This window comes from Syngnathus scovelli, chromosome 1 (assembly GCF_024217435.2).
Source record: "Syngnathus scovelli strain Florida chromosome 1, RoL_Ssco_1.2, whole genome shotgun sequence".
NCBI classification, from domain to species: Eukaryota; Metazoa; Chordata; class Actinopteri; order Syngnathiformes; family Syngnathidae; genus Syngnathus; species Syngnathus scovelli.
Window position 1 is genome coordinate 9238150 of NC_090847.1, and position 62329 is coordinate 9300478.

Here is a 62329-nt window from a genome sequence, read left to right on the forward strand (position 1 = left end):
CATTCAGCTGCTACTACCAGCATCATCTTCATCATCCACAACATGATCATCACATCACCATCATCATCATTATGAGGGCCTGAGAAGAGATGAAGGTGCTCGTTTCTTGGACCGGCCAGGCAGGACGACATGTTTAGAAGTGGAGACACACATTACTATTCTTATCTGACACTAACGTTTGGCTCACAACGATGCACTGTCGACACATTTGGTTGCACTCAAAGGCTTGACAGCAGCTTCCTGAAGATCCTTAAAATCTTAAAGGCATTGATGAATTAAATTAATCTAAAAATAAGTTCTTAATAGGCATTAACATGTCTAAGATTCAGTCTGAAAAATGTTAACATAAAAAGTAGGATTATATGGTCATGACTAGTTTGAAATCTCAAAATAAGTTAATATTCTTGAAAAAATAGTTTACCAGCTGACTCGTGATAACATACACAATGCCAACAAACATAATTTATGGACTATCTAGAAGACTTGAGGGGTACAATTGCAAATAGAATTAAACGTCTCAAAAATTGTGTGATAATAGTGTAAAATCTGGTGCAAGTCTGGATAAAAGTGCTTCTTTTTTGTTTTCCACTTGTTCAATTACTGAAGGAGTTGTGATTTCCTCAGATTTGCACATTTTAACAAGTAGTGATTTTCCAGACTTGGATCTTGCATGAGGGCTGTGTGACATTGGAAAAATACGACATATGCAAAATTTGTGATGAATTTTGCTGTATTGATACTTAACATATTTAATGACAAAATAGAATAGTGTCGTGGTTCAGATACTTTTTGAACCATGTCCATTTTATTCAGCTTGTGTTGAAAAGTGATGCAAAACAAAGTGATGTAAAGTTTACAACACCTTAACAATGTGAACCAAGTTGTTTAAACTAACTAAAATAATGAATTCTCCTCTGATACTATGAAAAAGAAGTGGCATTGATGTGAGCCTCACGTGGAAACAATGTGGCATCTACGTGGTAAACATTGATTTTGGCAGTGACAATGTGGCGGAAGCGTTAAGATCAAAAGAAACAGTGGTCATGAATGCATCAATGATGAGTCCTTGCAGTGAAACACAAAAATAGAAAGAAAGACTTCAAAGCCTGTGTTGATCTAACACTGACATCATCAGTTAATTTAATTCTACAACACCACCAAGTTGACTTTTTAAGGCTTTAGTTTCATTGTGTGATTGTGAGGTTGTCGTTTGAACAAGTTTTCAAATATCGTCTCGCAAACTGTAATGACATTGCAAATATGTGGTTAAAAGAACAATCACACACAGGCTTCTGGTGAATGACGATTGACTGACCGGTGAAATTTAATGATGCACCCATTGTTGCTGTTTACCCTTGAAAATGCTTTTTTTGCTGACGATCAATAAAATAGTGATTAAAGTTCGGTTAAAGTAACAATACGACGGAAAGACAAACTGGGGGAAGATGCCGGTCCGACCTGGCAGACCCAAACGCTCTGTGAGGGTCTGCTGGGAACGTCTGGCAGAATCTCCTGTCAGGAAGAGCTTCAACTCCCACCTCCGGCAGAGCTTTTCCCACGTCCCGGGGGAGGCGGGGGACATTGAGTCTGAGTGGACCATGTTCCGCGCCTCCATTGTTGAGGCGGCCGACCGGAGCTGTGACCGTAAGGTCGTTGGTGCCTGTCGTGGCGGCAACCCCCGAACCCGCTGGTGGACACCGGCGGTAAGGGATGCCGTCAAGCTGAAGAAGGAGTCCTATCGGGCCGTTTTGGCCTGCGGGACTCCGGAGCCAGCTGACGGGTACCGGATGGCCAAGCGGAACGCGGCTTCGGCGGTTGCTGAGGCAAAAACCCGGGCGTGGGAGGAGTTCGGTGAGGCCATGGAGCATGACTTTCGGACGGCTTCGAGGAAATTCTGGTCCACCATCCGGCGTCTCAGGAGGGGGAAGCAGTGCAACGTCCACACTGTTTACAGTGGGGATGGCGTGCTGCTGACCTCGACTCGGGACGTCGTGAGTCGGTGGGGAGAATACTTCGAAGACCTCCTCAATTCCACCTACACGCCTTCCATTGAGGAAGCAGGGCCGAGAGACTCTGAGGCGGATTCTCCAATCTCTGGGGTCGAAGTCACTGAGGTAGTTAAAAAACTCCTCGGTGGCAAGGCCCCGGGGGTGGATGAGATCCGCCCAGAGTTCTTAAAGGCTCTGGATGTTGTGGGGCTGTCATGGCTGACACGCCTCTACAACGTTGCGTGGACATCGGGGACAGTGCCTCTGGATTGGCAGACTGGGGTGGTGGTTCCCCTCTTTAAGAAGGGGGACCGGAGGGTGTGTTCCAATTACAGGGGAATCACACTCCTCAGCCTCCCTGGTAAGGTCTACTCAGGGGTGCTGGAGAGGAGGGTCCGTCGGGAGGTCGAACCTCGGATTCAGGAGGAGCAGTGTGGCTTTCGTCCTGGCCGTGGAACAGTGGACCAGCTCTACACCCTCGGCAGGATCCTCGAGGGTGCATGGGAGTTTGCCCAACCAGTCCACATGTGTTTTGTGGACTTGGAGAAGGCGTTCGACCGTGTCCCTCGGGAGGTTCTGTGGAGGGTGCTTCGGGAGTACGGGGTGCCGAGCCAACTGATAAGGGCGGCTCGGTCCCTGTATCACCGATGCCAGAGCCTGGTCCGCATTTCCGGCAGTAAGTCGGATTCGTTCCCAGTGAGGGTTGGACTCCGCCAAGGCTGCCCTTTGTCACCGATTCTGTTCATAATTTTTATGGACAGAATTTCTAGGCGCAGCCGAGGCGTTGAGGGGGTCCGGTTTGGGGACCTCAGCATCGCGTCTCTGCTTTTTGCAGATGACGTGGTGCTGTTGGCTTCTTCAGGCCGTGATCTCCAGCTCTCGCTGGAACGGTTCGCAGCCGAGTGTGAAGCGGTCGGGATGAGGGTCAGCACCTCCAAATCCGAGTCCATGGTCCTCGATCGGAAAAGGGTGGAATGCCCTCTCCGGATCGGGGATGAGATCCTGCCCCAAGTGGAGGAGTTCAAGTATCTTGGAGTCTTGTTCACGAGTGAGGGGAGGATGGAGCGTGAGATCGACAGGCGGATCGGTGCAGCGTCGGCAGTAATGCGGACCCTGTACCGGTCCGTGGTGGTGAAGAGAGAGCTGAGCCAAAAGGCAAAGCTCTCAATTTACCGGTCGATTTACGCTCCTACCCTCACCTATGGTCACGAGCTATGGGTCGTGACCGAAAGAACGAGATCTCGGATACAAGCGGCCGAAATGAGTTTTCTCCGCAGGATGTCCGGGCTCTCCCTTAGAGATAGGGTGAGAAGCTCGGTCATCCGGGAGAGACTCGGAGTAGAGTCGCTACTCCTCCACGTTGAGAGGAGCCAGATGAGGTGGCTCGGGCATCTTATCAGGATGCCTCCTGGACGCCTCCCTGGGGAGGTGTTCCGGGCATGTCCCACCGGTAGGAGACCCCGGGGACGACCCAGGACGCGCTGGAGAGACTATGTCTCTCAGCTGGCCTGGGAACGCCTTGGGATCCCCCGGGATGAGCTGGATGAAGTGGCTGGGGAGAGGGAAGTCTGGGAGTCCCTCCTGAAGCTGTTGCCCCCGCGACCCGACCCCGGATAAGCGGAAGAAGATGGATGGATGGATGGATGGATGGATGGATGGATGGATGGATGGATGGATGGATGGATGGATGGATGGATGGATGGATGGATGGATGGATGGAAAGACAAACTGACTAATTTGACAATTATGGTTCGGCTTGAAATAATGAGAGGCTGTCAATTGGCGGACTGGCAAAATGTACTGATTTGCACCTTTTGTGAGATATGTTGCAATTTTTATAGAGAAAGTACAATTTCATTACCGTATTTTTCGGACTAAAAGTCGCTCTGGAATATAGGTCGCATTAGCCATAAAATGCACAATAATGTGAAAAAAAAACATATAAGTCGCTCCGAAGATTTATTCGACAAAATCCAACACCAAGAACAGACATGAACGAGCAACAACAGGCTAAACTATAGGTATGCTAACGTGACATAAACGAAGAGCTGAGAACGGGCCTGACGTAACATTCAGAGTTATTCAAATAACTATTATATAAATAACACGTTTATAAAACCATCTGTGTCGCTCCAATTCATTAAACCCATCGATCGTCCTTTATGTCAACAATGCTGACCGGGTGCGCGCTGGTAACGGCGCTTGCACTTCAAAATATTCCACAGGCCCATATAATGAGATATAAATTATATATCAAATAACTATTATATAAGCAATAATATTTTCAAACCATCTGTATCACTCCAAATCATTAAATCCATCGATCAAATTCCTCGTCCTTTGTCAACAACGCTGCGCGTGTGCCCTGACGTCAGCCTCGTCGTTATTCCACGGATCTAGTATATAACTATATTGTAGCGTTAACAAAGTACAAGGAAAGACGTGGGTTTGGTAAACGGCTTTTTATTTAACAAAAAAAGAGTTCAACGAGCCAACAACTACTGAACTGTAACGATAAAAACATATACAAGTTGCTACACGAAATAAAATATATAAAATAACTATAACATAAATAGTTCACCGCCACACGGCCCCAAGCACCGGCGTGGACTTCCAGACGTGTGGCGGCGTGGACTTCCATCCCCGGAGGTGGCACTTCCAGCCACGGAGGTGGAAGAGAGCTCCATAGAATAGGACCGGGCGTGCGTAAAAGCCATGTCCGAGCCCCATCCACCGTCCCCGGACAGCCACCCGGCCGAGCGCCGGCCCCCGACTTCCATCCACGGAGGTGAAAGAGAGCTCCGTAGAGTAGGACCGGGCGTGAGTAAAAGCCATGTCCGAGCCCCATCCACCGTACCCGGACAGCCACCCGGCCGAGCGCCGGCCCCCGACTTCCATCCACGGAGGTGAAAGAGAGTTCCGTAGAGTAGGACCGGGCGTGCGTAGAAGCCATAATAGTTTTTCAAACCTTCTGTATCACTCCAAATCATTAAATCCTTCAAACTCTAATGATGCCGGTAGTATGTGGGGCCCTTCATCATCTTCGTCATCCCGTGATCGAATCTTTGTCCTTTATGTAAACAACCGCCGCGACACTGACGTCACTTGAAATTCAAATTACAATAATCCCTTGCTACATCGCGGTTCGTTTATTGCGGTTTCAGTTTTTTCATTTTTTTAAATTTTGAAAACGTGAAAAATTCACATATAAGTCGCGCCTCAGTATAAGTCACCCCCCCCCCACCCAAACTATGAAAGAAAAAAACGCGACTTATAGTCCAAAAAATGGTAAATGTCCAAGTCTCTGCAAGGCAAGAGGTCAACAATGTCAGCCATGAGGATCGCTCTAAAAAAGTTGTGGGAATGTCATCAAGTGACATAACACGGCTACAAATTTCACCTCGCAGCTATTTGGGCAAAAAGTCAACTGCGGCTGACTTTTCCAGAAGGTCACGTTGCAAATGTTGTGTGACTCATGCAGACCAAATGAGGCGTCGGAAGGAAACACTTTGACTATTCATCTTTAATCTCCCGACTCATCTCTCTGAGGACGTTCTCCACATCCTTGTTGCATGAGACAGATCGAGAGACAAAGCTTTCCAAGTCCGGGACCAATCATGTAAAGCGTTTTTGTTCACTATGAGCGTTCGCGCAGTCACGCTCATGCTTGCTACCCAGTTACTTGGCTTGATTACAATCTTGGCCAGCATAGAACAATTCAAAACACATTTTTTCTTCTTCTATGTAATTTCGATGTTGGGTAATGCAAGTAGATAGTGGACATTTAACATATTTATTAAGAAATAACATGCATTACAGTTTGAAAGTTCATGGTTATCAATCAGAATAGGTTTTTGTCTTTAAATGGATCCATTCTGTTAAACAGCTGCACTTTGGCAACCATTGCAGGAACAGAATTACCAATGCAGAGTTGGGTTAAGCACTGTATTTAATGTATTTAGTGAAACAAAGTATGTTATAAAAGCAGCCTTTACAACCTCAACTTTTGTGTTTTTATTGTATTTTTTCTAAATATTTTTTTCTGAAATTGCACTTACAGGCTTTTTAAATTGATTTTGTTTTTAATATATATTTTTTATTTTTTGTAGTCTTTTTAATTGTTTATTTCTTCAAAGAAAATGCTGTTTGGGATATCTTTGCTATATATTTGTTTGAGATGTTTAAATTTGTATTATTTATTTCATTGTATTATTTAAATTTTATGTGATTGATCTCATTTTTTTCCTCATAGTTAATCACACATTTTATTTGTTGTAAAGAAATTCCTTGATTTTTGTCTGTGCCATTATTTTAGCAACTTTTGATACCCTTAACATGAGGAAGAGGATTGATTTTCTTATGCAGACATACTTTTTACTGAATTGGATTCAAATGATAAAAAGTCACATAAACTGCACTTCAACAGTCCCATCCATCCATCCATCCATCCATCCATCCATCCATCCATCCATCCATCCATCCATCCATCCATCCATCCATCCATCCATCCATCCATCCATCCATCCATCCATCCATCCATCCATCCATCCATCCATCCATCCATCCATCCATCCATCAATTTTCTGAACCGCTTAGTCCCCACGGGGGTCGGGGGTGTGCGGGAGCCTATCCCAGCCATTAACGGGCAGTAGGCGGGGGACACCCTGAACCGGTTGCCAGCCAATCGCAGGGCACACAGAGACAAACAACCATTTGCACTCGCACTCACACCCAGGGACAATTTGGAGTGCTCAGTCGGCCTACCAAGCATGTTTTGGGGACGTGGGAGGAAACTGGATTGCCCAGAGAAAACCCACGCGGGCCCAGGGAGAACATGGAAACTCCACACAGGGAGGGCCGGAGGTGGAATCGCACCCGCACCTTCCTAATTGTGAGGCGGACGTGCTACCCAGTGCGCCACCAAGCCACCCTCAACAGTCCAGTCTAAGAATAAAACATTTGGTTTGTTTCTATTTTCAACATATTAATTAATCAAATCAATTATGACCGGAGAAGGCTCATCTACGTTTTCACTATTTTAAGGTGTACATTTGATCCTGTTGACTTTCAACGCTTACACTCCAATCATATGATAAATTTTCATTTGCATCAAGCCCACTAAAAGCCCACCAGTGATCCTTTTATGAAAGAATTTTATCCTTTCGTCTCCAGTCATGAAAAGAAGCTCACCACCCCTTTTACCTCATCATCATTTCCACCATGGGACATTTTTTTTTATCACCTCAGGGGGCCCCAACACACCATGTTGTGCCATCATTCAACATCCTCCATCATTTCCATTGACCACGCATAAAGTAGGACCTCCACCGGGTTATTTCATTATGGGGCCATTTCATTATACCTGCGTATATATGAATAATTCAGGTACCGCGAACAACGCAACTCAATGGAAATGCACACATCACGAAACAACACTCTAGGTATTTGCACTTCAGCTGTGATTTCATACTTCCAGTATCATTTTTAGAATCAATTTTCTTTCTCCATAATAATGATAATGACGATAATAATAATAATAATAATAATATTATTATTATTATTATTATTATTATTATTATTATTATTATTATTATTATTATTATCATTATTGAATTTGGATAATGTTTGGACTGCAGCCATTACGTCAACCAAGAAGGTGACTGTCTGCGTGGTGGTTGAACAATATATACTGGAATCAACATCTTAACACAGTTGTTGACTTGGGCGAATCATTTCAAAGTGCATTGTGCGTGCTCCAAACGCTGTTGCAGGAAGCAGCTGAAATTGGCCATGCAGAAACAGGAAATTCCTCCCTTGCCCCCCTGTCAATGGGGGGGCAACCTCACACTAAATCAATTAGCGGCACTGGAGGCAATCGGAGGAACTCCCTAGAGAGTCCTCGTTACCTGAAGTGTGCTCCTCTTTCTACACTCTTTTCATGGCGGGAGAACCAAAGAACAGTGGGAGTGGGAAGGGAAGTGGGGCTATAAAAGGGTTAAGGGCATTGGGTGGCTCGAGGGGAGTTAGAAGATGAATTAGCGGTCATTCACTCGAATGAATGTCACACCATGCCCTTTGTCTCATCTCAAAGGAATTATGTGAAGGTGGAAATCATGTAAAATGAATGATCATGAATGTTCAGTACTGTATTTTTTTTTTACTATATGTCGCTCTGGAGTGGCGCCAGTCAAAAAATGCATCATTAAGAAGAAAAAACAGAAGTCAATCCAGAATATAAATTACTTTTTGGGGGAAATTCGTTTTACAGTACAAATACCAAGACCAAAAAGAGTAGAGATCGGACACGGATGCAAAATTGTTCCTTACCGTGGGTGTTTTCGGGAACTCACTCTGAGCGTGCACTGCTTCAAGCTGACCATTTGGAAACTCAGAGCATTGTGAAAATGTGCAGTTTGATTATTCAGAGTGCCCCAAGAAAGCAGTGCCAGAGGCCCAGAGCCCAGCGCATCAGGCAGTGCAACGAAAGGAAACAGCTCAAGCACAAGCTGCTGATTGCTTCATAACCAAGGCTACACCTAAAAATATTTCTTAAAAGAATACCATGGGTTGTTGCTTGGTGCTTATTTTCGACCTGACCTAACAAACTCATGGATGAAAGCTTTTTTGTTTGTTTGTGTTTTTCTTTTCTTCAGTTTTGGATTTTAAGAACAGCATTACGCGATCCTCGTGAGGATAAGTGGTTCGGAAAATGAATGAATGAAATTACATCATAACGGGGATACACGGTACGTTATTAAAACAATAAAATGTACTGTTTTATAAAAAGGTATTACATTTAAAATACACTTTTAGCACAATCCATCAACAGTATAACACCATTTCTTTTAATTTTTGAAATGATAGGAAACTATATTTAGTATTTATTTTTACCATAAATTAATCATTTTATATGATCATATTATTTATTACTACTATTTGCGACACGATTTCCTTTCTCTAATCAGTTTATGATACCAGAAACAGCTCGACGTGTGCTGTGCTATGTTAAGCATTGTAAACATTGTTAAATAAATTCCTCTCTGACTGTGTCAATCAAAGGTGAATATTATTAGCCCTGTTGCAGCAAACACGCACACTGCACAACTGTATCTCATTATATCATGTTAGCATTGATAATACTCATACAGAATTATGCCACTCACTGGCAGCCCATATTAGTTATTGTTAGACATTTTAAGGCTGTCCGAGTATTTCCTTTATGAACTTTATGAGCTGTTTGTAGTCATTTGGTTGACTGCAGCTTGAACTGTCCCCCTCCACTCTCCCCCTGCCCCGCCCTCTCCTGAGTTCGGGAGAGATATAATCCTCTTTTATCCGGGTCACTCCTGAATCTTTACCATTGAGTCCCCTGAGGACACATGGGCCACATTTTTACAACAGACCTGAGCGACCTCACAATGTGCACAATGCATGGCTGGGCAGCAACACGCCTCATGTAGCATATGGCTCACATGACCTGGCTGGATCACTTTGACAGAATGGATGTGTTTCTTTACATCTCGAGTGGAGGAGAAGGGGGAAAAAAGTAAAGAAATGAGTTGCAGTTTTTGATTTCCCCTCAGCCGTCATTCTGTGCCAATCGGAGATGAACTAATTATGCAGAATTTAGCAAAACAGTGTTCTGGGAAATCAACAAAGTTTCTATGTTTAAATTTAATGCATCAAATCATCCAATTGATTTCAAGTTGCGGAGTAAATACATCTTAACAATGATGATTAAATGCTAAGAATAATTCATAATTGCAGCATATGGCTTTTGCTTGTTATCCACAGACAGTGCTTGATGGCGTTTATTCCATTCTGCTTTTACACCAAATTCAGCCTAAGTGCGATATAGCTGCAATTAGACAATCCATTAGGCAACATCTGGCGTCACATAGACAGTTGTGTTCATACAGCGGCGACATGGAAAATTACATTAAAGTGCAGGTTTTTACAGGCAATGTAAAAAGGAGTTTCATATACTAATGCAAAAAAAACCCCACACGCTATGTCAGCTTATTGCCTCCAAACACTAGAAATAAAATTAAAACATTTTCAGCTGTATATCCATCCATCCATTTTCTGAACCGCTTAGTCCCCACGGGGGTCGCGGGCGTGCTGGAGCCTATCCCAGCTGTCATCGGGCAGTAGGCGGGGGACACCCTGAACCGGTTGCCAGCCAATCGCAGGGCACACAGAGACAAACAACCATTCGCACTCGCACTCACACCTAGGGACAATTTGGAGTGATCAATCGGCCTACCAAGCATGTTTTTGGGATGTGGGAGGAAACCGGAGTGCCCGGAGAAAACCCACGCGGGCTCGGGGAGAACATGCAAACTCCGCACAGGGAGGGCCGGAGGTGGAATCGAACCCGCACCCTCCTACCTGTGAGGCGGACGTGCTACCCAGTGCGCCACCGAGCTGCCCAGCTGTATAATTAAAGCGAAATCCTTGGTTTTCACCTTTTTCAAATAATTTCATACCCAACTCTTCAGGTTCATTTTATAAGTATTTATTTTGGTATTGTTTTAAATCCAGACAGAACAAGAAAGGTCGGACAGTTGGGAAATTGTAGTATACTTTACTTTTTTTACACAATATTTTTTTTCATCTTGCACTCCACCAATACTCCAGAAATAATAACACAAAAACAAAACTATATCTAAGAAAAGCTAACAAGCCCACTCTAAGAATTAATTAAAACTATTTTAAAAAATCAAAAGTTTAAATGATCTATAATAAATTATTATAACTCTGCAATGCACAGGGGTCATAAGGGTTCATACAACCTCTGAAGCTGTTAAAAAGATTCGACATTGAAACTAGTACGTTCAGTATCAGTGTGTATTATACTAAAGCAAAGGCAGCAAAATCCAGCTTTGCCTGGCAGTGTAAAAATGGGCTTAACATTCTAACTCCAGGAGCAGAAAATCACCATGTTGACTTTGTTGCTCATTTTGTGTCATTGTTATTTATACAGAACTGCACAGAACATAAGTTGGGGACTTTTACAGGTGGTGTACAAGAGAATTATGCTAGTACGTCTGAAAACGGAAAATTGCCTATTTGAATTCATCATCTAGTATATGTTGCCTTTTAAAAAAAAAAAGTGGAAAGGCAAATACTGGTTATTGTAGGCAGTGTACATACAGTCGGCTAAAAAAGATGCTACCGCAAAAGCTGAAAAAATGCCATCTGCTTTGGTCCCTTTGATACATTTAAGAAAAAGGTCTCAAACTATGGCTTTTTGTAATATTGAAAACGTGGCTTAATATACGTACCTTCAAAGGAAGAAAATTACTTTTCAAAAGCAGGAAAATGCTCATGTTTTGCAAGCTGCTGTACTAAGATACACTAACTCACTGGTATCTGGTGTCAAATTACCCGGTTTACTTTGTACCCTCATACGGACTGTATTGGATTGCATTTATCCAAAACAGCAGGACAGAAAAGAGGCGTCAAAATGGGCCTTTAAAAGGGACTTCAAAAAGATGCTCCCTCCCAAGATGGCAAATTGCCTGGTTGACTTTGTACCCCTATTCCATGTCATTTAGAATGGCGACAAGGACAAAAGAGGAACAATTGCCATTTAAAATCAGTCAGTCTGCCGAACCGCAGTTTAATCTGACTCAGTTTTCCCCCGACAGTCAACCTGCTACATTTGTCAGCCTTGTTTGAATACTCAACTGCTCATTGAGGTCAATTATCACTCAAGATAATGGCTGTTACATCATATAATATAATTAACATGAATCAGCTTTGATTGCACCTCCACTTCATCAGAGAGCTCACCTCTGAAGACATCACAGCTGAAGGTCAACACAAAACAACAAGCGTCAATAAATACAGTGGAGCCTAATTTGTTCTCACCAGCGACCCAAGTTGCATTTAGCTCCTCCCCCCAAACAAAGATGATATATCAATTTCTCTGTCGCGACGTATCACGCCGAGCAATTTCCTTGACACCAATTTCTACTTTCCTATCCTCCTTGACTTTGGCACCATCTTGAAAAGTCTCACACAAGTAGAAACATTTTGTGTTGGTAGTTTAATAACATTGACAATTTGAACTCAAATGGTGATGTAAACTACTTAAACTTTTTTACTTATTGGTTTATTATTGACTTGTTGATCGTAAGAAAATGTCCGTTGCCAGCAACAAAAGGTATTTTATTTGCGAATTTGAACCTTTACTGAAACTCAGTAAAACAAGAGTGTTCAATATTGAATTACGAAGAAACTCAATAAAAAAATAAACCAACTGGAAAGCAGAAATGACATTGAAAATTTCAATTTCTGGTCACCTTGGGAGCTTCATCTGCACTAATTATTAGAAGAGGAGTTTCCAAATGAAAAGTACCCTTCGTCTTTGCCATACACTTGACCCACAAAGTGGAAGGTTCTTGAGTTTGAGGACCGTGACACACCGACTCACCGTCATTACTGATTTGCCCTCGTTCTCAACACACACACACACACACACGCACACACACACGCACACACACACACACACACACACACACACACACACACACACACACACGCACACACACACACACACACACACGCACACACACACACACACGCACATGCACACATACACACGCACGCACACACACACACGCACGCACGCGCGCACACACATAGATTGAGTAAGTCACATGTGCTTAATGGCCATCATTATTCATTCCACCATAATTGGACATTCTCATGCAAGTAATGTTGACGTCATTTAACTATCTTTTAATTTCCTTCAAAAGTTTCCTTTCAAGAGGACCCCTAGTAATTTAACACTGGAGCCAAACTAGCCTGGATCTGAGATCTCTGCCTTAGTTTTGATTTCGACATTTTCCAGAAACTGTTTTTGTCATATATTGGTCAGATTCATTTTTACAAGTGAATGTATCCAGTGTAGCCCTTCAGCTGTGTTTTGCTTGTGAATTTCAGTGTCCTTAATTGTCCAGAACGATGGCAAAAAATAAGAAAAAATATGCTTACATCACTTTATGGTCAGCTGTGCTTATGGCAAGGGATATAGCGCACTCCTGCTCTACATTATATTTGAAAACCTCATTTGTTGAGGGAAAAATTGACTGCGATTGATGACAGCTAGGACTTACATTTAGACATTCGGGACAAAGACATCTCATTGATTTAAAAGCAGCGCTCTGTCCTCGCTCAGTTATTCACTGCGACATCTAATCATCAAAATGGGTCAAAATCATTACGTCATTACTTTACAAATCCAATTCAGTTTGATTAAAAAACTGTTGTTGAGGTACTGTGGAAGAGCCATGGGAGGATGTAATACATTTTGCGCAAACTTCCTTAACTGTAAGAGAGCCATCAATGATTCTTTGCAGTATTAATAGTAATAACAATTATGCGCATAAATCTTGGGGAAATATGTGCAAAGACAAAAGAAGGGTGCGTTCTGCAGCAGTGATTTGCTGTTCCACTATAAAGTGCAAGCACACTTGACAAGTGGCTTATTTATTAAAACAGGAGGGGATGACACCGGCAGCAGATTGCCTTATTATTTATACAGCTGGCTTCGCGTCGACATTGACAGCCTATGATGGGGACACAGCGTATATGATATGGCCTCTGCTGTGGCACTTATTGATTGATCATTTATTTAAAGCTATGTTCATTTACACTTCTTTGCGGCGTGGAGAATATGGAGCTGGGGGCAAAAATTTACAGTGCGTGCAAAGCCTCAATGTTGACGCAAAAGCTGAAAAAAAAAAAAACATGCTAATTAGAATTAGCACTATTCTAAATGGATTCATTAATATGAATTAGAAAGTACTATGCAAGTGCGAAAATGAAATGCCGTTTTGCTGGAGAGGTAGGTGTAAAGATAGGTAGGTGGAGAGAGACAGAGCGAGAGAGAGAGAGAGAGAGAGAGAGAGAGAGAGAGAGAGAGAGAGAGAGAGAGAGAGAGAGAGAGAGAGAGAGAGAAAGAGAGAGAGAGAGAGCACATTTCGGGTATCATCTTATTGACACAAATCTTAAAGACTGTATTCTCTCACCATAGAATCAAAATATTTGACATTTTACACGACACCATATAGTTGAAGATCCACATTACAAGTCTCCTTTAGTAGCTATGTTTACAAATTATGTAGTTTTATTATAATTTAATATTGTAAAGCAACGTATGACTTTCAAATGCAAGTAACTAACAATATGAAATATTGTAAGATATTACATTTTGGACGTAAGTTGCCCAACACTGAGCTTAATAGGTTTCAACTTCACAGTACTGCAAGGAATAACATTGCAGCCTCGCTGTTGACTTAACAATCAGAACGGCTAACAGTAGTTGTTCCCTCCTGTGACCTTTGAGCTTCGCAATATTTTGCCTTCCAGTTCAACTAATTGTTTTTGTCCCCCGAGGTGGGAGTGAACATGTTCGAGTAGTGTGGAAACATCAGCGAGGAAATGGCGTGCAGGTTCAGGGTTCAAGACAAAGCCGCACAGGCACAATGAAGCTCATTTCTCTTCGTCGCCGCGGCAACGCATAATAAAGACTCCATGTTTCGCCTCTGACCCACTCCTCCTCCTCCCTTTCATGACCCTTCATCACCGAGTACTTCTCGTTTAAGAATATAAATATTCTCATTTAAATCAGTGCACAATGCTGTAACATTTCATCCAGGCATGTTTATTTTCATGCAAATGAAGGAGCTAATTCATCCTCATCTGCAGAAACAGCAGACATCCTCATCCAGGAAACAGATGTCCACGTGTACATGGATATACCTCTATAATCAAAATAAATCTCTGCTTTAGCGTCTACAAAATCTCTGTTCGCACTCATACCATCCAATCACAGGCTGTCAACTGCATGCCAAAGCAACAAGTGGCGCTATAACGCCTAACATTAAACCCTTCTGAACAATTCCAAGTCGGGCAATGCCATATTGACATGTTCATGAAAACCTTTGTATTTTCTAACATGTTACAAAAATCCCATATCTGTGGTTATGCTGACCCAGAAGGAAATGTGTACAATGTAAAAAAAGTTCTGGCGATGTATCATCATGTTAAGGAGAGTGACAGACTCACTTGAAGTAGTGCACTGATATTGTGGCAGTTTATTGATAACATCCATTGTAAGCGTATACGTAAGGGCTCGTAATTACATGGGTATGAGGGCATGTCATAAAGAGGAAGTGGTCATTACAGCTATTTTTCACCACATTAAAAACCTTCCCACACAAACAACAGCACAAATCTCAGTCAAGTTGGTTATTTTATCTATGCAAAATATTTACATTATTGTAAACGGCAATATGTGATGATTGATGGTAAGGAGAAGAACATATTGACTCTCTGAAGTGGTTTGATACTTTCTGAGAACCACCATATAGTCTGTTAACATTATTTTTGGACGAATTTATTTCAGTGTCTTCCTATTGCTCATTACTTTGACTGGTGCATATAAAAGGAACTAGGCCATTGGTGCACTAAAGAAGCAGTATGTGCAGTCATGAGGCACCACTGATAGCGTCAAGCTTCCATTGAGTGCTTCTCTTGTCCAACACCGTTTTTAGTACACCTCTGAGCTATCAACTCTCACATAATTGGAGAACCACAATACAGTTTGAAAAGAGCAAAAAATATATTTTTATCTATTATTAGTGTGAAGGCGAACAACTACTGTTAGACACTTATGTTATTCCACACCATTCACTTTATTATTCCGCTTCTTCTATTTTATTCTCCTCACTTTTTGTCCTGCTACTACTTCCACATAATTCATCTGATTCACTTCATTCCATTTTTGACGTAATTCAAACATTCACGTGAGGAGCGCTCATTCAAATCACATTGGGGAGGATTGTCAACATTACCAAGAGTGCCACGTTTCAAAAATTGCACATTTTCACAAAATTTGCGCAAAGGTTCGCAAAATTTCACAAAAAGTACTTTTTACCTTCTAATTTCTACATTTTTCAACCGATTCAACCTGTTCCTACTTTCAACTCTTCATCTTTTGCTTACCTATTCCAAAACTTAACAAAGATTCAAATTGTTTTAATTTTTTAATTCTCGCCAAATTTTACAAAATTTCATTTTTCCCTTCTAATTCCTACATTATTTGACCAATTCACCCCGTTCCAACTTTAAACATCGTTCTGTAGCATTCCCCATGTATCTATTCAGCTTCTTCACCTTCACATGCAGGTTTGAGACCTATGAATCAGATGAGAGACAATAAAGAATGCGAGGACAAGGCACAACCGACTTTGGTGAGATAGAATGAGGCACGAGGTAAGGACATTTGGTAATCCAGGATGACCATGCGAAGATGAGGACTCTGCAGTCAGGAGCAGGTGAGCACAATTTGGAGGTGGAGCGTAAAACAAACACGTACGTGACAGTTTCTATGTGCCCCTCTGTCATCAGGACTTTTTTAGTTGCTTGTATGAGACCTTCTCTTGATTTTTTTTTGGTGTTCCTACACACCTGCGTGGTGTAAACCAAGTTTAAAAGCCAACATGGCCTCTGCAGACAAGCAACACAAGCTTTTATTTACACAGTATTCACAGTGCGTTTGCCGTACGCCACCTGTAAGACGGAAAAAGTAACCGTGTCACCGCCTGTGCAAAGTTGTCGTTGAGTCTGGCGCAGTAGGATGATGTAGTAGGATTTGGCAAATGTAATTACAGCTCAACTGAGCATATTCTCGCCAGGAAAAAAAACGCCTCCTATATTATTTGGAGCAAAATGGAGCATTTTTGTATTGGAGGAATGTGTTGCATTGTGAGAAAGCTAGTATACATAAATGCTGATTTTGGGGGAATTAGACAAATTGTCTCAGTAGATAATTGTTTGATGTCCGTGTTTAAATGATCGTTTATGAACTGTGATGAGTGCAGTTAATACTATTTCCCCCCTCCCCGTTGGGAAGAATGAGCTCGAGGTGTTTATTTGGAGAGAGGTATTTATTTGCTCAAACGAACAATGCACTCAGTAGTTAATTCCCGCATAGAAGATAATCACCATTTCCAGTCTGATCATTTGACTATTGAATGGCAAAAACACAAATCAAGGCTGACAAGACTTGGTGTATCGCTGATTATCAAATCAAATTATGTTCTTACCAAAAGCAAGACGAGGTCCTTTCCAGGCTTCTCGTCGCCTCTTTGCCCCTTTTGGTTTTAAAATATACTTCCCATGAATCAACTAATACACTCGACTGTGAATGTTAATCTCGAGGTGAGTGTCTGGTGGTGAAATCTGCTAAATGGGGAGCATCAGCAAAGCCACTTGACCTCCCGCGAGCTGACACTTTGACAGATCGATGACGAAGTCTGCAATAACGAATCTCTCATTAATGTCATGTCCATACGGCAAGGGAATCAATGGCTGCTTGCCTCAAGCAAAAAGTGGGCGCATTCTTTACCATGTCCATCTAGGGATGCAACGGATCTGGCAGCTATCATCAGTGCATTAGCTGTGGCTCAACACACAGATCCCTGCCAGCAGCTCAGATTGAGCCTGCATTTTTCATTTGGGGGCCTTAGTCCACTGAGCGGGGAAGATGAGTCGTCATTTCGCAGTGCAAATCTTTGCATAGAGACCGAAGTAGTGTCAAAACAATCCCTAGATATGTGATCCAAAACAAGTATAAAAAAAAAAACTCCACCTGCAAGAGCGCATTTGAGGCTCGGCGTTATGAAAGCCTCTCAAATAACCAACTCCATTTGTGCCCTCCAGAGATTAGTCTTACATATTGCAGCAAATTTGTCCCTGTGGGCTTTGCTTTCGTTTTACTGTTGATGGTTCTGACAGCATGATGCAGGTGAATATTTAAGTAGCCCCCAGAAATATTCCTTGAAAGAGAAAATTAAAAATTAAATTATTACGAATGAAATGTGCACGCAGCACTTTTTCCAGACTTACAGGTACGATTGCATGCTATGCAAGGTAGAATTTGGGCTATAAAGAAATAATGTGAAAGCACCACTGAGATGGATAAAAACGGATGGAATTTGCTGCTTGAATTATATTATACTATAATATAATATTATTTTCATGTAATTTATTCATCAGAATGCTATGTTTGGAGAAGTGGGGAGGGCAAAGAACATATTGTAAAGAAATTCTTTGACTTGACCCGTTTAAGTACTACAACTGATGCAACAACTTCAAACAGACTGACAGTCAAAGAGAGCTTCAAACATTGATCACCCTTCCATATGCAGCAAGGATATCAGATCTCTTTTAAACTAATACAGACACAAAATGAATAATTGCTCTGTAAATAATAGAACATGTGACCTGGCTTTGCGCAATTATAGAAATCTGCATTTTTATAAAAACGTCACCTCTTGATAATATGCGCGTCAAACCAACGAATACCTTGCCTGTCTCTCACTCTTCCCACATTTATGCCGTGACATTAACCCAATCTTGGCCGAGAATTAGTCATTTTGAGCGGACTCACCAGGAGCTGAACCACGATTAAAGAGCCGGTTCTCTTTTATATATGGTCCTCTTGCCCCCTGCTTTGGCCTCCAGTGCGTCAGCTGAATCATACTCGACAATGAAGTGCCTAATTTGGCGGCCTCACCTGCAGCCGAGACTCACTCAAGTAAAGTGACTTTTTTGTTTCTAAGGGGGATCGCTAAATGGAATTATCAGGCAAACAAGCATATGACTCCCATAGGAATCAAATTCCTGGGAAACCCTTCACATAAAGAAGTGTTTTTCCATTCCTATCCCTGGTGAACCTCAAAACATAAGAATATTATAAAATAAGTTATATTTAATAGGGATTCAAGAAACAGTTTGGGAAACCTTTTTTAGTAGGCCAATTCTTTTAGGCCTGTGAACAGAATTTGAACCTGTGTGTAGCCATGCCATGTCGACGTAATTTAAAAATGGAAATTTTAAAACAGAAATGATCCTATTTCAAACCCAAGGGTACAAGCACCACATAGTCTCTCTAACAGTGAAAAGGTTGTTATGTTTGCAAGCATTTTTTTCCATTTGAATCTAATGCTGATCTAATGTGCATATGCTGCAAATTGTAGACAGTGTGTTAAATAGGAAAAGATCCCCAGCCAACAGAGTTGCTCTTTAAGGACTAATAAAACACCATTCTTCCCATTTTTTTAACTTAACGGCATGCCCGCAGAGATGCAAATGCACTGTTACACATAATGTCGTCGCAAGCTTGTTAGTTTGAAACTATGGCTGAGATGCAGGGACATTACAGATGCAGTCTGACTAAGCAAAATACCGACTCCATCGACACAGCAACTTGAAATACATAACATATATCGAAATGATTGAAGAAATGTAGCCAGCTTTTGTAAGTAAGGCATGAATGGCAGCAAAGATAACACCAGCAGGCAAGAATGTCCCTATAGACGTCTTTGCTGTCTTTACTACACAGCTGGATCATCCTTTTGGACTCCACACACACACGTGCGGTAAAGTACACAGACTCTAAGTCTGGCTGCTCTAACATGAGTGACCCTTTGTTATCTGCTGCTGGACAGCTTTGTTTGCATGGATCATCTGGAAACTCCATTTTGTGCTTGCCGGTTTGGGAGAAACGCACTAAAGGGGGTCGGTCAACAAACTCCAAATGCACATCCGGGCTCGCCCGACGAAAAGGGCTTCTGAAGCATAAAATGAACAGATGGTGCGAAACTGGAATTCTTAGCACAAGAGAGAGAAAGAAAAAAATCAATTACTGTCTGTTTCAAAACAGCGAGCAGCTCTGCAAATGGAGCTGTGCGGCTCTGGTGGTCAGTACTGACCAGGGACTGATTTGCCTTTCCATGCGGGCCAAGTGTTTGTGCAATGGAAACAAATGCATTTTCCGGATATTGTATTACCCATACAGACATTCAGAACACTTTCCAACTGTTTTCAAAAGTAATGTACTCATCGCTCAGTTGCAACTAATCAACATTACCCACCGTCCAGTACCAGCTCTACAGTTTTTGTACTTCAAAATAGTACAGCTGGAAACTATCACTTGCAATGACAGTTTGGTAAGGAGACTGAGAACGTATCCAAAAGGAGATGATGGGCATCTGTATCAAATGGAGACTGTAGAGTACAGTAATGGGAACAGCACTCACTACTGAAGAAACTGAAATGTTAATAATTTCTCATGTTAGCGTTATAATTATAAAAAAATAGACCACAAACAATGATGAAAGGAGAAATAACATACACATGCAGTGGAGGTTCTCTGGACCTTCTGCTAATAATGCAGTCTAAGTTCCTTCCCAACATACAAGGATGTTAAACGTACCACTTAAACATACGATTTTGGTACTAATTACTACTTTCCCATTATATAGGAGTTTGCTGCCATCTCAAAGCATCTTGATATTGCAGGATTTTTTTTTTCTGTGAACCAAAACTTGCACTGTTCAAAAATGTCGTATGTGTTCAGACTCTAAAAATGTATTTCCGCATAAACAAAAAGACAAAACGGCAAGATTTTTAAAAATCTGTTTGCAATTGCCAACATGGAGAACAAGGGCAGTTTGGGCTGCTCAGCACCTACAGCTATGTGACCCAAGAAGGGATCCAACTAAAAGAAGACTGCCAGCATATTATTGTACGACCAATTAGAGGTGAACTGTCAGCATGAATTTGGACTGTGAGGCTTCCAAACTGTATTGGAAACCTATGATGAAATAGGTTCGCCCCAAATCTGCCTCTTCTGAGAAGTCCGCTGCATCTCACAGAGGTATGGGTGTGTGCGTGTTTGTGTGTGTATTCAATTTTCTTTTCAAGTTCATGTAAGACCAAAACTCATCGACCGGCGACCCCACAGCCGACCTCCAAAAAATGTGCGTCTAACTTTGGCATTCTGTCTCACCTTGTGTTTCCTTTTATATATTTTACCACCATCACCACTCTGCTAGACTAACAAACCCGTCAAGTTTAAGACCTTGGGCTGATGAAAGGACTTTGTAAATCAGATTTTTCCAACTACAGAAAGAGTCGATTTGACAGAGCTACCCTGAGCGACATTTTGTCCAACAACACAAATTATTAAAAAAAAAAAAAAAAAAAAACAGTAAAAAATCTTTAAGTGTACACATTTCAGTAATATGTACAGCATATAAGGAAAATAAATACAGGATTTCAAACAGTTAACCTCTGTCCAAATTAAAATTAAGTACAGTTACTTTCTCTCTCTCTCTCTCTCTCTCTCTCTCTCTCTCTCTCTCTCTCTCTCTCTCTCTCTCTCTCTCTCTCTCACTCTCTCTCTCTCTCCCACTCCCACCCCCACTCTCACTCTCACTCTCAACTCACCCACACTGTGGATGAGAAGGCGCGCGGTCGAACTTTACATTAAAACGCGCGGCACCAAATGCGCAACGACCAGTCACCGACTCGAATCAACTGATGGGATCATACCACCTTAAAAGGCGACCGAACGACAACTTGACAGCTTCTGCAAGATTACGTTGCATTTTTCTAACGGCAATAATATTATCTTTAATAATGAGCCAAAGTGGATACCAGCGTCTCTTCGCCTAACTCCGCAGTTCAAGGTGAAAGTTCCCACGCGTTTATTATTCCAAAGGGGAGAAAAACGTCATTTGGCGCAGAGAGATGGACCTGTGGGGGCTTTATCTTCTACATCTCACAAGTTACGGTAAGTGGATTGAATCATCAAAATGACTTATTTTTAGCTGCGATGGACTGAACAAAGAGCGCATAATGTAATTCTTTTGTTCATTTCTATTTATTTTTTATTCTTTTATTTTTAATGTTACTAATATTTCTCTTTTTTTATGTGCACTTTTTATTTTAAACTGCTGCATTACCAATTGCGACTGCTTCGATCGACTCCCCCTTGTTTTATTGTTATTACACAGTAGTAATTATTTATGCTTGCTGAGCTGTTTATTCCGGTAAACAATCCCCATACAGCATTAAAGTGACACCTGCTCTCCATGTAATTGAAAGAAGGAGCACTATTGATTTTTTTTTTAAAGGGGAGGCAACGGTGTACTGTGGTGTGTCTCATTTTCTGTTATGTGTGTCCATGTCGTACATGCTAAAAATAATTAAAGAGCAAGCCACACATGCATGTGCTTGGGAAGATAAGACACTAATGGAGGGGTGGGCAACCCGGGGCACCTGTGGGTTTGGTCCAATCAGCCATGCAATTGTAAAATCCTCAGAGAAGCTGCTCTAAGAAGCTGATTTAACCTGATTTTTCCAAAAGAAAAAAAAATGTAATCACATTTTTTCCCATCAGTTTAGTAAGGAGACAGCACCAAGATCCCTCTAAGCCAATCCATCCATTTTCAATAGCACTTGTCCTAAAAATAGGTGCGCTGAAGCCCGTGCCAGCTAACTTATGTACACCCTGCCAACCTTGCCACAGGGCACACACTGAAGTCAATCTGCTTAAGAGCAACACATGCTTGAATACATGCCATCCCTCATTGAGACACATTCTTTGACAATGATTAGGTTATGCGCCAAAATTAATTAGCAGTGCAAAGACTAAAACACTTAATGACATCATGAATCGAATGAAATCGCATTAGTTTTGAATTCAAGTTGACTAAAAGTCAAACTGCGGGAGGTCTCGAAGTACAGACATTGATCAAGTGGAGGGTCAGCTGCTGCATTGCGTGGGACGCAGAGTTCAAGCTACATTACTGTAGCCGTGGCTGTTATGAAAAATGAAACAGATCCCCGGCGAGCAGCCTGCGAGGCGAGCTTTGATGTTATCGGTGTGATAAATGTGCACCGGTGCACACGTTGACAAATCCACATCGAAGCTGTAAATTATACGGAATTAAGCACAAACCGGAGAGTGTGTGATTATTTTAGGTTAGATAAGAAGTTCCCTGGAGATCCTGCAAGTGAAATGGCAAAAAGGAGAGAGTTCATCATCAACAAGTTCCTGTGGTGGCACATGCTGTTCAAAATGGTTTTGCATGCATTGCCAGCATTTCCATTACGTGTACAAATATTGACAGATTAGTTGACTGCTTCACAATTGACAATTTTATAGAACATATATTTGATGATGTCTCCTCATCAAGAAAGTCACCAGGAGCTGAGCCGCATCCCACAAATGTATACTGTTCAATCACAGTCCTGTACTGGTTACTCTGATAAAGGGAAAAGCTATTCAGTAGCTAGTTGAATTGGTGATAAATGAATAGGTCAACCTTTGTATGCTCCAATGTAAGCCATATTCTTGTATTATCAGATGCCAACGTTTTGCCTTTGACATGGCGAGGCCTGATTAAAATTGTCAATTGGGGCATTTGTACATGTCTGTACTGCTTATTTGTATGGTTTTATTTCAGTTATTCATTTTCAAATATTTAAATGGTTTGGCCCCACCTTCTCTGAGCTCCTTCACCCATACGCACCCGCTCGGTGCCTTATCTTCGGAGGACCAGACCTTATTAGCGATACGGAGGCCGAAGAGGAAGCTCAGAGGCAAGTGAGGCTTTTCGGTTGCCGTTCCTGCTTTTTGGAGTGACTTCCCATTAAACTTTAGGCAAGCCACCTCACTCATCTTACCTTTGTTATTAATTCATTCTTTTGTACCTTTAGCTGTATCAGTTGTGAGAGTGCACTCTATATGATGATGACAATTATCATTGTTTTTGCTTTATTTATGAAACTTTGTTTTCCTGTTGTTTTTTCTGTGTTTGCCTTGTGTTGCACTGTTGCATACCAAACTGCCTCCTGGGAACAATAAAGATCAGTACCAGATCAACCTCCACAACATTCTATGTGGCCCTTGTCTTACTTTTAAAACTAGCTATCCATCATAAAAATGATATACTAATGACCAAATGCAGAGCCAATTATGTTACATGATGGAGTTCCTATAGAGAACTTGTTAGATATGGGACAAGAAGTGTAACTTTCACACAGCCCGGCTACACATCTAATTTGTAAATGGGAACAGAGTCTCGACTCTCAGTGATTACGCATTGTTCGAGCACCCCCCTGGCCCAGAGGGAAACTCTAACTACGATGCAGACTGCGATTAACACAAGTTTGACATCACTGCTCTAATTGTCCCGAGATATGACTATATTGTGAAACCTTGTATGTCTATCATGCATCTGCCTGGCGACCAGTCAAGGGTGTACACCGCCTATCGCGACAATGTCAGGTGTGATAGGATCCTGTTACCCGGAGCACTAATGAGGATAAGCGCTGCCGGAATTGGATGAGTGGATGGATGAGTTACTATATTGCTCTAAGAAGTGCACACAGTGAATGCACCATGCTGGGAGCTTGATGGAGAAAGCAATGGTAACTAACTTAGTGAGACGTGACAAATGAACAACTCTGTAAACTGTCAGGTAGTTTGACTTGAACATGTCAGTGTTCTGAGCTGATCAATAGGTGTTGACCCTTTAATGGAAAAAGGAGTCCAGAACATTCAGAGTCAATATAAGAATGGGGCAATTGACTCTTTAAAGTCTGAATGCCTCATTTGAATCATTTCAATACATTTACAAGGTATGATGTACCGTATTTTCCGGACTATAAGTCGCTCCGGAGTATAAGTCGCACCAGCCATAAAATGCCCCAAAAAGTGAAAAAAACATATATAAGTCGCTCCGGAGTATAAGTCGCACTTTGGGGGGCAATTTATTCGACAAAATCCCACACCAAAAACAGTCATGAACGAGCAACAACAGGCTAAACAATAGCAACAACAGGCTAAACGATAGGTATGCTAACGTGACAAATACAAACAAAGAGCTGAGAACGGGCCTGACGTAACATATAGAGTGATTAAGGACAACTATTACATGAATAACATGTTTATAAAACCATCGGTGTCACTCCAATTCATTAAATAGCAACAACAGGCTAAACGATAGGTATGCTAACGTGACAAACACAAACAAAGAGCTGAGAATGGGCCAAATAATAATAAATAATAATAATAAATATAAGGAGCAAAAATAGAGCAAGTGTACATACAGCAGACAGTGGACTTGGATATGGTGCTTTAAAGTGTTAATTGCTTTATTTGATGTTTTCTCTATTTTTTATGTTTTGAATATGTTCAAGATAAAGATATAAAAGCATGTGAAGTGATCAACTATACTAAAAATAACATGGGAAGTGGTCAACTATACTTGTAAGTAAGTGGACTTAATGCTCAAGTAAAAATTTGTGAAATAAAACATATATAAGTCGCTCCTGAGTATAAGTCGCCCCCCCACCCAAACTATGAAAAAAAGCGCGACTTATAGTCCGGAAATTACGGTACCTTGTTCTGTACCTAGATGTGAGGTGGAACTATAGTCTCTCGGCACTCAGCATCAGCCAAAATGTAATTTTTGACTTTATAGCTTCGACATTGGAGGATGTGACCTGTATCCGTAATGGTGATAGATAAGTACTCCAGAGCATGCGATTAGCAAGCATATTGGCTTGACCTCCTGCAAAACATTTGTCATGACTTACACCTGAGGCAGGTGGCATCATAGTTGGCATCACAGCATAATACACATACATTGTATGTGTATTTTTAACGTCTTTTATGCTTCATTATCACTATTTAGCCCTATGAAAAATGTGCAGGATAGGAGATTGTGTAACACGTAATATTCTGCAATATGAGATTTATGGGGAACTTAATGCTGTGTTATGGAATCCTGATATCACGTTTTTTCCTCACTCGTCGACACTAGGCATCTATTTTCTAGCGCATTTTGCCTTTTGCGTGAGCTCAAGGCTCGCTGCATTTCTGCTGGTCTCTGTCAAGCTGGGTGTGCCCACGTAGTATATGGAGTGTTGTTGGAGATGTGACAATTTGGTGGAAAACAAACAATGGCCATTAAGGTGCTTCTGTTTTGGTTAGCAACATACTTCAAATGAGCTGAGCAATTTTTATAAATACTTTTCACTCTCTCTCCAGCATTGCTGTAATAAGCCTGTTTGGAGTCTGTACCAACCACCTCCTACTTTGGATGTGCCTTTCATTGTCATGACACCAGCAGATGGAGCAAAGGCGTGGCGACTTGTCAAGTTCTAAATGTAATTAACTGCAAGCTCAGTAAAAATATGGATTGTATTTTCGCTCGTGGGGGCAGTACTTCATTACCAAGCTGCCAAACTACACCAAAGTGTTCTGAACATCATATGGCACATGCAACAGAAACATCGTCAAACACAAAAGTCCCTTCTTTGCCTGCCAACTCCCGAATCGGGCCGGCATGAAGTAGTAAATTATTTAAACTGTTTCATCACAATCAGTCAACATTCAGAAAGACAGACAACTTTTCTCACTGCAGCTACATGCTTGATTGTGTAACTTCACGCTTGATGGGTGGGCAGGCACTCACTCCACACACCCATCGATTTGGGTGGAAGGAATATTTTAATCCCCTTTTAATACATTGTAGAATTAGAACAGCTATAAACTTCAAACATCCGTCCTCACTGTATAGTAGCCTGCGTCTTTTCACTGAACTTTTAACGTAGCTGATTATTAGACCACAAGGGCCTTGCACACATCTCATGAGCAGGAACTAAAGCTCTATTAAGGATGTCAGTATTCCATCTAACAAAATGCAGTGGCTTAGTAATATTCACTCACTTGTTGTGCGACAGCGGAGTTAAAAGCTTCCCAGACGGAAAGGCTCTTCGACTTCACCTCCGGTGGACTAGCTTGTTTCGCCAGTCAGAGCCTTTAAAACGTATTCAATTATTAAGGCTGCAAAGTCTGCAGAGGAGACGCATTCACTCGATGTCCGTTTCGCTGTGCTGCCCTTTCACTGTGTCATTATTCAATGCCTCGCATAATTGTCTGCCTCGGTAATGACTTCAATCACTACACAAAGTTGACAGTCATCGATCCAAAGCAAGTCACATCCTGATTATGACTGTCAAGGACCCTGATGTGGGATGTGTTTAAAGAAAATAACCAGTAAATGATAGGGCGGCACAAGGAGCAGCAGTTCACCAAAGTGATTCAAGCCTTCAAACTTGCTGTTATCTAGTTTTGATAGGACAACGCTGAAGAAATGACACTACAATGAAACGTGTACAGCTGTACGTTATAAAATTACTGTTATCTCCAAATGACTCAACACACAGCCGTTAATGTCGAGATTGCTGGTCCCACTTTGGACACTTTTATTCTGGGGTGTCCTCACTTTTGTTGCCAGCGGTGAGGAGTAAAATGCAGGATCTGATGTCAGGCTCCCCCCCACTGCGTCTTCCCTCACGCTGTCACTTATGTTATACTAAATGATCATTATCCTGGATTGCTCTTTCATTCTGCTACACTTTTGAGGATGAGAGAATGGTCAGCTGGGATGATATGGAAATATCAATATCAGCCTGGAATTTATTTGTAAGAAACTGGTTATGTACGGGAAGATTATCAGCATGGTGAGTAGTGCACTGAGAGGCTCCTGTGGGGTTATTATAGACTTTGAAATTTCTTTTATTATAGCTGTTTATTAATTCTTTTTTGACTTGCTTTTTTACAATTCCATTAGGTCTAATTAGTTTTTAAAGCAAGTTTATTCATTTTTATTTGTTAAAAATACTTTGTTTTAGTTTTGTTTTCATTTATTTTAATATTTGTTTAATATATGGAGTATTTCTTGAGGGGAAGACAAACATAAAGTAAACTACAATTCTGAATTGACTTTCTGTATAGATAAAGAGCAGTACCACAATAAATACATTTCAAATGAACTCTGAAAGATCATGTATTACATAAATTGACAAAGATGAAAACAAAAGACATTTTCTCTCCATTTAGGATTATTTTCATAATGGTAAGATGTAGTGTTTTTACTTTATTTCAGTAATGAAAATGTTAATTCCCAAGTTTAGTAGTTTTTAGTTACTATTTCATTTGTTGTTAACAACCTTGGTCTACTGACAGAGCAACAAGTGACTGACAAAACCATAGTAATGCTCTGATTGGCTGAATCAGTAGATCAATTTATAGGACGTGTGGGATATAAATTAATAGCACTTACAAAAAAAAATCTTGACTGTGAATCACGGCTTTTACTTTATCATTATAACATGAGATCATATTATTAAGGTAATTTATATAACTAGTATAAAATGAATTTGGAAAAATCCTTAATGACATCGCATTCATCCTTTAGAATATGTTGACTGTTTTTCACATCAGTTATAATATTTTGACCCTCAGACAAATTCAAGTGAAATATTTTCAACAGCTTTGACCCCCAGCAAACTTCAAGCACAACAATGTCTTCTTATCACATCAGTACCATTATCAGTATCATCGGTACCTAATTCTATTTTCCTTGGTATCATATTTTTAAGGAAATATGCACTATCACAAATCGGAGTGCTATCACAACAAACCAATTCTATAAGGCACTGCAAACATCTATCTTGATCACTATGCTCAGCGACAGAAGATGGCGTCCCCTAAAAAAAAAAAAAAAAAAAATATTTTGTGAAATCGAGGGAAACTGAGGCGCATTAACTCGGATTCTTCCCACTAAGAAAACCTGCTCCAGAAAGGGAAGCCTTATGCCTTTGCAGAGTAAGCGAGAGCTCCTCTTCTTTCCTGGACACTGTTACGTCTAAGTGGGTTTTCATGATGATAGATGGAAGGGAATTCTTGAGAAGGGGGCCTGACAAAAGGTCCAAGGACATTCTCTCTTACCCAGGTTAGCTGAGTGTGAAATGAGAATTTTCATTGCACACTAGGACCTACAGGTACATATGGCCACTCTTTTTTTTTTTTTTTTTCTTTTTTTTTTTTTTTCTTTTTTTTTTTTTTTCTTTTTTTTTTTAGCGGATGTAATGAACCACTGTTATAGAACAATCTTTGCCGGAAACAGTAGTTTCCCTCAAGTAGAATTGTAACATTAGGACGCCAACTTATGTCTGTTCTTTGTTAAATTTGCAATAATAATGAATAGATATAAATGAATAAAGGCCCTGTCTAAGAGTGACCACTGGAACTATTATCGATCGACGTACCTAATTATTCATTTTCTAAACTACGTGTCCTTCTGAGATTCAAGGGTAACTAGAGCAGTGGTTCTTAAGCTGGTTTCGATCGAACCCTAGGAGTTCGCTGAGTTGGTCTCAGGGGTTCGGCAGAGCCTCCACTGTGGAGGTCCGAACACGTCTGATTTATTGTGTAAATTTGTGATGACGCTTATCTGAATTGGTCTCGCAAAGGCAACACACACTGATTTGCGGGTGTGTCATTTGTTGTGAGTTCATGCATTGTGTTGGTTTTGTTGTTTGAACAAGGTGATGTTCATGCACGGCTAATTGTGTGCACCAGTAAAAAAAAAAAAAAAAATCAATGTCTTGAATTTGAAAAATAAATAAATAAATAAATAAAAATTCACGAAAGAGGGTTTCGGTGAATGCGCATATGAAACTGGTGGGGTTCGGTATCTCCAACAAGGTTAGAACCACTGAACTATTCCAGCTGACTTTGGGGGTGGCGGGGCACACTAGTCATCAGTCAATCAGAGAGAACATATTCTATAGACAAACAACAAGAAGCATGTTTTGGGGATGTGGGAGGAAACCGGAGTACTGTGGAAAACCCCTAACCACTATCCAGCCATTTGATACACTGTATCATTTAAAATCAATGGACTTTCTCCATTAAAGACTAGGTTGAAAATTATGCCCGTCCATTTGAAAATTGATCTCAGTAAATCAAATGAACAATATCGCTCTTTGACAATGTGAAAAACAATCTTTTGTTATTTAACCATTAATAGGATGGAAAAACATCACTGAACTAATGGTGCATTGATGTAACTTTTCAGAGCTGCCATGACATTCTTTAGACCACAAATCATGCCAAATCATAGTTACATAGTTGCCTCAATTGATGATCTTATTTGAAATCAGTAGGATTCTTGCTTTGAAGTAAAGCCTGTATTCTTGAGAGTTTAAAGACAATTAGTTTAGAATGGCAATGTGACAGCGATTGATTCATCTCCTTTACCATTTCCTCAGTGATAGTACATGCTGGCTTTTATAACCTCACCCTCGCCTGTCTCTCAAATTTCAAACTTGCATAAACATCAGCAGCCTTGGTAAATGTTATTCGAGTTATGTTATGTTACAAATGTTGTGCAAAACAAGACCAAAGCGTAAACAATCTCGCTCCCCATACAAAAGGAGCTGACCTTAAAGCTTCTCAGCTGTACGTTTCCGCGACCGTGAATGCAACTGCGTTTTTTCCTTACGCAGATTCATGACAGACAGCAACAGCACTATTTGATATGTGGACATGCTGCATTATTAATGTAATTTCATTAAAAAGGAATTGTGGCCTCCAACTATATAGAAGTAGCAGCGTTAGTTTACATGCACAGATAAGTAAATACCACTGAGCTTCAGCCAAGATAATGCAATAGTTCCTTATCAGTGTTCCTGAGCTGGAACGTACACTAAGGCGGCTGCAAATAGTGTTTTAGCAGAAATTAATTTGCCGTCTCTTATGCCCAGGAGGAGCTCTTCTGTTAATCAAATCAGGGAAAGCTGAGTGTGGCCACAATCAAAAGGAATGTCTGGAAATGCCCGTTTATGTGAAATAAATTGAATTATTGTTGTGTTGTACAAATAGGAAATGCAGGAAATGGCTTCATAACTAGAAGCTCACGAGCCCTGGCGCGGGTCATTTGTCTTGCCTCAATTCCTTGTGATGGAATCTGACAGCAAAAAGAAACACTGCATCCTAACAATCTATCTAACTATCCATTGAGCTTCTTCTATTTCATTATTCCTGTTAAAGAAAATACAAAGATTTGCCTCAGTCAGACAGTCAAGCAATAACCTGAAATTATAGTGGAAGCTGGCCGAAAGGAGGAACAAGTCTTCCTTAAGGAATAGCCTATCTTAATTGATCAGTCACATTTAATAAGGGCACAGATTGACTTTAAGAAGAGCATAGCTAAATAATGCATACATTTACATGGAAAATGAGGTTCAAAACAAACCAAAAAAAAAACACTCATTATATAACTTGCTCCCTATGACACAGAATAAAGGGACAAAGTAACACCCACAATTTTCCACCGTTGAAAGCGTATCAGCGACGTAAAGGATCGGATGTCGTCACTTTGTAAGGATATTCTGTAGTGGGTGTGAAGTGTTAAAAGCAGTTGTTGCTGTCTGACAACTATTTTATACACAACAACAGATGTGGGTCATTGTAAAACAAAAAAAACAAAAATACATGGACTAAAAATCTAAACTTTTTACACCAATGGTCACTTTCAGAAAAAAGTGAAAAGAATTTTGGGGCCATTTTGCGATTCTTCATCTTTTGTTTATTGAAAAAAACCCTGAATGTATTGTATATTGTGTAATATTGGTTAGGGTTTAAGTTTTAATAATTCAAAGAAAGAGACAGCAAATTCTCAGCTATATGTTTAATGCAACAAAGTACATGCAGTGATGCCTTGGCTTACAAATTGAAATTTTCTCGCACCATCCTCGTAGCTGAAAACACTCGGATATCGGAAAGCATCTTGTCCCCATTGAAATGAATGAAAATGGAATTAATTAAAATTTCATATGAAAACTATAACTCTACATATTCTACTTTCTATCACATTGTACATCACGATTTCATGCCTCAATGATGTGCTCTTTCTGGGGTGCTCACCTTGCTCAGCAGGAGGCAGTGAATACAGACTTACAAGACTTTCTCAACTAACTCACTCACCAAGCTGTTGTAATATTTGTTGGTTTTCAAAGAAAATGCCTTCAACAATTGTGTCTATATTGTGTCTCTGTGTGTTGCTGCACCATCTATTTTCAAATATATGTTGCTTAAAGTGCCAAATCTAAGTGATACGACTTTTCTTGGCATTTATCGTTATCATATTTATATATTATATTTTATAGAATAGGCAATAAAGGAAAAGTTGTGGGCCGCCATGACACAGACTTTGCACACCCCCACCTTAAGTTGACAATCAACAAGGGTTCTTGCCATTGTACATTCATTCAGCATCTGCATCTGCAAACACTTAAACCCCAGCATAATAGTTCAAAAAAATCCCCCTCCCTCTGAGGTGATTGGTCAACTAATCTCAACTGTATAACCCTGTAATGAGGAGATGATAGAAGCTTGACGACGTGCCGCTTCATTCCCTCTGCGTTCAAGGAAAGGAAATGTGCCATTACTGAGGCAGCAGACAAAAGAAGAGAGAGTGGCTGGAGGGCACCTGTCTTTGCGAGCTGCAGTGGATTTACAACATCTGCTTGATGCAAGGGAGGAGGATGCCACTTCCGTTGTCCACGCCAAGATTAATTGCTCAGGAGCAGCCAATGATGCAGCCGACAAATTGGCACTCGCAAGTTCAGCAGCACTTTTGTATCTCACTGAGCTGTGATTATTAAAACTTTTGTCTCAGGGTCTTGAGCCTATTTTACACGAAGATACTGCAAATTGCATCAACTTTGGCCTTTTACGAAGAGGGAAGGATATCACTGCAACACAGTGGCATGGCATCCAGCAATTGAATAATGATTTTTTGAACGCTTTAATCAGTTGTGGCCCTAAGCTTAGTCAACCTGGCAGAATTTATGAGATGTACATGATTCTTAGAAAACGCAAGTGACCGTTCAACTTAAACTCAAAGGCATTTCAGAATGACGCAAAAACAAAACAATAAACAAACTGATGAGATGGTTCTGTTCCATCAGTCATAATGTCTCCAAAAAATATTATATAGGTTACGTACTACGAAAAGATGGAATATTAGCCGGATGACAACCAATGAATATGAAATATGATTACAAACAGGCTCTGATAGTATTTTGTTAGACATGAGTGTGCAGTGTAAAAACTGGGACAGTGGGTCAGCTGTTTTCATTTTCTCTGTATTGTGTCTACAAACTCAAGTGAACAGGAACAATTCTTTGACACCGCCATACTTCTGACTTCTCATTAAAGTCCGCAATGGCAAGAATTTGGCCTCATTTGTGCAAAGAAGCCTTTGGCCCTGTCACCACCCGCATCCCTCCCAGAGCGCTTATTAAGGCCCTAATTAATCGGATGAAGAGAATGCCACGAAGGATTCGACAGCACGGCGTGAGTGATCACTGTGAAACCAGAGCAACATTACTGTGAATGTGTCGCCCTTACAGGAATCGCCAAACACTCCTCTGGGATTTTGAACAACTTGTGGGATGAGCTATAAATGAACACATATGGAAATAATTTAGACAGGAACCTACAAGTTTGAACAAAATATGCCTTGTTGATAACCTACAATTTCCTTGAGTCTGTAAACTCTCGCTATTATAACACCGGAAAAGAAACTTGAATTATGTCATATAAAGGGAAAATCAACTTAGCCTCTACCCAATATTTTGTGTTGCACACCACACAGAAATCTCAAGGAAATGCATGGCAGGCTGAAAGAGGCACGCAAACATTGAATGTACCACTTGAGCTTGGGGGCCTAAAATAATTGTTTTCTTTTAAATAGAGAACATAAATACTTGAGTGGAAATTGAATCCCAGCTACAGGGATGATTGTTACTCTCTCTAATCACTACAGCACCAGGAAGCTTTATGACTTAATCAGAAGTAAATTGACAATCAACCAAAAATAAAGAAATGGAAGCACACTAGAATGAAATCAACCAATAATGCAGTTTACAGCACATTTAAACTCACATATACTCTATACATTACTACCTGTTGTTTACAAATACGCATATGGCTGCTACCCACTGAAGCCTGTGCGAGAAGCTAACGTCAATGTCAATGTTTACTCAATTGTTCTTATCGTGAAAAAATCCTCCTCCCCTTGGAAAGTTGGTGTTAAGCATTTCAATGATTGTTTTGTTGGTGTCAAATCATATCAAACAGCGCAAACAGGTTCTCAAATGGTACACATCAGTCAGACTGAAATCAAGTCGTTTTGTTCACTGAAACATTATCAATACAGACTCCTCCTCCCGCTCCCCTTCTTCTTTGCTTCTTTCAGAAAAAAAGACATTAATGCTGGCTTAAATAAGGTCTAATAAGGTGTTGTGACAACGCTGAAATAAAAAATGTTTTGCTTGAACTCCAATGTAAAGTAGCAGTTCCGCATTACAATAATTAGGACTCCTTGCTGTGTTTGTGAGCAATGAAAAACAACATAAATGGTGCATGCATTTATGGCACTTAAACATTGACAGTCTGCTATGCTCTCACTGAAGGGTCTGTTTTTCCAAATAACCTTCTCATTAATAATAAGAGAACGTCCCATTAGTTTACATTTGAAAGCAGTGATGATTTACGTTTTTACTATTTTGATGATTTGCTGTCAAAAATTGCTTCACTTATCTTGCAGTCAGATGTAGTTGACGTCGGTGGGCTCTTTATGCAGGCTAACCTGCTGCTAGGGATTATGTGCCTCAGTAGGTTTGTACATGTCTTTCTAGAGAAAGAGGAGAAACAGTTGTTTGGGTTTGTGAAAACAACATTTCTTTCTGTGGTGGCCAATAAAAGGTCACCAAAACACTGATGTTGCTTGGCATGAACGCGCATAAAGCTGATGTGGCCTGGAGAAATAGGGAAATGGCGACTTTTTTTTTAAGTCCGTGGGGCTCAAACCAATGTTCACATTACTTGGCAAAATTGCATGAAATTGTTGAATAACAAAAACAGCGCTGGGAATGTTTTCTTAAAAAACACACTGGAACCTTTGCCTGTGAAATGTTTGGTTCCTATGTGTTATGGTGGTTGACTTCCTTTGGACTTTTTAGGTGACAATTACGGCAAAAATGTATAATAAAGTAAATCACCTTTTTATAATTAGCCTATTCATGGTTGGCTGTTGACACATTTTCATACTGGTGTTTTTTTTTTTTGCCCTTTGGCTATTTGTAGCATTTGTGATTCTACAAGATGGTAGCCCAGAATAATAGGAAAGTAATAATTGGTGTCACAGAAGTAAAGTGTAGAGACAAAACCCTGCTGCTAACAGTGAAAATTTGTGAGTAATTAAAGTCTCCCCATAAAGGTTTCAATTACTCACACAGTAGATGGCAACCGCAAAGCACTACTTTCGTTTAAATAAAACGTCTCTGCTCGATTCAACGCACAAAAGTACCTTAACTTACCAGTGAAATTCATTGGGTGACCACGCTAGCAATTTTATGCGCGTTTATCTCAAATCCTCTTTCCCCATTGAAATGAATGGAAGTTGCATTATACAGTTCCAACATATTGTTAAAATTTATTTTACGTGTTAACATGAAAAATTAAACTCCATAGTGTTTCACTTCATAAATGTATACAGTACAGACAGTTAAATAGCATTTAAACATGCAGGGACATGCTCCCCCGTGCTCCAAAGAACTCCTTGCCCCAAAACCTGCCACCCAAAGCCTCCGCTCATCCAACTCACACCTTCTCCACGTCCCGAAAACCAAGTTGCGCACAATGGGCGACCGGGCCTTCTGCCATGCAGCCCCCACACTGTGGAACTCCCTCCCCGACCACCTAAGAGCACCCCAATCCACCGACTCTTTCAAAACCGGACTTAAAACGCACCTCTTTACTCTAGCATTTCCGTAATCCTGTTCTCACATCCTGGTTGTTGTCCAGTTGTTTTATACTTGTCTTTGCTTTGTTTTCTTGTTTTTACTTGCCATGTAGCACTTTGAGATTCCTCCGAATGTAAAGTGCGTTATAAATATAATTTATTATTATTATTATTATTATTATTATTATTTCATGGACTAAGCGGTTCAGAAAATGGATGGATGGATGGATGAATTAGATCTTCATTTCATGCTTTTATTGTGCAGTTCCTTTTGAGGTGCATTACTTGCTCACCAGAGGCAATATAATATTACAGCGAATGACTGATCAATCTAAGTTGTCTAAATGTGTGATTGTGAAAGTGAGTGGTTGTTGGTCTATGTGTGCTTTGCTATTTGTTGGTGACCAGCTTGGGGTGTACCCTGACTATTAAATGAATTGCTCATTTTTCACAGAGGCTAAAAGAGGCCTGTGAAAATGTTCATACTCTCTGTGTACATATGTTGCTGCACCATCTGTGTTCTAATAGCTGTTGCTTATAGGGTTATAAAACTGTGTTATTGTTAGTAATTAGTCAGTCTAAGGCATTTTGCCTTGTGTGTCAGCATTAAGGTAGCTGACTTTTTCCCAGACAAAAAATGATTTCTATGAAATAGTTGTTATTATGTTGAGGTGTCAATACATGTGTGCTTTTTCTAAATAAGATTATCTCCAAACTGTTTATTTTTTAATGGTGGGGGGTTGACTGTGCTGTTAGTTAAGTTCCACTTCTCGTTAAGTATTATGCGAGTGAACTTTCAGCGTTTCATTATTGTTAAGTTTGATTGACAAGGCTTATCACATGTACTGATATAAAATGAAAATAGCAGAAATTCTCAGACAGACTGTAAAGCTTTTGGGTGACTGAGTCAGGGGAAAATTTTAACGTGATGCTAATGTGACACACTATATGATTACAGCAGTGGCTAAGACTAATAGCACAATTTAAGTGTATTGTTCGAGATATCAATGTCTTACTCTCCTTTAGTCTTGCTCTCTGGCCTAAAAGGTCTTTTTACATCGAAAGAAAAGCATGTGATAAGTGTGCTCAGTGCAGATTGGAGTTTCCTGTCATACGTTAATCCCTAATTGTCACCCGTCTGCACTGCAATTCAGTTCATTTCAATGCGAGACCAATTTCAAAAGTTTCGACTGTACATGCGAAGTTTTAGAGCACAAGTTATTTCTCTGTGGCGCCCACGTTAACAATGCATATCTGTGATATAAAAAGACACCTAATTCTCCAAAGAGAATTACTTAAAAATTTCACCTAGTAGAAGAGTACATGAAGTACTTCCAAATGGGCTCCTGTTTTGCATTTCAATTCCGTGACCCCTTTTGGGCCAACATGTTTCCAGACAGTTGTTAACATCTGTCAAGTAACAAGACAAGAATGTGCGAATCTATCTCATTTAGCTCCTTAATTTATATTTACACTTTAAACTGTATTAATAAAACTGTGAAGGATAGTCACCAAGCTTCCTGGGGGGGAAAAAGACGCATTTAAAGGAGCTCTCCTTCATAAACTCATGATGTCATTGGTCTGCCATCAGTGAAAGTGTTGAAGTTGAAAAGGTGTTGATTTTGCCGGACAGTGGTTTTTGTACACTCTACTTTTCAGATGATTTGAATTTCTGCTTTCGTGCATCTGATTGCTGCTTGTACAAAAAAAAAAAACATGTTACTCAGTCATTCCTTTCTGTGTTCCTCACAAATATCTTGTTAGTTGTGTATAAATTGTTGAACAAATGGCAAAGCATATTCTGCACTGCAAGTTTTTATTAACAACTGAATGCAGCAACACTATATTGTGATTCATGAGCTTCAGACATACAAGACACTCATGCTAAAAGCTATTGATATTGTTTTCACAATTTCTTTTTACCTGACATAGAAATGCAATTGCTATGCACAAAAAAAATGGACAAAAAACCCCACATTGAAAGGCATCCAATCAAGACAGCTTTTATATACGTATCGTTGTTCTTCAGTCATTCATAAGGGCATATTTTTCCATGTGCTTCAGTAGAAAAGGCGTGATGCCTCCATAAAATTCACACACTGGGTGGAGTGACCTCGAAAGAAGGTGTTTCCTGACAAATCTGACGACGTGAGCATTCTTCCCGAGACTTAAGCATCTTTCCTCTTCCACTGTCAGAAGGCTGCACTAAAGTCTGGCGCCTCTCGAAACAAAACATTACACTGCACGTTTGATTCAACAAACTGCTTCTGTGCTCCGCTCATTGTATACTATTGATATACATTCTATTTTTTCATATTAGAAAAATGGTTGTGCTGCATCCTACAAAAAAAAAGTTTAAAGGAGGCTGCATGTCCAATTTAGAAAATCAAATTCAATTAAAAAAAGAGAAGATGTCATCAGCAACACATATTTCAGTGTTTTAAGCCCTCCAAACTATTTCAGGAATTACTTCGAGGTGCCCTTCCTCATTATTTCTAGCTATCCACTATGAGAACCTAATCCTTAAAGGCACTCGTGAAATGCTTGGTAGAATTTGCTCATGTGGCAGTGCAAAGGTTTTTTTTACACTTGAGAGCTCAGATTCTTTTAGATCTCCATGTCAGGCTCTGTTCCTCGAGTGACCTCTTGTCTCAGGCTTTAAAACAGAGACTAGCAAAGGAGCCCCAATAAACGATGTAACTGAGCTGCCGTGGGTCCCTCACCATAATGAACTCCTCTGCTTCGGAATCTGACCCACATTTGGCATTTTAGTCTTTCATTGACAACTTGTTACCAAGCGTCCAGCACCGTGGATGAGTGATGACAACTATTACACATCACTAAGACGCAAAATCAAAGTGCGATATAAAACGATAGCGTTCTCAAGGAAGACATGCAAGGAATTTGAATAACCTAAACGCTAAAAACAGACACTCTTGTCGCACATGGCCAGTTTTGTGCACATCTGGATCCATAAAATTGGAAAACAAAGTAAATTCTTGAGGATTTACGGCATCGTAACAAACTGCGCTATGGATTTTGCCATGTTCTTTGACTTTATGGTGATGGAGGATCTCACATGATTCATGTTGTGTCTGATTGTGTCTGCTGCATTATGCCGCGGCTGCCAGCAGATTTCAATGTCTAAATGCAGGCTGGGAGCTTTCTTAAGTCCAAGGTGGTGATTTTGTTGTTGAGTATTTGTAACTGTATGGCAATGTTGCTCCCATTCTTTTTCTCGATGTTTGAGTGACAGACACAGCTGGCAGCAAGACTGGGTGTCTTTAACACACAGATCCTGAAAAAATCATGAAAATTTAGGTAGCTCTGCACACACATTAATTACAATTTAGCATAGATTAGCCTGTGTTGTACAAATTTGGTACCTTGGTTGTAAGTTGAATAAACCAGAAAATATTTTACATCTAAGTGTGAAACCTCAAGTTGTTTTTATCAGGTTAATTCATGATTTAAAAACAAAACAAACAAAAAAACAGATAAATTAATCGATTATTAAAACAGTTGTTAGTCCTATTGGACTGTTCAATTATCACAATTAGCCGTAGTAATTGCAGGTGAAAATATATCATGTTTTACTGATCTTTAAGACCAATGGAAACTGAGACCTCTTTGAGAATGTACGTAACGAGTCACCGGTATGTGATAATGCAAATGCATATTGAGATGTGCCAGTAAAGCAAGATGACGCTCGCTGCAGTAAAATACAATAAGATACAATATTTATATCCCACTTTCACTACAGCCATATGACACTTGTTGGGTTCTGAAACCAAGCCTTTGTTTTCGAAGTTTTTCCAATGGAATTGTTTGTTTTTGCCGGGGTTAATAAAACACGGAATAATGTGAGACCCAATTGAGGCAAATTTCCTTTTAGGTTCTCATCAGCCTTCAGTCATTCAGAGGACTGCAGGTGTAAGGCAGTTGATTTCCCATTTGACTAACTGTCGCCAGTGCTTGAAAGAGTTTGAAACGTATGTATGCGCTCCCCTGAATTATCCACAGCCTATGGAAGTTATTATGATGTCGTTGGCCTTCACTCATTGAAAGCACCGACGTTGTACAGCTGTTGATTTTGTGATAATGCTCAAATTCTAATCATGATTACTTGAAACTGGAAACTTGCCAGGACAACAAATTTAGCTAGTTTGGATTTTTTTTTTTTACCGTCCTCTCTTGTTACAACCAGCTGTGTGCCTGTGTGTACATTTAGACATTTGATAAGCTTCCATAAGCATGCCTTTGCCATTCCGAGGAGGCTTCCTGTCTCCTTGGAACCGCAAGCGACACAGCAGCACATTAGCTTTCCATTAAGGATCAGAGTGGCTTTATGCGTCTCTGCTCCTTTATCATAGCATGTCTGCGCATCATCATCTGCAAGGAAGACACGATTTGAATGTTTAAGGAGACGCTGAGCAATTTTGCAGGGAGAAAACGGTCCACCATTCTGTATGTCTGTAGCGTTCAGTCAAAGCTAAATATGCAGAGGCTCTTTAGTTGGCTCGAATTTCCCGTGTCCGTCAGCAGGTAGTTAAAAGTTTCAAACTTATTTCAGCTTGCCAATGATGTTAGCCTCCGGTGCTTAAGAGAGCCCAAACAAGACAGACTTTTCAGGCAATCAATTTTCTGTTTACTATCTGAGTTCAGGTAAAATTTGATGATCTTCGATTTTCTCCGGGTTTGCCTAAGCAATGAATGTTCAAAGCTACGACGCATAACGAATTGACACCCCGATGCTGATAGAATCTCTTGTGACTATTGATGAGTTGCGGTGGATGAGAAATTTGTTTTGTTTGCTTAGGCCAGATTGTCACAACTGGATTCAAAAATGGTCAGAAGTGCAATCCAGTCCCTTTTATTTCAAGCAACAAAGACTGGTTGCAACAGATGAATTTTTTTGGGGGGGTGGGGGCACTCTGTCAAATTCAGTGTAATACTTTGGATTTTTTTTTATCTGAAGCTCTATTAAATGTAATTATGCATAGACATTGTGGTTTCTCTTTCTTTTCTTTCTTTTTTTTTTAAAAAAGGATCAAGGAATCTATTTTCCCCTCTGAGTGCTATTAACTGCTGTTCATTCACATGGGTTATGTCCAAAACCCAGATGCAAATAGCAAAAATGTCAGAATGATTGACAACCCTCCTTAAAAAAATTCTACTTACTTATATGTAGAAATCATATATTCTTTAATCATATCCCCAAATTATGATTCCAAAATACACTTCAAGGGGTTGTCTTTGCTTGGATGAAGCTCAGCTTAGTTTTATCCTACTCTAGACATGAAATTCATTGAGACTTGTAGACTATTCTGCCACAATGACTCGGAAACCAATTAACAAAAGATTGGTTCCACATAATTCTCAATGCTCAATCCCTCAATTATATATTAGGGAGAATCTTGTCACGCCCGTGCCACAGCACGCTCGGCCTGCACTTCACTCGGCCACACCCCTTTCGTTACCATAATGTCTGTCACCTGCTTCCTATTGTTACCCTGTGTATTTAAGCCCTGCCCGTGTGTTTCTCCCTGTCGGTGTCTACTGTTGTGTCCATTCCTGTTCGTGCCCAGTGTTCCTGTTCGTGTCATCTGGTTTTCCCTCGGTCTGTCTGAAGGCTCACGGTCAGAATTTTAATCTTGTCCAAGGGGACTTCATGTCGGTCAGTCTGTCTGTTTTGCTGGCCGTGAGTCTTCCTCCCGTCTGTGTCTGCCTCCCTTCCAACTCCTTTTCCCTGCAATAAATCCTGGTTCAAGCTGCATTTGGTCGCCCTGGCTCAACTCATTCCTGACAAATCTAAATTTGATCTAGTGGATTCAAAGTCTACACACCCCTGTTAAAATGCAAGTTTTTTTGTGATTTACACATGTACACACATTTTGAAAGCATTTATAATGGTCTTGTACTTTTCAATTACCAAAAACTTTTTATATCCGTATTCACCCACATTTAGTCTGTCTTTAACGAAACATTTCCCAGAGTCGGCATTCTTATTATGTATTGTGTGCAGGCCTGTTGTCAGAGTTTCCCCTATTTATTAGAATTCTAAACTAGACAGCATGGAGTGAAAGATCTGTGGTGTGAAATGATGAAAATTGTTGGACAGATCTCAAGCCAAACTGCAGATTAAAAAAAAAGTGTTTTGCATTTTAAGCACATTGTGCTTCAAGTGTGACTGTGACTCTTTTCAGGACTTTGAAGCTAAATGAGGCAGCTTTTTTTCCTGCTGGTTCTTGAATGCAGCATGTGTTTGAAGTGTGAGCCAAGTGACAGCGTTTCATTTTGAATACTTGCTGTCTCAAAATCAATCTGCGTGCCTTTGATGTCAGAAATAGCTCACTTTGTGCCCTCAAAATCAAATATTTTACAATGTTTAAATTTATATTTGCTTTTTTGGCCTGACTTTAATGTATTATATCAATGCCTTGTTCTTTTAAAGACGACATCATGGAAACGGACAGGGTTCATAAAAGGGACTTGTTGGGTCGCACTTAACTTTTTAGTACTTGAGGGTGGCTCAGAATGTTACTTTGTTGCGTGTTATAGTACTTGAGACTTGGTATTTTTGTTCAATTAAGAGTTTTGAAAGCAACAAACATTCTACCTCCGATCACAAATGACAAGCATATGGCAGCTGGCAGATAGCGACAAGCACAAGAAGCTACTGTTTGCAGCTTACATCTTCACTCTGTTTCTTCTTAAAAGCACAAACAGATGGACTCAGATGCACAGCACTAGGAAAATGAAATCCAAATTCAAGTCATTTGTTTACCAATTGCCGCTCACTGACAGTTTCACCAAGCCGAAACGACAAAAACAGGATGTAGAAACCTACAAACAGTCATTAATTAACAGAGGGTAAGTTCAGTTCTACATGACTGCTGACAAAAGTATTTGGACACCATCCGTCCGTCCGTCCGTCTATCCGTTAATCGACCCACCATTCATCGAGACTTTTTGTATTTTTCCAAGTAATACACCTCAAGGTACCACAGTATTTAAACTACCTCTGATTATTGTTTTTATGTTAAGTATATCACACCAATATATTTCCTTGCTCAGTTCAAAAAGGTAATTTAAACAGTCTTCTTCTGTCATCCTTCTGTTCATATATTGGCATTATTCAATCAAGACAACACCTATCAGTCGATCAACAGTACATTGTCAATGTGAGGATTCAAATGAATTTGACTGATTTATTTGAATAAATGTAGCCGTTCATCTTTTTGGTAGACAACAGAAAGTTGGGGAGCAGCCAAAAGAAGAAGGAGCTACGTGTCAGCGTTTGTGTAACGCCTGGGCTAGCTTATAGAAGTGTGAACCTCTGCAGAGAAGCGTTTGTCACTCAAGTAGCTTTACGTTGACAAGGCCAGGTGCTCCTGTTAATCCAGACATAAAATCAATTTCCAAATCTTAAGAGAGCCTGTGATCATTCGAAGGAGCAGGAGTAATGCCTCTACTCGAGTCGGCCTCATTACATTTCATTTTCCATTTTATCTGTCCTGCAGTGGACCATTTAGTCAGCGTACACGGGTAACTGATCAGCTAATCCGTCTGTGATTTATGTGGCAGGCAAAGTGAGGACTTAACTGAGCCTCGGAACGCATTGATTACTCACATGGTTAATAGGCTAAAGCCGCCGCTACATCAAGATGAGCTCATTGGAAATGTCAAATCAGCTTATCCATTTGCATTCGTAATGAATGGTGACTATTTCGGCTTGTGCGCTACGCAGCACAAGCCGACACTTGTAGCCGGGACAAACGGGCTGATACACACGTTACACACACTACCACATACACAGGTTTCTATTAGAAGGGTTTTGCTGACTTCTAATGAAGAGAATAGAAGATCTTACACTCACTTAAAAGTGTGATGTTGGCAAGACCTGTAACGGGTTATAGGAATGTGTCCCAGAATTATCTGCTGTGCATAAAAGTGTAGCGGTTTTATTGAGGCAGATGTCGGAGACTTCGGATTAGAGCTCATGCCTTGGACTATGACACGGAAACCTCATAAAACTAATAGAAGCTACTTTCTTCTTAGAATCATCATGGAAAATGCATAGTGGCAAGAGAACAAAGGAAGAAATTGTCTTAAAGGTCACAGCTTCCATGAAAATAAAATGAGTCTGTGAAAAAAAAAAAACGTTTCTATCTGTTTAATTGCGTTTAATTTTAAGCGGAGACTCGTGAAATCAAGGAAGAATGGTGTAGTAGTGTTTAGCATATCTGCCTAATTTCTAATGTTTGAATCTCAGCTCCCTTTTCATGTTCCCTCAGCTGGGTTTTCTCAAAGTTCAGCAAAGTACAGCAACTTCTTTCTACATTTCAAAAACATCCTTTTTAGGTTAAGAGAAATAAATTGTTCAAAGGTTACTTGTTACTAGGTTACATAATTACCCTGTAATTGGTTGGCAAGCAGTCCAAGCCAAGATGTACCTTGTTTCTTTCTCAAAGTTTGATAAGAAAAGCTCCAGCTCACCCACGACCCTGAATAGGATAAGTGACAGAAACTGGATGGATGAACTGAACAGTTTCTGTACCAAATGTTGCATCTACTCATTGAATATCTTGGCCATTGAATCCGCCAATATAAAAGTTATTGAGGACAAGGTCGGGCGGGCATGCGCTATGAATGCAAGAACTCAAGCTGTTGTAAGAATATAAAGAAAGGCATGAAATTCCATCTCAGACTTTTTCGATCCACATTCTACACTGTTAAATAATGGAGATGATCACAGAATATTCAGAAATGGGAAAGCATTCACAAAGTTACACAAACTGTGTAAACATATAGGACCTTGTGGTCACAATTATATCAATCCACTCTTAACATCAGACTGGAAAAAAAAAAACGTCGTTAGTACAACAAGATAGTAGCACAGTGGTTACTCAACAAAGACCCAGTGTGTTTTGCTTAATCAAGTAAGGAGAAGAACGGAAACATGCTGTCCATCAAAAGGCTTCAGCAGATTCCGCATTGGGTTGGCAGAAGGAGTTTTGCGTCATTGAGCCTTTAAATATGTGTTATTTTAATCATAAATAATCATCAATTTTAAGTAGCATTTTTTAGAATTATTTTTATTACAAACAACCAATCATTTAGTGAAATTGCATTTAAAATGTATATGTACAATTTCAATTTTTACTAATATGATTGTTATTATTCACAATAACTAACAAATTATTTAATGAGATGAATAAATACATAAAATATAACAAATAACACGTACCGATTTTAAGGGAAAATGGACAATTTGGCTTTATAATGTAAACATTCCGTTTTCAGCATGCAGCCAAATAAACCTTGGAGAGAAAAATCCTCCATTCTTGTTTTTCTGATGCCCGCTTGGGCTTACCAGACTGGTACTTGGCATACACTTTATGCCATAAAAGTTTGAGAACCACAAGTCTAACAAGCTTACATGTCAAAGTTTACAACTCATTGTTCTGCTTTCCTCTCCCACAGCTCTGTTGGAGGTTGTACTGGCCGGCAGCGACTGCTTGATGGCCGGAGACATGTGCTCAAGCGATGACACTTGCAGCCCGCGCCTGCGCACGCTGCGTCAGTGCGTGGCGGGCAATGGCAGCATGAAGCTGGGACCTGGAGCCAGGAGCCAGTGCGCCAACGCAGTGTCCGCCCTGCTTTCCAGCCCTTTGCACGGCTGCCAGTGTAAACGGGGAATGAAGAAGGAAAAGAACTGCCTGAGCATCTACTGGAGCCTTCACCAGTCCATCATTCACGGTAGACGGTCGATGGATAACGTCACAACTGATTATATTTTAGTTAGGGATGGTTATTGAAAAACATGCTCTTGATTGCCAAGTAGAGAGTAATCGTGCCATTGTATTAATACGCATGATATTGCAATCCATCCATTGATTTACTTTGGCGCTTGTCCTCGTTAAGGTTATGGGTATTCATGTTCATAGTTTGAGAATATCTGTTCTAAATTGACAAATTCACCCTAAAAACATTTGTCCGTCCTTAATGGTTATGTAATTTTCAATCATTTAGACAGATTGCAGCAAAATTACAGGTTCAAACCATTTCTTCCTCCCTCAGGTCTCAACTTGGTAGAGAGTTACCCTTATGAAACCGTGCAGAGGGATTATGACTATGTCCGTTTGGCCTCCATCACAGCAGGCAAGTCTGCTGACCTTCATTAACTTTCATATTTTTACTTTTGTACCCTTTGGGGTACGCTTGGATTTTCCCTGGCAGCTGGCCTGAGGCAAAGACAAGCCGGTTTTGTTCTAAGGACAGCTACACCATTTATCTGACCAAAATTCCTGCATCCAAAATGATATCTTTGTCACACACTGTGTTACAGTAATACAATTTATGAATGGGAATGGGGACTTACTGCTGAGGCAGCAAAATGTAGTGTTTACTTTGAAGAATTCTATTCACCGTTTTGTAAGTCATGAAGGTTTGTTGTTATGAGATCTTCAAACCACATTGCAATTGATACAAACTTATCTGACAAACCAAACTGTACTCCAACCGGGGTATTCATGCAAAGTCTGCCTGCTTATCTACTGTATATAGTAGATATATATACTATGTAAAGAATACATTTTGTTCTCTTCTGTATTTCTTTCCATAGACTCTGATGTTGGCATGGTAACTGTGAATCGCTGCTTGGATGCGGCGAAGGCTTGTAACGTGGACGATTTGTGTCAGAAGCTGCGCACAGAATACGTCTCGGCCTGCATCAAACCCACTGCCAAATCTGGCCTGTGCAACCGGGTCAAATGCAACAAAGCCCTGCGCAGGTTCTTCGACCGCATTCCCGCTGACCACACGCATGAGCTGCTATTTTGCCCCTGCACGGACACGGCCTGCGCGGAACGTCGCAGGCAGACCATTGTTCCCAGCTGCTCTTATGAAAGCGTGGAAAAGCCCAGCTGCATTACGCAGAGGAGGATCTGCGAGGCTGACTACGTGTGCAAGTTAGTGAGAGCTTATTGTTTGTTGACATTCGTTAAATGTCATGCTGGAAAAAGTTTGTTTCTGGTCCCCCACACTCACACAAGATCCATGTTAGGCACGCAACAACCTCTAATCTTTCTTTCTCTGAATTCAACCCATCCCTGAGGAGCAGAGAACGGTAACTGCGTAACCCTTGGAACAAACCCAAATGTTATGTCTGCACCTTGGTCCTAAAATCATGCTAGAAATAAGCAGTCCTCTAAATGCTTTTAGTAAAACTGATGAAACCGAAGAAAAAGCAGATACTGATCACTCTTTGGTTGTGCACTGAAACTAAGTATTGTAGTTGCGTGGCGACCATGCAAGGGGTCTGACTCTTTGGTTTTGAGGTCAAAGTATTTCTGGTGTCGTGGTCGGTTTACATGTTTTTCCACTAGTTCAGGATCGATCTGGTTAAGGTCATTAGCCCTTAGAGTTCAGCAACAAATGTATCAGAATTTAGCTGTGAATCACAGGAGGCAACCTTCAGTAGGCAAGTGAGTATGATAGAGCATATATCACTGATTGTGTATCCGAGTGGGACCCCATTCTAATGGGCATGATTTTTCGATTATGTGATCCACATACAGCTTTTGCAACTCAACAGACCCCCTTTCAAACATGATTTGATGGAACTACATGTAGCTACTACATGTGCCACTCCTCTGCGTTCTGTAAAAAATGGTGACAGAGGTGTGGTCTGTACTATATGTGATTCAGCCAGAGAACCCTTTGGATTGGTGATGCATGTGTGATTAATTCATAAAAGACATGGGTGAGGCATTTAGAAGATTGAAATGAAAAAATGGTGTAGGATGGTTCCAATATTTTCCCACCTCCGAGATTCCACTTTCAGACTTTTTGAAAACAAATAAACAGTCATTCAGTCAACCAAATGACCCGTTGTTTTACCCCTAAGCCTTACCCACTCTCCTTCATAGTTTAGAACACCCCTGAGAGCCTCTTGGAATAGCACATTAAATATTGAACATGGATAAAGAGCCAGATGGATCAGAGTTATCGCTCATTGCAATCTCTGGTCATGGTCATTATTTTTCCAGGGCTCCATTACACTGGTGGGTTTTACTAATGATTCCAAGTCTTGGGGTTTAGTGGTGAAATATATTAGTCTTTCTGTCACTTTCACATTTTAGTCTAATGTGCTTTGTCTGTACCAGGCTAGCCAATATTTTGTGGTTGAGACAAGTTAAATCACCAAGTAAGAAAAAAAGCATAACAGAATACAAGAATCCATCATGTTCTTGCTCAGCAGAACCTTTTCTCTTCTTCTGTAGGTCTCGCCTGGCACAGTTTCAGTACGACTGCGAACCCTCTGAAGTGTCTGCCAGTGGTTGTAAGCAAAGAAACTACGGTGCCTGCCTCCTCGCCTACACAGGACTCATAGGTAAGTGCATATTTGTGAAGATGGAGGATCAGATGGAGGAGACATGGAACGAAGCAAAGGCTGTATAAACTGGTAACGGCCACATATGTTATGTGAGAGGACGACAGGGAGAATTGTGCAGCTCCGGGGAGGTGAGAGATATTTCTGCCGATGACAAGTGAGCAACAGAAGTAAATGTGTGTTCAAAAAAGAAAACCCACGCTGGTTCCAGACAACAACTAGACAGATGCGCTTATTAACTCCAACGTGCCGCTTTGTTTTTGTAACTTGTCATAAAGGAAAGGAATAGCCATGAGTTTTCCACACATTGCAGAGAGGAGCAAGAATAACTTCCTGCACTTGGTGCCCCACAGCATAAAAACACACTTGGCTAACATTTATTGAAGTACTCAATATCCCACCTCCACTACGTTGCCGCATGGGTAAAATCTCATGGCTTTAGACTGGTGTGACCTGAAAAAAAAAATGAAGTAGTCAACTCCTTTACACCAAGTGGGTGTATTTGGAGAGCTTTTAAATATAAAAGCTGTAGCGCACACCATGCAAACCAGGCCGACAGTGTTGTTTCTCTACAGGAAGCACGATCACGCCAAACTACGTAGACAACGCCACTTCCAGTGTGGCACCGTGGTGCTCCTGCTCGGCCAGCGGCAACCAGAGGCAAGAATGCGAAGACTTTCTGGACTACTTCACCGAAAACATCTGTCTCCGTGAGTGGACCTTTTGTGCACAATTTGCCTTCCTTTGGGATATGTGAGCTTTAGGCTTAATAAAGCTTTGCTGTACTTTATTTCGTTGTTTCGATAACTTTTACAACATTTATGCTAGTCTTAATTTAACCAGTACAATCTTTTGGGAGATTGATGATATTCTTGAAAGTCAATTGTTAGTGATCAAAGTAGGCGTATTTTAGTCCATGCAATTTTAGGTTTTTTTTTTTTCTTTCTTTAACCACATGCATGTTTTGATATTTGGGGTAGGGTTATTTAAAGCTGTGTGTTTTTTTATAGACAGCTGGTGGTAAATTCTGCCCGGGAATAAAAAATATGATGTTGACTGAACAGAGTGAGTTAAATTAATATCCTGAGCCATGATGCATCCAGACAAGATGACGCAGGAAAAACGGTTGTGATGAGATAGAGCCCACATGATTACGTGGGCAGATGTTTACCACTACGCTCAAACGCCAGTGCATTTTAAATCAAGCACCGCCCCCCCGCTTTTGCTTGGTTTAGACATAATTAAATATCCTCTGTATCTCACTGTTTCTCATTTTATTACTCACCTGCTTCACACTGCTTGCACTTTGTTGCTGAGGCTGTCATAAATGATATCTGAGTTGATGGAGGGATTGAAAATTAGATTTAAACCTTTCCACGGTTAATGTCTCTCTTTATCCCTTCGTAATTTTTTTTTTTTTTTAAACTCCTGATTACCGTGCAGTATTTCCTGAAATGGTAAACAAATAGATACAGGGGCCCGATTTAATCTCTGGGCGGATCATCTACCTGTAGATCTTGTGCGGGTCAAATTTGACCACTTCTAAAATTTAGATGCAATACAAATACGGGAAATATCATTTGTTCATCGGTAATATTGATTAATGTTGAAACAGATCAAACTGTCTGTGTTAGCACCGCATTTGCAAAAGTTCCTGGGGTGCCTTGTCACAGGTACGTTCGTTCACTGAGATAAAAATAGCAAACCCTCGACAACAAAATGTTTTCACACCTTTTGTAATGATGAAGCAAGATGATGAAAACACAGTTTAAACAAAGTTTAAAGCAATACACTATGTACATGCAATTTTGTTATCAGTTTGATTACAATATTCACGCTAATTAGTAGATGCTGATGAAGTCAACACTTTGCAGTCTTTGTCAACTCAACCAGTGAAAGGTAACGTGGCGGCGCCACACGAATTCTGCGGAGCACTGCTGCTTTCCAATCCCCCAAATGATTTTAAACTCACACTGAAATGCACTCGCTCGCAAGTGAGCGGAAATGTTCGCCAAGCTCGACGTGGCAAATGAGAGCAGCTCTCTTGGGCCTGCTGCCTAGAAAAGATACAGAGAGAGTCTCTGAGTTGTTTGGCCATGTCAGAAGGTTCTATGAGTTAATGAGGCCGATGTGGAGATGCAGGTGCAGGGCGGCGGCTTAGAGAGAATACTGATGCTTTTTGCTTTTTCTGTCAATCCTTTGCCAGGAAAGTCAAAACTCAGGCCACGTCCTCATGAATATTGTTTATTTGAAAACACTTAATGCAAAAACACGGTGCCCCAAATAGTTGTTAAGTTCATCAGCCATTTAAGATAAGCAAATGCCTGCCTCAAACTGATGCAAAAACAGGTAGGACATCCAGAAATGCTGCAGTTCAAGAGGACTTCTAAGCCAATTGAACTACTAAACTTGTTGGCAAACCAGCGCTGCAATACGTATGTAAACATTCCAAGACAAATTAAAGTGACTTCAAAGCCAAACGTCCTTTGGCGATGTACTAATCATTCAATACGTATCGTACATAAACAGTTACATAAAAATGAATAAATATTTTTGAAGATGGCTGGCAAATACCAAAGATGATATGAGTGACGTTTCAATGAGGATATTGTGTCCTATTGTGTCTCGTGCAACAGGGAATGCCCTAAAGGCGTTTGGGAGTGAATCTAACAAGCAGCCCACGGTGGGCCAGTCCAATACCTTAAGCCCCGCCCACCGCAGCAGAGAAAACAGGAGCAGTACTTCCCCACCGGAAAGCATAATAACAAGGGGGTACATACTGGATACAAAAATACCCACACAGGTACATTGTTCTCTGCTTGTTGTCAATCACTTTTGTTTGGTTCCTTGTTTTGGTGTTATATAGGTACAATCAAGCCCTCCATTATTGCAGTACTGCTCAGGTAACAACCAACTGTGGCTCAGCTTAAAAACATCACATGACCAAAAATAGGTTCATTGTAATTCATAGTCCACATATTCAATAATAATTGAAGTAGCATGTTCAGTGAGTAGCGCAGCAAATCCATTTGATCGACATCGGTGGATCTCACTCATGGATGATCAGAATGAACAGCCTAAAACTCAGATCGAAACACCATTAGGTTTTGAGGAATGGAGGACACAAGTACAGGGAAGCAAGGAAGCGAGAACGGGGTTCACTCAAAAAATAGTTTTAGTTTAAAGGATAAAACAGCGCACTATTGGTCATGGAAAAACTCAAGAAACAGGAGAACGAAACAGGCAACAAAGTATCAAAATAAACACTCGCAAAACAGACTTGGACGTGGCTTGGAGAGCATAAAGTAACAAGGACAGCACAAAGCACATTCTATGACTCACAGGTTAAAGGATTATGACCCAATCAAGACTGAACAGAACGAAGGAAACTAAATACAGACAAATTGACAAGACACCGAGGAACACCTGGACAAGACACAAGTGGTTGAGGGAGCTGAAATTTTGGGAATGAGAAAAATGCAAGTGCTCCTCACGTGAATATTTGGAATATGGCAAAGGTGAAGTGAAGTGAATCGGACAAAAAAGTGAGGAGAATAAACTAGAAGAAGAAGAATAAAGTTAATGGTGAAAAATAACATACTAAGTATGAAGGCCTTCACCTTCACACTAATTAATATCACACTTGGTCTTCTTTGTCCGAAAACAACAGTAAATAATTGAGAAGCACTGCATTACGAGTACCATTCTGTGGTAGCAACAGAAAAAAGACAAAGCAAAAGCAAAATACACTTGTGAAGTCAATTCTGACCTCATGATGACATTTGATGGTTTGAACTGCTAACGTTTGAGACCTATGTTTCCAGAAGAAGCTCAGCTTTGGAGTCTACGTTGTAATTAAATCTGTATTCCTCCCAACCCAGGCCATGGGAAATGAACTCCTGGTGGACCAGTCCAGCCTGCCGTCCAGCAGCCTCCCAAATGCAGCGACCCCTCTCGGGCTCCTGCCTCCCGTTGCCATCAGCTTTTTCTTGTTTCGCTTGCTCGACAGTGGACACTAAAAACTGCAGGGATGCACTCCACGCCTGCTACAGAAAATGGAGACAGTTCACGAATCGTGCAGCTACTCTCGCCTCCTCCTCGACTTATACAGCAATTGCATTTCTATTTTTGTGTCTAGGTAGTTGGACCCTTAACGGAAGCTAATGTGTACATTTGTACATACAATCGTTGTTGCTGTGATCAAGACATGCCAAAATTGAGCTACAGACAAAATTGAGCTCTCAGCTATCCAGCGATGTCTCTATATGTGTATGTGTGATACGTAGTTAAGGATACCAACAGAAGCTCTTATTGTGTGACTCAGTGTTTGGAGAGCTGCCGGAGCATACAGCCCTTTAACAGCACTCTCCTCAAGTGTCTGCGAGAGGACCATTATTTCTAATCAATACTAGGACAAAAGGGGGTGGGGGCAAGCCGGAGAGACAATAGAGCAACATTTTACTTGGACGTGGCCGACAGATGCCCTGATTCTTCGGTGTCCTGCAGCAGCGTCCAGCCGAGAGTGCATAAGACAAACCTTGACACCACAATCATGCTCTCCATCGCCGTTTGTCAAACTCTCACTTTATTTCTTAGCTCTGGAGCTACAGTATAAAACATGGCCTTGCTCTTAAAAGGGAATTATCAGCCAATTCTCAAAAGACAATTCCTTTAGACCTCTGGCTGCTATACAAAAAGTAATTGTGAGTGTAATAACCTTCTTGTTCTCATTGTGCAAGTGGACACTGCAAGGGCGGCCAAAGTGCAAGGGTTGGCTTATGTTACTTACGTGGGCATCATCAATACGCAAACTTTGAAATTTAATGGATGTGAAAAGACTCTATGAAAGTATTTTCTGTTCTGGGAACTAATTTATGTAAATAAAGACACATCAATTCCCAGGTTTTGTGCTTCTTGCAAAGCATCTGAACGTTATTAAACATCCAATGACAAACAAGCAAATGTTGCCAGTGGAAAGAATGTGAAGTACAAAAGTACACTTTGACACTGAACTTCTTAAAAACTATTGAAATATAAAAACACATAAGATATATTCTGAATGCTTTCAATCTTAAGTTTTTTTTATGGAATGTTCAAAAATGTTCAATGTGACCACTTTTGGTCGCACGATTCAGTTTTTGCAAAACACCCTTTCTGGTCGAGTGAACACTATAACTGGATCTAAAAAAATCATTTGCATTACAAAAAAACTTCATGAATGTGGCTTTCAAATGGTGCCAGTTTCCTCTTCCTACCATTTATATAGTTCTGCAGATATGAGGACTTCTGTTTATTAATTCCCTGTCACCTGTACACTTTCATTATGTAAAAAAATTACTTTCATACAAGTACAAAATGAGTAAGCCACGGTAAAATAAAACCCAAAGTAAATCCACTCAGACATAATGACGAGGAATTAGAAACATTTTTGCAACTGTTTGAGTCGTGTTGTTTTCGATATTGTAATCATTCAATATACATATGTTGGTGTTTCAGTATTTACTCTACATGGCTGTGATATCGCAGCGCAGTAAAAAATTGCCACTTATGGATTACATGACTTCGGCCATTTACATGGTAGGTCAAATATATTTGTGTATGCCTGGTGGTTAGGACGTTTGCCTCACTGTTCTGTGGTTAGAATCTTGGTTTAACTCCTGTGTGGCGTTTGTATGTCCACCCTGTACTTTTGTGGGTTTTCTCCAGATACTTGCTTGTCAGCTCTTAATTGGCAACTTCATAAAACGCCTGAAATCAACAATTTGGTGATAAACTTTATTCCCAAAGATAGTTGACATGAAGAATGTTTCCGAAGATTGCTTTTTTTTTTTCTTTTTTTTTTTTTTAGCATAGCAATGATGCCCCTTTTTACAACACGCTATGGAACATAATAAACCAAAGACAGTCTGTGTGAAAATATGGAAAATGAAACACCAGTGTGTCACTAACGACTGATTTGTGGACATCCTCCTTCATTGATCCGTACAACACCGCTCATTACATCACCAATGTTTGGAAACTACGTGTTGTGCACAGCTAAAGTACGATGCCAGAAAGGTGCAGAGCTGTAAATAATGCTGCTTGTCTCTTTGAGAGAATCAATAAGTAGGGTAAAAAGGTGTTTTGCAAGGTAACATGAACATATGTAAAAAGTTTCCCAAAAGTCCAGGATGCAACAGTTACATGCTGCAGCTGATAAAGTCTTGTTTAGTCATATTTGATGTGGTAAAAGCTACTGATGCAGTCAAGGGAGTCACTTTGGCCATTCTACTATGACCACCTGTGCCTTAAAGGGACGGCGGGAATAGCTTGGCATAAACGCCAACAAACTTCCGACTTATTGCCTGCAGAGCGTGATTCCGCAATTGTCATGCTCCAGCAGCTCTTCAAAGAATTGCAGTGTGAGTCGAGCTTTCGGCTCAGACTGTCAAAAAAAAAAAACGAATGTCCAGAAATCACCCACCATGAGAGTGTTGCAACGAGAGGTGTTGGAACAGCTGATTCGATACTCAAATAATGTCTGATGAGCTTCTCTTGGGGTTATTTTTCAACATATCAACATCACTCCGCGTTCAAGAATCCGACATGGCCGCCAAGCCTTCCTTTGAGATCAAGGCTTGAGAGCAGATATGGTTCAAACAAGGAATCAGATAACCTGAAGGATTCCTGTGCTTGAGTTCAAGCCTCTCTAGTTCATCCCGGAGAGCAAAGCGAGAGTCACCTTGAATGAGGAGGAGGCAGAGCTGCTGGCAGCGACAGGTGACTGTGCTGACTGAAATTAGTCTGTCACCTGAATTGATTTAAAATTTCTTCTATTTCTGAATATTCAGCTTTGCGAAGTTTAGGAGAAGGTGTAAAGGGGTAAAAAGCCAGGTTACAGCTCAGGATTTTGGACATCTACAGCCTGCTTACAGTACTTACAGATGCAAAATGGAAACAGAGTGCTGAATTGCTTCCATGCATATTAAGAAGCATTATTGAGTACTACTTGCAAACTATTCCCACCATGCAAGAGCCACTGCTGCACTGGGCCAAGACCAAGCACAGGTTTCAATATTTGGCCAAGGTCTGCAAATGTTAGCTGGTATGCACACTGGCAGAGAGGATTTTTTTTCCTGTAGCCTGAAATACCACCGTGCGACAGAACTCGAGTCTTCACTTTATTGTCTTAATTTTCATTTATTTTTTTTGCTTGCAAACTAGAATTGAGAGGCTAAAAATGCTGAAATTGGGACCAAGCAGGGATGTGATTATGTCTAGTCTTGCAGGCCATTGCCTCTGCGTTGTTTTACTCGGAAATTATTTTATGGAGGGGTTTAGCTGAAAATAACATGTAAATTGAACATCTACTTGCTGTTCTGAAGTGTCCGTTGTCAGTGAATATAAATTACAGAGCATTTCCTCCTCCTGTGATTTTCCTCTAATTATAATAATAGCGCAACCCTGGAGTTATGTTTTGTAAGTTAGAACTGTCTGCAAGGCCATGCATTTGTCTGAATGCCGCTTGTCCTCATTCAAGAAGAGCCTGTGGTAAAGTATCCTTGATGTCATCAATTCAGTATAGATTTAAAGCCTAAATTCTAACAACCTTATTTGAAAGTATTCTTTACATTCAATGGATAAAAAAAATAAAATAATCAGTTGTCACTGAATATGAATCATTTTAGAATGGCCTTCAGAGGAGTTTATAAAACGTGAAATGGCTCTTTAAAGAAAAACGTTTCTCAACCTATTTTAATCAAACCCAATTAGGTGGAACTGTGCGAATTAGTTCCATCGAGGCACAACCTGACAAGAATTCCGGAATTAACGTCTGAAGTTGAGTATTATCTGTGGTTTGGACACCTTTAATAATAAAAGCACCAGGAATGTATATTCAGATGACCGTCTCTAAATATTTGACTTTAGTTATTTGCATTTGAGTAGAATATTCTAAAATTGACAAGGGGAAACCAGAATTCATATAGCTTCTTTCTTTGACTCACCGCCTCTGAAAACATGCAGTTTTTCATGCATTTAAAAACGTCCTCGCTTCTCCTTTCGCCGCCATTCCTATTTGCCAGCAAAGCCTACGAATCCAACCCCGATCAATAAGAACAATCAAAAGTTGCTCTAGGGTGTTGAAGCCTCATGCCTTTTACCACAAGATCATTTTACCTGCACTATTACAACACACCTTCCACCCCCCCCCCCCCCCCCTCCTACGTCGCACCATATTAGAAGGTGGAAGAAATAATTGAAATTGATCCCCTTGCTAATTGCGGTGAATGCGTGACGTTTGTCGACTGCGCGTCTTATCACTGCTGGTGCTACTGACGTCTCTAACAAAACACGCTGGGTGTGATCAAATCCCAGCACCTGTGTGTGTGTGTGTTTTATTTTCATTTTTTAGATATTTTTTTTAATCCAAACTAATCAGTCTTGCTTTCCGTGCCAGACAGTTCTGCTGTCCAGACCCGGTAAAATTTGATATTACCGTATACCGGATCTTTTCTAATCCTCTTCCTCCTCATCATCTTTTTGTCTGTATGCAAAGGTGAATATTTATAGAACAGTCTTTCTTTCAATCTTTGACAAGCTGTTCCGCGCCGATTTCCACCTCCAGATGGGTATACGTGTTCGCATTTGTCTACCCACATTTGAGGGAATTCATGTGGACGTGGATGTGCGTGAAGCATGTACACACGTCTCAACAACAGGCCTGTTTTGTCTGCAGAAATCTGCTTCATAAGCAAATAGAGTGGAACTTCCAAAGTCAGATAGAATCGGTTCCATGCTGCTGGTCATCCTTCAAAACAAAAATCGCCTTGTTATGAAAAATCATATTTTGGAGAATTTGTCATCATCCTAAAACCTTGATTAATTGTACAAGCACTGTTACGCAAGATTTTAAAGTATTTACTTGAATCTAAATTAAAGTATCACCAAATGTTCTCAAATAATAATAATCAAGAGCTTGTCTTTTAGACAGTGCAACAGTGACATTTTAAAAAGTGTGAATAATTACACTATGCTATAACAGCACCAATGGCTTCTGACATATGTTTATGTCAAAATCTAGAATTTTGTGAAGTTGTTGAAAGACTGCAAGTCAAAGTGTTAAGTAATTTACCAATTCTAATGTATGTAAATTGTCTTTCATATTAATTCATGGTCCATTTGCCTTCAACTTAGCCTAACAGACCAAAACATCTAATTGTGATCCAGACTAATGCAAGGGTCTTCAATCTTGGTCCTCGGGGTGTGTGTCCTGCTTGTTTTCTACAACTGCCTGCTTCAACACATCTGATTCATATAGATAATGAGCGACGTCTGCAGAGGCTGCAGAATGACCCGGATCGATTTACGCTAAGACATTTTTTTCATACTCCCAAGTTGAAACCTGCCAAAATCGAACCAACTAAAGCAAAACTGGACAAAAGTAATTGGAGACTACCAGTGTTTCTACTTGAGTCTTCTTAGTTCACTTCTGTGACCGTCCTTTGTTGAGAATCGTACAGCTTTGAGAAGTGTCACCAAAACCAAAATAAAAAATGCAAATGTGTATTGAAGTTAGGGTATATGTGGTAAAAAGCTGCATGCAGGACTACTGTTCAGCATGTCTGCCTCATGGTTCTGAGATTTGGGTGTTGTATCTGAGCTCCAGCTTTCAAGTGTGGAGCTGGCACGCTCTCCCCATGCAAGCACAGGGGTTGCTTCAGGTCCTCTGGCTTCCTCCCATGTTACAAAATGTTAGGCTGAATACTCTCAATTGTCCATGTGAGTATGAATGCTTGTGCCCTGCCTTGAGGATAAGATGTATAGAAAGTGTGCGGATGGACTTGGTCAAATTTTAGGGAGCGCTTCCAAAGTAATTACAATTAGCCTTTAGCCAAGTTCGCTTGTGTGCAGGAAGGAAAGAAGGTGTACCATCTTGGGTGAATGAGTGGGTCCATGTGTTTCCAGTCTGCAGGTGTATGGTTACACTCAAGCATCTGTCTCCAAATCTACGCTAAAGAGTTCTGGAGACAGCTACAAACATCTGCAGCGCGGAACACACCTTCATGTCATGGGAGCAGCTGGACAGCGATGACAGCAAATCAGTTACTGGCCTGGAACCCCACAGACCCGGACTGGAGCCTCGCGGGACTTCACTAGATTGCTCGACATATGAAATTTTCCCTGTGGAGGCAATTTTCTGAGTAAGTGCACCTCCTCCAGAGGCGCTTTTACAATGACTGTCTGCCACAGTATTTCACAGACAGTCTGTTGACACTTTGACTGCGACATAACGGCTGCAAAACCAAAGTAACATTCAAAAGTGATTTACACCTTCATTGTACAAAGATATGCAATATTCCAGACCAGTGTCGGCGGGAATCAAGCTCATGTTGGACAGATCTGCACCTCATAAACCTTGCACCTACCTTGAGCAACATACAAAGGCTGCGATTGAGGGTGATGGATGGCCATGTCGGTTTTTGGTTTGTTTTAGTTTATCCAGACATGACCTTTCCCTAACTTTGACCGTGTGATTTTCCTCAACACATTTTCAAATAGGCACTGATTTTGAGCTCATCTGAGAGCAAACTGGCCGTGGCTAGCAGGAAAGCGACCCCGGAATCAAACCCTGCACCTCTGAACTGTGAGGCGGACGTGCTCACCAGTTTTTCCACCGTGCTCCACCGTGCTCCACCGTGCTCCACCGTGCTCCACCGTGCTCCACCGTGTTCCACCGTGTTTCACCGTGCTGCCTGTAATCAAATTATTTAAGTTACTTGAATAATAGTAGCCCTAGCTGAAGCTCCACAGTACATACATATATCAGGCCTGAAGTGGAGTTGCGATGCTCCTACAGGAAGGTCCCTGATCCAAAACAAAGAACTTTGCACACAAAAAGTTGGTCTGGCCAGAAATGTAAAGAAGTCAAAGTGCTGCGGTTGTAATGGTAAAAGCTGCTGTTACAGCAAAACTTCACCAATAGGACTGGCCTTCAATCAATTGACTAATTTAATCAGTAGTTGCATTTGGCCTTTAAGCCCCCCTTGAGTTTTCATTCATTATTGAAGACATTTTGGACAAATAGGTCAACATGTTCGGTGGCAAAACTCAAACGATGTTGTCGTGAATGCGCACAAATAATAATCATAATTGAAGAGACACACCTGAAAATCTTGTGATTATTATTATTATTGTTGCTCCTACATTTGTTACTGACGAGATAAATGGGCATCCTTGTTTCAAATTGGATTCATTTGATGCACTTGAGCCATGTCCTTTTTTTAACCATTGGTTTATCAACCTTATGTGATCATTTTATGGTGGTACATTTTAGTTCCCGTAGTAAAACCACATTTTTGCTCAACCGTGCACCGTGTGAAATTTGACAATTTCATCCTGACCAAAGCGAAGGCTGAAAAGAATGATTATTGGTGTGAGGGGAACCAATTAGTAATCAAAAGACAAAGCACAACAATCAGCGAGTCATCACCTTTGGGGCATAGTGAGTGCTTAATAACACGCTTCTACGATCTTATTCTGTTCTAATCTATCAACCCATCCATTTTCTATTCCATGTCTCAGCCTTTGGAAATACTGCCCCCTAAAGCTCTGGACGTGCAGTACAGTTCTGTGGTAGTCCCCTTTACAAATGCAAATGCATAACTCGAAGAACTCCAAATTCCCAGTCAACCAGCTGTGATTTCAGCAGATTTGGCAAGAAAAAAAATGGAAATTTGAGGTCAAATGGAAAGACTAATCATAAATCGGGTTGCTGTTAAAATGACAATGATTTAAAAGAACAAACAGATGTATCAAATGTTGCAAAAAGTACACTCAGCTTTCCTTGTTACCTGGTACAGCATGACTCGGTAGAACTCTGTCATGATCGGCTGGGTCTAGCTTACGTACAGAAGCATGTAACTGCCAATATAGAGTGAAACATTTTGACTGGCAAATACAGTTTAATGTACTTTTGGACTTGCATAAAAATAGGTTTGAATGCAAATCATGCATCGCAGACATAATAAAACCATGAAATTTAGAATACGGCCATTTTGCGGACAAAGGACAAGGGAAGTGAACGTTTAAAAAAACTGACTAAGGAATGGTTGAAAAGGCTTTATGTTGGTCTCTATGTACAAAATGAACAAAAAATATCATCTTGCATTAAGTCAATAAAATACTGCCAGGAAAGTATATTCTATATTGTGCTGTCATTGGCCAGTCTGTGTTTCTGTGGAATGACTGGCAAAAGTCAATTTGTCACATGATTTGGCTAACTAACAAGTGAGTCTTTCAACTTTGCAAATTAACAGTGCCCTGTAGCCTGTTTAAACAAACACTACAACTGTTTTCCTTCTGGTCAGCCTGATCAAATTTCATCTGAGTGCTGACTAAATATCGAGAACTGGGAAGAACGGTCTTCTAGGACAAAAAATTGATTTAACCTAAATCAGACGTAATAATGTTTCCAGTCTGAAACCAAACTTGAGGGAAACAGTGATTTACCAAATAAGCTCAGTGGCCTAGTAGTAGAGTGTCCGCCCTGAGACTGGAAGGTTGTGGGTTCAAACCCCGGCCGGGTCATACCAAAGACTATAAAAATGGGACCCATTGCCTCCCTGCTTGGCACTCAGCATTAAGGGTTGGAATTGGGGGGTTAGATCACCAAATGATTCCCGAGCGCGGCACCGCTGCTGCTCACTGCTCCCCTCTCCCCCAGGGGATGGATCAAAATCACATGGGGATGGGTTAAATGCAGAGGACAAATTTCACCACACCCAGATGTGTGTGTGACGATGATCATTGGGACTTTAACTTTAACTTTAATTTGCCATCCACAATTCTTGTGTGAGATAAGTTTGTGTGTGTGCGTGTGCGTGTGTGTGTGTGTGTGTGTGTGTGTGTGTGTGTGTGTGTGTGAGAGAGAGAGAGAGAGAGAGAGTGTGTATGAGCTAAGACTCTCTTTTGTGATGTATGTTACCTTTTTAGTGCTACCTCACTGCTCAACCAGAAACCAATCAGGGTTATTATGGCAAACCGCCTCTTTGGATCCCAATTAGTTCACTATATGCACTATCCTTGTGTTCAGCTCTGAGACAGAGCAGACTTCCAGCAGGGGCCAAGGTTATGCATTACCTAATTGTTGTTCATTAACTGACCAAAACGCAAGTGACCTCTTCATAATAGCTCTTCTTATCAGATTGCATTCATTTAACTTTACCCATCACAGTGCATCACAGACCGTGTGGGGTGCACACGTCAAAAACGTAGAAACTAATTTGGCCTTGTTTGGCATAATTCTCATGCTGTCCCAAATCTTCACTTTTCAAGAGACTCCCAAAAGACATGTTTGTTCAACCATTAAATAAATACTAAATAAATGAGAGAGAGAGAGAGAGAGAGAGAGAGAGAGAGAGAGAGAGAGAGAGAGAGAGAGAGAGAGAGAGAGGGAGAGAGAGAGAGAGGGAGAAAGAAAGGGAAAGCAAAAAAGAGAAAGAAAGAGAGGGGGGGGCAGGAGGGGATGACACTGGCAGCAGATTGCCTTATTATTTATAAAGCTGGCTTCGCGTCGACATTGACAGCCTATGATGGGGACACAGCGTATATGATATGGCCTCTGCTGTGGCGCTCATTGAGTGATCATTTATTTAAAGCAATGTTCGTTTACACTTCTTTGCGGCGTGGGGAATATGGAGCTGGGGGAGAAATTTACACAGCGTGCGAGGCCTCAATGATGACGCACAAAAAGATAGGTAGGTGGACAGAGAGAGAGAGAGAGAGAGAGAGAGAGAGAGAGAGAGAGAGAGAGAGAGACAGACAGACAGACAGACAGACAGACAGACAGACAGACACAGACAGAAAAAAAATCAACCCAACCTAGAGAGAGAGAGAGAGAGAGAGAGAGAGAGAGAGAGAGAGAGAGAGAGAGAGAGAGAGAGAGAGAGAGAGAGAGAGAGCATCTCAGATATTTGTATTATCTTATTGATACACATCTAATCTCCCACCATAAAATCTAAATATTTGACATTTTACGTACAGCATATAGTTGAAGATCCACTTCCTGGATTACTGGAGTTTGGAAGCTGTAAAGATAGGGAGGTGAAAAGAGAGAGACAGAGATAGACAGAGATAGAGACAGACACAGACAGACAGACACAGACAGACAACGGACGGACGGACGGACGGACGGACGGACGGACGGACGGACGGACGGACGGACGGACGGACAGACAGACAGACGTAAGGACTGACTAAAATATATTTCTCCATTTGGGATTTTGAATGTTCAGACTGTGACACACTTCATAACAAGTGTGGGTTAAATTGGGATGAACAAACATCTTGAAGGCAAGGTGGGATTGTGGTGATAATTGGACCATATTTTGAAGCAACTGCTTTGGCCCCAGAGAAGGAAGTAA

At 40.7% G+C, this 62329-nt stretch overlaps 1 protein-coding gene across 1 annotated transcript; it reads left to right on the forward strand.

Moving 5' to 3' along the window:
- Positions 1–21289: 21289 nt before the first annotated feature.
- Positions 21290–52826, forward strand: gfra4b (GDNF family receptor alpha 4b). The gene is made up of 8 exons (XM_049753631.2): positions 21290–21645; positions 45017–45292; positions 45614–45694; positions 46158–46503; positions 47818–47927; positions 48503–48637; positions 50564–50730; positions 51809–52826. The coding sequence occupies exons 1-8, from the start codon at positions 21603–21605 to the stop codon at positions 51944–51946; spliced, it is 1296 nt and encodes a 431-aa protein (XP_049609588.1). The 5' UTR covers positions 21290–21602; the 3' UTR covers positions 51947–52826.
- The last annotated feature ends 9503 nt before the right edge of the window (positions 52827–62329 follow it).

Coding starts and splice junctions, on each gene's coding strand:
- gfra4b (XM_049753631.2), top strand. CDS start 21,603: ATGGACCTGTGGGGGCTTTATCTTCTACATCTCACAAGTTACG. Junction 21,646..45,016: donor TCTACATCTCACAAGTTACG/GTAAGTGGATTG, acceptor CCTCTCCCACAG/CTCTGTTGGAGGTTGTACTG. Junction 45,293..45,613: donor TCACCAGTCCATCATTCACG/GTAGACGGTCGA, acceptor TTCCTCCCTCAG/GTCTCAACTTGGTAGAGAGT.